The sequence below is a fragment of the Trachinotus anak genome, unplaced genomic scaffold (genome assembly GCF_046630095.1).
Source record: "Trachinotus anak isolate AG129_WGS33_773 ecotype Australia unplaced genomic scaffold, CSIRO_AGI_Tana_v1 ptg000011l, whole genome shotgun sequence".
Taxonomy (NCBI): domain Eukaryota; kingdom Metazoa; phylum Chordata; class Actinopteri; order Carangiformes; family Carangidae; genus Trachinotus; species Trachinotus anak.
Genome location: NW_027273862.1, coordinates 28,860,151 through 28,911,495, shown reverse-complemented (window position 1 = coordinate 28,911,495; position 51,345 = coordinate 28,860,151). Strand labels below are relative to the sequence as shown.

The 51,345-nt window shown below is 40.6% G+C and overlaps 3 protein-coding genes across 3 annotated transcripts; 1 reads left to right on the top strand and 2 right to left on the bottom strand.

The window, feature by feature from the left end:
• Nucleotides 1-208: 208 nt before the first annotated feature.
• On the bottom strand, nucleotides 209-13,527 carry drd4b (dopamine receptor D4b). The gene is made up of 4 exons (XM_071489663.1): nucleotides 12,423-13,527; nucleotides 11,115-11,227; nucleotides 8,395-8,990; nucleotides 209-555 (listed from the first exon to the last, which is right to left on the bottom strand). Exons 1-4 carry the CDS (start codon nucleotides 12,648-12,650, stop codon nucleotides 353-355), a joined length of 1,140 nt encoding a protein of 379 aa, XP_071345764.1. The 5' UTR covers nucleotides 12,651-13,527; the 3' UTR covers nucleotides 209-352.
• Nucleotides 13,528-26,743: 13,216 nt separating this feature from the next.
• On the top strand, nucleotides 26,744-38,011 carry cdhr5a (cadherin-related family member 5a). The gene is made up of 14 exons (XM_071489648.1): nucleotides 26,744-27,040; nucleotides 29,325-29,497; nucleotides 30,449-30,508; nucleotides 30,717-30,806; nucleotides 30,889-30,975; nucleotides 31,758-31,862; nucleotides 31,953-32,138; nucleotides 32,384-32,474; nucleotides 33,592-33,689; nucleotides 33,826-34,032; nucleotides 34,884-34,997; nucleotides 35,100-35,166; nucleotides 35,545-35,705; nucleotides 36,995-38,011. Exons 1-14 carry the CDS (start codon nucleotides 26,950-26,952, stop codon nucleotides 37,586-37,588), a joined length of 2,124 nt encoding a protein of 707 aa, XP_071345749.1. The 5' UTR covers nucleotides 26,744-26,949; the 3' UTR covers nucleotides 37,589-38,011.
• Nucleotides 38,012-39,663: 1,652 nt separating this feature from the next.
• ctsd (cathepsin D) lies at nucleotides 39,664-50,134 on the bottom strand. The gene is made up of 9 exons (XM_071489653.1): nucleotides 49,947-50,134; nucleotides 46,545-46,701; nucleotides 44,219-44,342; nucleotides 44,009-44,127; nucleotides 43,710-43,909; nucleotides 42,327-42,449; nucleotides 41,673-41,817; nucleotides 40,520-40,618; nucleotides 39,664-40,220 (listed from the first exon to the last, which is right to left on the bottom strand). Exons 1-9 carry the CDS (start codon nucleotides 50,009-50,011, stop codon nucleotides 40,059-40,061), a joined length of 1,194 nt encoding a protein of 397 aa, XP_071345754.1. The 5' UTR covers nucleotides 50,012-50,134; the 3' UTR covers nucleotides 39,664-40,058.
• Between the last annotated feature and the right edge of the window lie 1,211 nt (nucleotides 50,135-51,345).

The following is a 51,345-nucleotide window of genomic DNA, read 5'->3' as shown; positions in this document are numbered from 1 at the left end:
TGGAGCTGCTTCCTGCAGCTTTCCACCAAAACATCATCACTTTGTCTGTGCAGGAACAAACGTCCATCACCCAACGACAACATGAAGCCGATCTCACCAGTAACTGCTTTTAAAAACTCTGTTAAAGATCAGGATGAATTATTTCCGTCTTCCAGACACTATCGTCCTCCTCATTTATCGGCCTGTCCGTCTGCACCAGGCAGCCCACGTACAGGAGTTCACTGGTCAAACTGGAAACCTCCGACTTTCAGATCATCCTGCTAATCTGACCACATGTGTGACGGCCCAGGTTGGAGCTTCATCTCGTCCCAGGTCCTTCACTGGGTCAGCATCTGCGGAGGGAAACCTGCTGTCAGCAGCAGCTGCGGAAACACTTCTTGAAGAACTTCTTGAACTCGGTGTTGAAGATGGTGTAGATGATGGGGTTGAGGGCACTGTTGACGTAGCCCAGCCAGGTGACGGTGCTCATCAAACTGGGAGGGATGTCGCACGTCAAACACACGGCTCGCGTCGTGTGGACGACGAAGAACGGCGTCCAGCAGAACAGGAAGCAACCTGCATGAAAATATGAGGAGAAATCACGTTACGTCAGACGCTTCAGACCCAGAACTTGTTTTTAAAACAAAGTGATGGAGCCTGTGGTTCAGGTGTCATCGGATTATCTATAAAAAAAAATCCATAAATCTGTTATTTGTTTGGAAACAAGAAATGAGTAGGTCATGTGATTTTGTTTTTCATCTTTGCTTTAGAATGAAAAATCAATTAAAACGACTTTCAAACTAAATAATGATAAAACAAATTGCCAAAATCCAAAAACGTACCATTTTTGATTCTGACCGTTTTGGTTTAAAACAAATAACAGATTTACGGATTAATTATTACAGATGAATGATGACACCTGCACCTCCTATGTTCATTTTTTGAATGTTTAACAGAATATTGTGGCACAATGAGCTAAAATATGTCACAATATTCATTATGGAGTTAAAATCATGAAAACAATATCAACAGTTTTGCCTTTTTTGTCTCCATTCTAGGTCCTACAAAATACAATTACATAAATAATGAAATGAACAGTCAGTCGAAGCCTTAAAATAATAAATAAAGTAAGAACAAGGAAACATTTAGATAAAACAGTAAAAACAAAGGATTAGATAAAATATTAAATATACATTCCTACATATATTCCGGATAACAATTCTCTATATAACTTCAATCTGTACTGTAAATGTCATGTCAATTTAAATATGTATATAGTGTCTAATATTGATTGATAATATTCTTTATATATTTTTTTATTTTTTCTATTTTGAAGATGGGGGGTCACATTATTATTATCATTTTATTATATTCTGTATATGTGAAATGGAGCACTCCAACATATTAATTTCCTGTGAGGGATTAATAAAATATTTCTGATTCTAATTCTGATATTTTAAAAAAAACTAAACATCATCTTTTCATATTTGGTCTTTGTGACCAGCTGAGGTGTTTGGAGACTGTTCAACCACTCAGAAATGTTAATTATTCATTTACTTATTTTTTTTAGTTGCATGTGAAAGCAAGGGTTAAAGCATTTATTTGTACGTAATTTATACAAAAAGGCAAAAAGAAACCAACCAGGAATTTTCTGCAGTCAAAGTTTGTTGTCATTTAAAACTCGATGTGTTGAGCTGCGAGCCTGCGTCATCTATCACAAACTGTAAACTAACACTGCTAATTAACGCTCCATAAATAGACAGAAAAGGCACCTGTATTATTTTTATCAACGTGATGTTCACTCCCAGAGTAGAAACATTCCTCTCAGAAGTGACAGATGTCGGAATCTGTTAAGTTTGTAAAAGCTTAATTCTATAAACTGTGACATGAGAAAATCTCACATGTACATGCTCAGAGCTTTTTTAAAAATAAAGAGAGAGAGAGTTTTGTGCTGTGCAGAACTGTGTAAAGACGACATGTACAGAGGAGAGAGGACGGGACATTTAACTTGTATGATTTCAGTTCTGCTGCAGGAGATTCTAGCTTTACAGGACAAGACGAAATGCTGGAACGTGTGATGTGTAAATCTGTGTAAACCCAAGAACAAATGAGATTAGAGGTGGATGGAAGGTAGAGGCTTGCAAACATCAGACTGAACGCACAATGAAACCTGCAGGCACGGACTTAAATATAGACGCTTTCATGACACGGTTTGCAGGAACAATCTGTTTCCAAAAAGGTGAAAATTTACAGGTGCAAAGAAAAGAAGTGTGAAGCTGGACGCAGGAATACAGCCGTGACTTCATGCTGGAAGCGTAGGTGGGAAATAAAAACTCCAGCCCATCAAACCATCATATAGGCCATATTTTAATGACCCCTTTTCTCCCCCTGTGTTTTGTCTCGCCTCAACTTCCAGCTTCAACAGGAAATATCTCAAATTAAGGAGCAAAGATGACATGTTTCAGTGAGACTAAATGATTCAGGACCAGACAGAGTTCATTAGAGACAAAGCAGAAATATACCACCCCATCTTCTCATAATTTTAACTCTAGACCTCGCTGCTCGAGGGTGTTCAATAAATTTTAGGGTTTGTGTACTTTTTTTTTCACCTCATAAGAAAATCACTCATTTCAGTGCCAGAGAGAACAGAGAGGATAAAGACACACAGGCAAAAATACGACCTCTGAGAACTTAATATAAACTGACCAGAGACTGGAACGTAATTTTGTTCTGCCTTAAATTAATCTTCAGGAACAAAGCAGAAGCTGGAAATGTTGACACGCCTTATTAAGTTCAGTTCCCTGACTACAAATAACTGTGTCACTGAATCAAACTGAGGCCATTTGTCTCAGGTGACGTCTCCCGTTGGTGATAAAACCGATCTGAGTGATTCATTAGCTTTGTGCTGAGAGGTTGAGGGATGAGATTAACACTATGTCTTTCTTTCCAGGAGATTAAGACTTTGCATAATGTGCCACAGCTCTACTGCCAGGAGGACACATGCATGCTTCTTATTCATAAGATGCATTCAGGCCAGCTCTGATAATGCTGTATTAAATGTAGGGATCCGTGTCAGCGCTCGGTTCTGTCAGAGTAGCTCTGTCCAAGTATTTTTAGGAGAATTTCAGGCACAAAGGCATCGCAGAAGCTCTGCAGTACGGCGCATTAATGGTACAGTTTCTTCTCTGCGTGCACTTTGAAAGTCTTTTCTGCAGCTGTTCTTCAGTTTGGATGATTTTATGGTTTTACACAACTATGTCCTGTCATATAACACTCTCTGAAATCTGCCGAGCACTGCACAAATTTAAATGTAAAACCCAGTGTTTGTAAAAAATCTGCTTTTATGTTTCAAACAGCAATTACAGAGTAAAACTGAGTTGTCTGTGGTGAAACATCAGAGTAGGTCTCAGTCCGGTGTGATGGTGTGACCGTAAGATCATGTGTCCTGCAATAATTGGCTTGAGGACTTTAAGCTGGAATGACGCTGCCCGTTAAGAGACGGTCGGTCAGAAGTGACGCTTTTATCCCAGCACTCAAGAAGTGAAGTGAATGAATGTGAGCAGCTCCCTGAGCCGAGCTGCAGCACCAACAATAATTAAACTGTAAAACTTCTCATAGTCTGTTTACACGTGGAAGAAACACAATTAAGTTTCACGGAGCAGTCAGGATTGAAAACGTGAGTGTGGGGAGTTTATTTATAATTTATGTCCTGATCCTGTTTGACTAATAGGCTCCAGACACAAGAAACTTCAGTGCAACTCACAGCTACTGCAGTGTGGATTTTAAACAGGGTGGTAATTACCATACTGAACTGTTGAGCACTTGAACCACTTCACCTACTGTCAGGAGCAATTTTACTTTTCATTTCCTGCTTCGGTGGATAAACATAATAAAAAGTACTTCAGCTCTGGACTCTTTGGCACAAAGCTCCTTGGCAGCAGAGGGATGACATTTTCACATGAAAAACATTTATTAGTGTGGCAACATCTTCTACAAATAAAAGGGAATTCTTAAAAGAGTCAATTGTTGCTTCCTGAATAGCAACTGTACTGTTTTCTTACAAATATTGAAGAGGAACCCAAAGAAAGAATCACTTTTGTGGTTTTTTTTTGGCTCTTTATAGTTTATAGAAGCTCTAAAGAACAAGAACCACTCGTCCTGCCTGATAAACGCTGTCAGACGTTAAATAGAAACATTTTGTGCTGCTGAAATAACTGTTAGGCTCCATTTAGACTCACTTTAATCACAGCCTCCTCTTTCATTTGAATGAGGGCTGTGCTGAACCAGGCTCAAGGCTGTTGTGATGTCACAATGAAGCAGTCACTGCCCTCAGCCACGCCCCAAGCCCCGCCCACCTGGACCCACCATCCAACCTTGCAGGATTTGGTTTCTCTGAGTGTTTACCTGAAATCTGCTGTATTTTTATTGGATCACTCAGACAACAGTCAGCCAGGGAGGCTCAGATCCTCTCCTCTGATTGGCTGACTGACCTGTTGTTACTAGAGCTCCAGAGAGAAGCCTGAGAGAGGAGATGTAAAACTACACTGAGATGGTTTTTGGTTCTTAAAGCCACAAATATATCTTCTGGTGGTTCAACACTTCAGATAAAACACAGAAGAAGAGTCAAATATGGGACCTTTAAATGAAACTTGCATTAAAAACTTGCATTTCCATTTTCTACTTCTGTCTCCTGTTAATTGTTTAGTTATCTATGTCAGGAAATGGAAACCTTTCAATACTTTGATAATTCGTATCAATCTCTGGATCGGTTTCATAAACTTCTACAAATCAAATGTGATTTTGGGGCGACTCGCTGACCCCACCCATCATAAGTGCTGCAAAAACTTTCTTTACACTTCCAAATCCGCGTGATTATATGTTAATTATCTTCCTGATGTAACAACACAACTGAGGAAGATGTGGATGAAGGTGAACAGCTGTCTACAAATGCATGACTCACTTCAGCTCCACATCACTGTGTGTTTGCTGAGCCTTTACAGTCCCTCTCTTACAACACGCCCATTTAGTCCCTGTTAACTTGGAAATAAGTCTCATTACTGAAGATAAACGCTCTAATTTCTGTTTCACTGAGACTTGATCAGTTTATAATACTGACAGCTATCACAGACATGTTATCTTTTGTTGCAGCAGACTTGAGGTCTATAGTTATCACCCAGGAACATGCACTTACACAGAGTTAATTAGCCACTGCCCTGCTGGATGGTGCTGCATTGTTGGGCCAGGTTAAACTTTTTTGTCGATGACTCTGTCGATGTGTTGACGTCCTTTGCTTTAGCATCTCTCCCTGGACTCTATTTCACCTGCAGCTCGAGCATCTTTTTAACACGTGATTTGTTTTATGGTCTAAACACCCACTTAATCATCAAAACACAAATAATTAAATACAGACAGAAGCTTCTGATGAGTCAGATCATCTCTAGTTAAAGTATGAAGTTTTTATCACGTGCTGATCGTCAGTTATTCTGCCTCTGCACCAATGTCTCAGTAACACATTGAGGGAATTTGCCACAAACATTCAGTTGGACTCAAGGATAAACTGATTAGAATTTGATGGTAAAAGGTCAAAGGTCAAGGTCACTGCTACCTCAGAAGACACATTTTTGGCTATAACTCACAAGTTCATACACTAATTATGACACAATTTAACTCAAATGTCTGCAAGGATAAAAGAAGTGATGACATTTTATATCCAAATGGTCAAAGGTCAACTTCATTGTGACATCATAATGTTCTGAAAAAACACTTCTTGCCATTATTCAAAGCAGCAGTCAGCAGGCTTGCAGATCCAGGACTTAGGCGGACAATTTGAACAAACACAGGTTTCAGGTCCCTCCCCCACTTTCTGCCGAGCTCCAAAACTGTCTCCCAAGGCCCTCCCCGACTACAGAGGAGGTGGCACACGCCAGAGAGCGTGCATGCATCTTAACTCGGGTGCACGTGCACAGTATCCACGGCAACCGGAGACGCCAGAAAGTGTGGAACACACGGAAGTAAGAACTCGCCTACTCTACTCTGAGATAATGTTAGATAGTGACTTTATACTTTAGGTAAGACTCAGCATTTCTGTTTATTTAGCAACAGTCAACTTCAGGATAAAAAATAAGGTTGAGATGTTTTTGAAAGTACAGCTTGTTAACAGAGCCGAGGTTACTGATAAGCAACAGCATTCACTGCAGCGTTTTACTCACTGGCACTTTGATAAATGTGACATTTTCACCTGTTGGTGTGGACAGAGGTTTGAGACCGAGGCACAGGCCTCAGAGGAAGAGTTACATCCCCTCAGCTGCTTCTGCACGCTGACGGACGGGTACAAGCCAGAGCCGTGTAGTCGGTGCATCTGGCAGCGTGCACGAGGGAGGTAAACCTGTCTGCAGCGTGTGCATGAGCTGTGATTGACAGTCAGCCAACACGCCCCCTGGGTCTGATCGGTGGTATTGAACCAGGAGCGGTGGGTTTTTGCAAATCGCATTACGAGTTGTAGGTGGAGCCAGAGGAGCTGGATTACCTGCTTCATGTGCGACTGTCAGAATATAGTGAAAGATTCAGCAAATTAGACAAAAGGTTGTTCCCTACTGAAGCTTTAACTCTGTAGCTCAGGAAGAGAAGATTGTGCGTTTCCTGCAGATGGTTGGTGGACGCACACGACCGTGAGACGGTAATTCTAGTTTTTTCTTTGTGTTTTATGTGACATGTGACATATTAATAGCTTTCCACTCTTATGCAAAATGCTTTCAGAGGGCACTCAGAGAGCTCACACTTCTGCCAAAGCTGCACATTCTTCTAATGTCTTCCCCCCAAAAAAGTCAAAATAATCTATAGTGATCATAGTGATACACAATCACGGCAGACAGACTGTTTTCTTTTGCATATGAGCACTATTTCATGAGGAAACAGTAGAATATGAACAAACAAGCTCTATCTAAAAAAGAAACTAATCACTGGCTCCTTGGCCGACAGCCTAACTTCACACTTCCCGCTAAATTAAATTTCAATCGGTGAACAGATTTAAGAGATATTCTGCAAATAAACACAGTCAGCCGATCTCAGGCTGCGTCAAACTGTCTGTTCTCATGTCCCACAAACAGCAAAATGTGGAGATGAGGACACAGTGAAGCCAGTCAGGAAAAAAAACTGTGCAACTGTTCAATGTGACACTGACGTAACTTAGACTTGAATTATCAAATTAATGTAATGTTATTGGTGAATTTCAAGGTTGTCAGAGCTGATTTTTGTGAAATAAATAGTTTTCTGAGGCCAGAAACAAACAGTGATCTGTGATGTTTAAAGGGCCACAGCAGAGTTTTGTGAATCACCATCATATTTATTTAATTATTTAATCTTATTTCTAGATGAGCTGTGTTTTATAGTCACTTCATATTTAATTCATCCTGTTGTACAGTTTGACATCGGATCTTCACCGACTCAGCCTCTCACACCAGCTGCATCATGTCTTATGTTAAGTTTATTTTAGCTTGAGCTTGAAAGTCTGAGATAAAGTCAGAATTACAAGATGGTTGTTATCCTTTAAAAATGTTCGATATTGGTTCTGATACCAATACTTTGACTTCAATACTGATTCTTAATGACACTTTGTTCTATACAGATTTTATCAAATCTATTTTCACCACTAGAATCACCACCTCACGGTTGTTTGCCTCCACCAACCAACCAAGCTGCAGGAGATATGGTCACAATCTTTCCTTCGAGAGTTACAGTTGTGAATAATGACCAGAGAACACTATGATGTCAGAGTGAAGTTGACCTTTGACCTTTTGGATATAAAATGTGAAATGGGTCATATAATGAGTCAAATTGTGTCATAATTAGTGAATGAATTTGTGAGTTATGGCCAAAAATGTGTTTTGTGAGCTCACAGTGACCTTTGACCTTTGACCACGAAATTCTAGTTAGTTCATCCTCGGGTAGAAGATGTTAGAGATTCTGATCCTCTCTTCTGATTGGCTGACTGTTTTCTGAGTGAACCAATAAGAATATAGCAGAGAAACCAAATCCTGTAAGGTTGGATGGTGGGTCCAGGTGGACGGGGCTTGGGGCATGACTGAGGGCAGTGACTGCTTTGTTGTGACATCACAAAGTTGCAGAAGTCCTGACGGCTGGTTTTAAGGCTCAGTTTCTGAATACAGGCTGTGTGTATTTCTCTGTGGACTGAGGCTTTGATACTTTCACAGTATTAATATAGAACCTAGAGCTGCTTTATAATCACAAACACATGGACATCTGCCTTTAGATTGGATGGGACCTTTAAAACCAGAGTGTAGACTGTAAACTAGTGATGTGTAGTTAATGGACTGTAACTATATTTAGCCTGTGTTGTTGCTGCTGTAAAAGTCCTCTGAGCTCTGATAGGAGGAGAGGAAGAGTACGAACACTCACCTACTACGACAGGTAGCACCCTCATAGCTTTCCGCTCCCTGCTGTTGATCTTGGCTCTCTTCTTCTTCTGCTGTTGTTGGCTGAACGTCACTGTGGGCACTGAGTTCTCTCTGTACTGCCGAGGATAAGGAATCTCCTGCTGTATGTAGTCGTCCATGTCGTCCAGCCGAGACTGGGCCAAGTCCCTCTCGATGATCCTGGGCAGAGGCATGGGCAGAGGGCCCGGGATGGTGCCGGCCAGTGGGGGGAGGGCGGTGGCGACGGCGGCGTGCTGCAGCTTCCTACAGGCCTCGATGCTGCTGCGTAGTTTGGCTTTCCGGGTCTCCTCCCAGCGCCGCAGCCCACGGAAAACACCGAGGTAGAGCAGGACCATGATGGGGCAGGGGATGAAGAAGGAGCAGACGGAGGAGTAAACTATATAATTGTTGTCTTCCAGTTTGCACTCGGTGGGGTCACGGTTGGGCACGTTGTTGATGCCAAAGATGACAGGTGAGGCTACAGCCAGGGCCAGCAGCCAGGTGGCCGACAGCAGGATGAGCTGACGATGGTCCACATGCTTACGGTTATAATTCAGGGGGATGGACACTGCGATAAACCTGCAAAACCAGAGAATTAGAAGTGACCAACCTGCAGTAACACATGTTCTTTACTGCTTAATATCTAATAATATAATATCTTTGGGCTACTTCTTTCTTGTTCTTCCAACTAGTATTGACCATCTCTGCTTTAAAAATGTGTCAATAATCTCCATTGAAATCTAAAAACATTGTTGATGTTGATGTTTTGGCTCCGGTCCATCCTCTCGAAATGTTCCAGTTTCTTTGAGGAGTTGAAGAAAGAAAGAAATGAACACAATAATCAAAGTACATCAGGACGTCGCGGTCTGTGTTTATTTCTACTTTTTACAGGTTTTTCATGTTTAGATGTTGTTAGCTGCCACTGTTTTCCATTAACACTGACGTTTATTGTTTTTGCAGCATCAGAGTTTGATGGGGAGAAGAAGCTTCAATAATTAATAAACATAAAACTTTTAGTTTTTTAGTATCAACAAAATGCATGAATGTTACTTTGATTTACAACCAGGTTAAAATAATATCAGGTCCAAATGTAGTTAACCTGAGTGACAGTGGACTGCAGGACAGTAATCTGATGAATGGACATTTTCCCACAGAAGCAGTAAATATGAAATAATATAAAGTATTCATACAACTGATATGATATTATTTCTAACTATATAGTCGTGTATGAAACTCGGATCTGAGGGCTGCATCTATGAGAGAAAGTCCAAAGATGAGCTGTGTTTTCTACTTCACATTTACATTTATTCATTTGTCCTGTTACACAGTTTGAAAGTGGAACTTCAATGATTTTACACATCAAGTGTTCATTTTCTTATCATGAGGAGCATGACTCAGCCTGTTACGTCAGTGGTGTCGTGTCCTTTGTGGCTCTGGAGGAGATTTGTCAAGTTTATCTGAGCTTGAGCTTCAATGTCTGAGAGAAAGTCTGAATTAAAAACTGTCAGTATTGGTACTGATACCAACACCTTGACATCAATACTGATTCCTAATGATGCCAATGATCTATTACAACACACATCACAGTGGAAATTTCTGTTTCAGTCTCTTTACACACTCAAACATGTTTGTGTAAATAAAACAGCCAATCGCCAGCATTATTAGATCTTGGTCCAAGCATGCTGCATGCTGATTGGCTCACTGACACTGTTGAGATTTACCCTTTTACTCCTTAAGTATTAAATGATGAGGCATTTATCCATCCTTGATAGTATCAAACCGATTCGATCGGTCTATAAAAGTTTCAAAGTTGGTATCATGGACTTGAAAAGACACCGACAAAGATTCTTTGGATTCATACAAGCCAGGATCAGAGAGAAGCAACTGAAGCAACTTTCACAGTCAAATCTTAGAGCATCACAGTCGACAACATATAGTGTTGGAGACATTGGTCACTAACTGATTAATCCGTCTTGTCTGAACAAACTTGAACACATCAGAATTAAAGTCTTTCCAGTTTCTGACCATTAGATTTGTGGATTTGTTTATTTCATCAGATGTGTCTTGATTTAATTTAAATCTGCATTATTTGATTTTTTTTTTCACCTCAGAACTTGGATCAAACTGTGGACACAACACTGACAAATGATTCCCTTATGACAGTTGATGTGGTGAACAAGTTTGACAGTAGCTGTCCACATACGCAGAGACATTAGCATTTATCTGAAGTCAGATTTCTATCAACCTGATGAAGTCCTGAGGGAAATATCTGGTTCTTTAGCTGCTAACTGCTCCACTATGTTCACCAGCTGCTCTCTACACTGTGTCCTATCATCTCTCACTCACCTTATAATCACCAATTTGGAGCATTGTTTTTTTTTATTTTCTCTCTCTTGCTAACAGATTGTGAACCAAGTGTTTGCTTCAGACAAATTCAGGAAATCCAGTGGTTGAAAAAAAAGTTTTAGTGTGTTTATTTCTGCCTTTTTCCTGAATTAGTTTTGTGCAAACAAACACATTCATGCAGGAGAAGTGCAACTGTTTCCTCTAAATAGGATTTTAGTTTTAAGTTTGGTTTGCAGTGGAATAATTAACCACATCATCCCCTGGCCTCCACAGTAAAGGCCTGCCGTGCCTCTCATGGAGAAGCAGGGGATGATTCATACTCTTATACAAACCTCGACCAGACAAACACACACCTACCTGTCTACACTGATGGCACAGAGGTTGAATATGGATGCGGTGCACAGCATCACATCCATGGTCATCAGGCCGTCGCACACCAGCATGTTCAAGGACCAAACTCCACCCTGAAACTTCACACACACACACACACAGAAAACGAAAAGAAACGCACGAACACCACCTCATTAGCTGCCCCAAATCTGAGTCTAAATATGTGTAATCCTCTTGTGCTTGCACCACTGCAGCTCCCCGTTCAGACAAACATTCCTCCTTTAGAACGGAGCTCTGTCCACAGTCTCCTCTCTGTCTGATGTTTCACCAGGGGAACATGGGGAGGTTTTAACTTCCAGACTGACATTTTTTTTCTAATCCACTCAGAGCATGTGGACAAACCACCGGTGTGACACTCAGTAGATTAGCTCTCTGCAGCCACTGGCACATGCAGGTAACAAGATCACAAATGTGGCTAATTAAGGAGGACTGGAGGGGAGGCCTCAGCAGGGCGTCTCTGAGCCACTGAGATATTTACAGAGACAGGCAGGCAGGTGGCTTTTAATACTTTAATAACGGCTAGATTACACACTTTAAAGCTTTTTATTGCCTGGAAATATTGTGATCTATGGATCATACCTCTCCTGACAACCAGTATGAATCCCCCACTTTCCCCCTGTCCTTAATGAATCCTGATTGAGGAGGGGAGAGAGACAGCACGGCTCAGTGCTGCACGGCCCGTCCTCTGTTTTGTGACATGATGACCTGTTTCTGGTCAGTGTGACTCGCAACTTCCTTTAATCAGATGAGATCCTGTTTATAATTTTACCCCAGATATCTCAAATGTGTGCGTTTAGTTGGGAATATAGAGTCCGGTGCACATGAAGTGCTCTGTCTGCACTGTGACACATCAGCAGGTGTTAGGTTTGGACTGTGAGACAACAACAACAGGCCCCAGGACACAGACACTGAAAAGGGCCCCCACCTCTTCTGCAAGGGAGCAGAGCTACACAGTCATGTTAAGTCTCTTTATAGTTGGGTTGCATGTCTTTTTAGTCACTTTGCACATCTTTGCACTCGTCTTGCGTCTCTTTTTTGTCTCTTTCTTTTAGTTTTGTTATCTCTGTGTAAGTTTGCAGTCACCGTGCGTCTCTTTCAGTGACACCCTGCAAGAGAAGCTGCTGGTTGCAAACCTGCAGCTGAATTCAGTGGAGGGGCTTCCTGACTTCCCGCCACAGCAGATCCACACTCACACATCAAACCAAAGCATCGCGGCACATTGTGAACCCACCGGGGCCCCCCTGGCCCCTGAGGCCCCTGTAGCGCGGCTCTTACCTCTGCGTAAACGAAGAGCGGCAGCACCAGCAGCGCCAGCAGCAGGTCGGCCACCGCCAGGCTGACGATGAAGTAGTTGGTGGTGGTCTTCAGAGCCTTCTCCAGGCGCACGCTCAGGCACACCAGCACGTTCCCGCCGGTCACGGTCACTATCAGTAAGACCCCGAACACGAGCGCAGGGAAGTTATAACGCGTGGGGGGGTTCACGCCCGTGGAGTTGTCCGACATGGTGGCAGACTGAGAGCGGCTCTGTCCGGGCTGCTTTTCATCAATGATCCGTATCCAGCCGATCCGAGATCAGCGGGGGGGCCACAGGTGTGGTAGGTGTGAGTGTTTCCGTGGGGTGGGGGCTCGTCCACCCGTGCGCTCCGCTCTCCAAGCGCGGATCCACTCAGCGCGCAGTGACCAGGTCCCCGGTGATCCGTCCCCTCAGCCCCGCTCCGCAGTCCACTCACAGCCGCCGGACCGACACCGGCGGACCGCTGGTGTCGGAGCGTTGTGTGGGTCGGTTTCCCCGCAGCCTCCTCTCCCCGCAGAGCGGGCGAATCAGAAGCCAACGGCTTAAAACGCAAATCTGCTTACGGAGGCTCTGGTGTGAGCACAGTCCCCGCAGCAGCATCAGGAGAGGAGGCAGCGCGGTGATGGACGCTTCCTCAGTGGTGCGACCGTGTGGCCGTGGCCCTGCTGGAGCACGGACCAGCTGATCCGCAGCCCCCACACATCACGGATGTCACCAGAGAGAAGGACACAGCAGAGACTCACCGCTCTGAACTTTTACACTCAGTCTAATACACGAAGTACATTGATTACTACTACTACTACTACTAGGTCTACTACCCTTCTGCTACGCAATGCTAGTACTCAATACTACTATTCTAGGCTGCTACTTCTATTACTACACCACTATTATATTTTTTTACTGCCACGGTTACTTTTACTACTGATATTCTCTCTCTATGACTACTGATACTACCACATTACTACTACTGCTACTACTGCTGCTACTTTACAACAATGACTACTGATACTATTTACTATTGCTTTTCTATTTTGGTGACAACTGATACTACTACATCTTCTACTACTACTAAAGTACCATTACCTCTACCATCATTCTACTACTAATATGACTACTGACAGTAATGTCACTCTCCTCCTCCTACTTCAAATTAGAGTACTACTACTACTACTACTACTACTACTACTACTACTACTACTACATCAAACTACCACTATTACTTTTTATATTGCTATTTCTACCACCATTTGTAGGCTGCTATTCTTCTACTGCGACTACTATTACTATTCTACCACTGCTATTATTACTACTATTTATGTTTCTACTATTACTTGTACTAATACTGTTACTTATACTGTTACTTCTACAGTATTATGACCGCTAATCCTACTGCTCCAACCGTGTCTGGTAGTACTACTGTCCTGTCCGGCAGCCTCCACCTCTGCAGAACATCTGGTGAAACGAGACTCTGCCTCACAGTACTTCAATGTACCACACTTAACTATTTCTACCACTGCTAATTCTACTACCACTACTGATAAAGTACTACTACCGGTACTACAGGTACTGGTACTACAGCTACTGTTTCTACTACTGTTACTGCTGTTCTACGTCTGCTGCTGCTACCACGACTACCAATACTACTACTGCAACTTCTGATACTACAACTACCACCTTCTACCACTTACAACTGATTATGGTGATACTACTGCTACTACTACCATTACAGTACTACTACCACGTGCTGGTATTCTTCTACTCCTATTAGTACCTTTACTAATATTGTACTAATATTAGTACCATTGTTACTGATGATATCACTTCTGCTGCGAATGCTACTCCATCTGCTGCTGCAGGTTCTGGTTCTGCTGGTTCTGCTGGTTCTGCTGGTTCTGCTTGGATTTAGTTTTTTGAACCTTGAAAATCGAGTAAATGTGTTTCTCAGAGGGAAGAACATGACACCCTGCTTTACTTTGATGGATGTTTACACAACAGTACTTCGTCTCATACCACATGTATAATTAAATGTAGCTTAATTAAAAGTTTCCCACAGTTTTTGACAACTTGTGATCGAGTCTGACGCTCTTGAACCGACCAGCTTTGATGGGAGTTTGAGGAAACTGGGCTGAGGGGAAATTAGGTCAAAATGTGAAATGCTCCTCACCAGTGATGATGAGTCTGTTCCCAGTGAACAGAACCAACGTCATCACTAATTTGATCACCAACGACCTCCTGGTCTGTCTCATCTCAAAGGGGCGTCAGTGGGATGATGTGTGGACGCTGTAGCGTCCAGGTCATTAACATCATTTCACCTGGATGTCCCGCCCTCGTCCTCATTACATCATGGCTCCAGATGATGAGCCTGCCTCCTAAATGCTTCTGGTATCGAGGTTTTAATCTAGACGTTCTAACAATCTCCTTGTTTTACTTGAATCCCAACAAACCATTGAGACCATTGCAAACCAAAAAAAAAAAAACAAGCGTTTTACAACTGTGGCAGATTTAATATCATTTCTACATCTCATGTAGATGTACTGTACACATCATACTCACCTCTAACCAGCAGCAGTCGATAAGATGTTTTAGGCTGATTTCTTTCAAAAGAACCTCCTGTAAATTTGCACTTCATAGCTACACCAGTGTTGTAGTAACTTGACTTGAACACTGCTGACTTGGACTTGCTCTCAGACTTTGTTGTGTTAGTGTTAGTGTTAATGTGTGTGTGTGTGTGTGTGTGTGTTGAAACACTGACAGTTGTGTCATTTGTGTTTGACGGCGACTTTTCTGATTTATCTGTCAGCCCTTTGTACCAGAGTGGAGGCTGGAGCCCAACCTGACTCAGACTAAACCTTAATGATCTGGACTTGGACTCAGGTAATGGGGACTCAACTAAGACTCCTCTTTGGTCATTTAGACTTGGACTTGGACTCAAACACTGGCGACTCGAGACTGAACTTCAGAGATTTTGTGGCTTGACTACAACACTGGGCTGCACACATCACTTCATGCTAAAGGACTGAAGCTAAAGCGAACAGGACCCAGTCAAAAAGTCAGTACCCCCACCTTCAGATGGGGGTTTCATACAATATTTGTATCCTTCTTTTTGCACTTTCTATTTACATATGCATATTCATAGTATATTTTTATTTATGGTATTTATATCTTTCCATTCTGTATTTTTATTTCTATTCTGTCTACCTCAGTATTCTATTCTATTGTATTTTTGTATTCTAATACACCGGACTGCTGTAACAACCTAATTTCCCTTTGGGGATGAATAAAGTCATCTATCTATCTATCTATCTATCTATCTATCTATCTATCTATCTATCTATCTATCTATCTATCTATCTATCTATCTATCTATCAGATGATTAATGTAGAAGACAGACAGTAAATATAAAGTCACAGCAATGATCATGTATTACAGTTACATAGTTACATAGTACAATGTTGTAAATGAAGATGTATTAAAATATTCTAACTTAACCCTTTTTGGATGTTTGGAGGTTAGACTTTTACTTTATTGTTGTAAAAACTATAAGTTTCACTTTTATGAGAGAAAGGTTTTAGGATGAGGACAAACCCTCAGCATCTCAGAATGTGTTGGTCCTGAACTGACCTGTTGCAATCAGAACTTACAACCCTGCAAAATAATTTAGTTATCTGATGATGAACTCCTCTGGAAGTGAAATCAGTTTACTGCTGTAGGGATTATAGGCCAGGAAGTCTGCTTAAGATTCAGTCCGTCCCTTTCACTTTAGCTCTTGGTGCTTTTGGTTTTGGACAGGCTGAATAAAAACCCATGATCCTCCAGACTCTTTGGAAACAGAGTATTGTTCTCAGTAGTCAGAGAAATTATAGATGTATACAGAAGGTTAATACAGTCAGTGTCTCTCTCAGGGGCCACTTACAGGACTATAACAAAAAAAAAAATCCTGTTGCAGACAGACATCTATAAAACTGTTCACATGATGCCACAAACTGCAAACATGGTCAGTTGTTATTTCTTGTTTTAGGAATTTTTAAACCACGAAGACTTAACATTTATAGACTTGCCCAGAGTCATTGCTCTTCCACGTCAGCGGACATGGAAGCAGAGTGGACCAGCACCATCTCGGAGCCTGGTATCCAGACTTTCACAGGCTGAGCTCTGATTGACTCACTGATTGCTGTTAGTGCAGAGCTGGTTTTACTGTTTTAAACATCTGAAATATTTGTTTCCTTTGACAATTATGAAACTTGATGATTTGACATGTCAGTTCTCACATTTTGTGTCTGAACCGTTTGAAAACCACATGTAGCAATGACGTTGACTCTGGATAATCGTTGGTGAAAACACTTCCCACCACCACTCTTTAGTTTTGCTGTTTATTCTTATAACCTCAAGGAGCAAATATCTTCATATCTTCTGAAAAAAAATTTTGGCTCTTGACTTCAGTCGGAAACAGAGCAGCTTTTAATCTTCTAGTTTTCACCCCACAATGTTATATTCAGACATCACATGCTCAGAACAGCTGACAAGTTTTCCTGTGACTGCTACTTTTGAATCTCAGTGTAAAGGTGTTTGTGCCCCGGCAGCTCCTGTGGCATGAATATCATTAGAACAAAGTCAGCAGCAATTAGCTTTTTACACGTCGTCACAAGCCCTCGGGAGGAAGAGGAGAACTTGAAGAATAGCACACATGCTTAGAAAAAACCACAACGCAGATGTTTAACGCGCCCTAAATCCTCTGGGCAGAAAATACATAAAGAGAAGGAAGATCACTGAAGTATGATCCCACTGCTGGAGATAAAGGGAACCATGTAAGCCAGTCTCGCCTCTTTGGGTGCACAGAATTTCCTTTTAAGTGCATATTAATCACACTGAGACGAAAGCTGCAGGCTCAGTTGATAAATGAGGTGTAATGTTTAAGGTTTCCTGTCATCACAGTGATCAGTATCTACATGTGAGCAAATGCTGGCAACAAAAAGTGTGTTTAAAGATAAAAAAACACGTGTTCTTATGCAATGACAGGTGGATGACAAACAATGAGCTAACGTCTCAACATGGCAACAAGTCCTCTGACGCTGCTGATGCTCTGTCTCACTCTGACTACAGAGACTGATGCCAACAGAGCCGATAACAGGAGACAAAAACACTCTTCTAGGTGGATACACTCTCTGCTCTCTTGCTGCTGTTGAGTGTTAAAAGTTCACACAAAAAATCTTTGAAAAATTCCCATGAATTTCTGTCTTCTGTGTAAACCAAGTGGCTGAAAAATGAAGGTAAAACGGCAAAACTGCAGTTCCCCAAATGACTCCTGATCCCCACAGACTCCTATGTTAAAATGTCCAACTTACAGCCGGTGGCGGTTCTTGTATCAGAACTTAGTGAACCACACAGACATAACAACATGTACAGTTATAATACCAAAAATATCATGAATACAAAAAGTAACAAGAACAGAAATAAACTAGTATAATAAAATAAAATAAGAATAGAGAATGAAATTTCTAAATTGCACAAATCCAATCCAATTCATCTTGATGTGCAGATCCATTTTGTATTATTTTTAATGATTTCACACAACTCAGAAAAATAACATATATGTGAGACTTTGGGCCTGAATTCACAACATTATCAATGAAATGTGTTTCATTTGGAAGCAGTTCGTGGTGCGATTGACTTTAGCCCATTAATTACATTAGTTGTGCTCTGTCAGATGGATCACCTGCTCCAGTACAGACACCTGAGGTCCAGAGGTGAACCTATTATTACAATTATTGTAATATTACATGTTTTACTTTTTTTTGTTTTACTAATTTTTCAGTCCTACTTCATCGGTGGGATTGCTTCTATGTTCTTCAGAGGTTTTCGTATTCTGTGCTTCAGCTCATTCAGTTTAAAATCAAATAACAGATTAGGCAATATGCTGCCTGGTCCCATCAATAAAGAAAGAACTACATGGGAGATGTAGTCCTATAATATATAGTTTCATCAAAATGGCCTCAACTAATGGTCGACTTTGTAGCATTTTGGAGCTTTCAACCAGTCTTCATCAGTGAATGGCTCAGATGACGTCATGTGACCTACATGTTAAACTGTAGTCACATGATAACAGGTCGGGTTCTACGGGGGGAGCTGGTAACCTCTGTGTCTGTTCAAAGGTAGTCTTGGGCACCATCCACTGACTCCTGGTCGATGACCTTTGACCTCTTTCCAGTCGAGGCTGTGATTGGTTTCGGTCACATGTTCACACCATAGACAGCGTGCAAAGATGGACGCAGCCCCAGTGACGGTGAAGAGTCGTTTGCTCTGCCGTCGCCATCTTGGCAGTGCATGACTCCGCCTTTAACTCCCGGCTAATCCAAAAATTGGCAAAGAGGCGGGGCCTGTGTGGAGCGCAGACTTCAGTGCATGTCAGAAGCAAGCATATGCTCACCCACCTGTCACTCAAAGCAGCCACGCTCTCAAGTATTCATAACTTTAAGCCTTGAGTTGAGCTGAGTTGAGCTGAGCTGAGTTGAGTTGAGTTGAGTTGAGTTGAGTTGAGTTGAGTTGAGTTGAGTTGAGTTGAGTTGAGTTGAGTTATATAAAAGTTCAGCCCTTCTAACACGCGAGCCTCAGGGGACTGACTCGCTCTGGGATCCAGCCTCGTGACCATTAGTAGAACTGCAGGTTTCAGCACTTCACACTCAGCCTCAAAGATTGTTGCTTGATCCACACACACCTGATGTTTGTTTCAGGTGTTTGAACGTCTGTCATCTCACTGATGCAACGTTAACACAGCTGATATCAAGCATATCAACACTCAGAACGTCTTCTCTCTCTTATCTTCAGGGCGTCGACCTCAGCCTGAACACAAACTGTATCTTCTCACTGGTTTTTTTTAAGTCTGTGTGTTTTTTGAGGGGTGGAGAGTCTTTGATTCTCAAATCAAAATGAATCTTGAAAAAAGGCAGCAGCACTCCACCACCATCCTTTACCACTGAGCTGCTACTGAAACACAGGTGAGCCAACTGGTCCTGATCAGGGTCAGTGTCTAACTGACATGCAGTTTTTGATTTTTTTTCAAGTGAACTGCAATGATTTGGAAACATCTCACAGGCTTCTGTCTGTATGTAAATGATGAAATGAAAGTGTAATTCACTGGTTGATGTTTTTGTAGAAGCAGGAGCTGCTGTGTGTTCTGGACAAAGGGCTGCAGGGCTGCAAGAGTCAGACAGACTGATTGAACTTAAGGTAAAGTCCTGCTGTGTGTGTCTGTCTCATTTATCAGTGCTGGAGTTTGGTGGTTTGCTCCACTAACGTTAGTCTGCAGGTGATGGGCTATGAAGTATTAACTAAACACTTCACCTTTGTCTTGCAGAGATAATTATAAAGTCATTAAACGCTCAGCATTTAATGACTTTTCCTGACTGAGCCAGGCGTGAGCCATTACAATGTCTGTGCACGAGCATGAATCTCAGAGTCGAAAGAGGATTAACATCCTCCTCGGCACTGGTGCAGGTCAGGGAGCAGGATGTTGCTTCCTGACCCTGGTAGAAATTTAAAAATTAATAAAGCCAAGATGTTGATCAAGCTAACATCTGACTGAAGACTGTGTCCCCACAAGAATATCAACAAAGTCTGTTTTTGACATTTCTAATCTTAGTGATACTCTGAGTTGATTTTCAATAGAAATCCTGCACAAATTATCTCAAATAAAGGATGGTGACATTTATCTATTTGCAGTGTATGAAACTCTGACAGAAATGGATCAAAAGTGTTGTTACCTCCCACTGTTTCTTTCATCCTAAGCTCTGCTCTGTCCTCTTTAAGTGGGTTCCTGCCACTTGGCAACAGGTTCTGCAGGTCAGTCTGTCCCTGCATGAGCCCGCGATGGCTTTGTAACCCAGCAGGCAGTGATCTGGTCAAAGATAAGCTATTTATGGTGCAGCAGTAATAATACATTAAACTGTAATATTAAAGAAAGAAAACATGGGAGCTCCTCATTTTGTCTGGGAAGGAAACTTAAAAAAAAAAAAATGCATACGAAGGCAGGATGAGATGAAATAGAGCTGAGGCTAATTACTGAAGGATGGTGTGTATCTGTGTAGAGAGGAAGGTGGAGTGAGCTTCCCAGCCTAAAAGAGGAGCGATGCAACCTGACAACCTAATGAAGACTATTGACCCACACAGAAATAAAGGCAAAGAGATAAATAAAGACACAACACCAGATCACAAAAGGCAAAGACCTGATTAAAAGCAGTTAAAAACACATAAAACAGCTGCTAAATTAACTTGTCTTATTCCTCGACATTAAACATTAAAACTTTCTGACATTTTATATTTTAGCTGCTTATTATTCTTCCCTGGACGCCTCCTAACACTGTGACAGATCCTGTGCCAAGCAGCATCGACTGGGAGCTCAGTGCTGACGAGATCCATTCAAGTTCACTTTCACACTGTACGACTTTATTAACATGGTTTAAAAAAGAAAAAAGAAAACATCATTTATTTATGACTTTATAGCCTTATTTTAGAGGTCATAGTGTTAATTCTGTTGTATGAAAGTGAGTTTAGCTGGTCTGTTGCTAAATGATGAATGAAAATAAAAATAGTTTGTCTGTGTCATGATTTTACCTGTTTTTAACAACTATCACAGGAAGAAACGTTTAAAAGATGACGTGAGTAATAGAGAAGCAGTCAAACCTTTAAATAGTGGAAAACATGAAGACCTGACATTTGTTTGTTTCATGTATTAATGTGAGGAAGATTCCTCTGCTCATTTTTTATGCACAGATTGAAAATGTGCATGAAACAGGTAGATTTGTTAGGTTGATTTGATCAGTTTCAGAGCAACATAATAATTCATGTGTGGTGGAGTTTGTGTCCAGTGTTCCCGCTCTTTTATCTCAGTGTTTGGTCTCCACCTGCTCCTGAGGGAGACATCTGGTTCTTTAGCAGCTAAATGCTCCACTGCTGTTTGCTGCTGAGCAGGTCGAGGACAGTGGCTTTTTACAGTTGTGTCTCTGGAAACAGCTGCAGCTGAAAGCGGCGTTGTGAAAGCGATGAGTTGGAACCAGAGCAGTAAAGTTGTGTCCAGACATAATGAGCTGAATCGCACTGTAAAGCTCCGTAAGCTGAGGGGAGCTGCTGATAATCCTCTGCAGGTTTGTCACTACAGTCGACCTCCTTCACGTCGTCCAGTTGTTCTCTTGTTATTTTACATTCATTGCAGCTGCTTGAAAGAAGCTTTTAAATCAGAGGGAGACTCGACCCAGAGCAGAGCGAGCATCGAGTCACTGTGAGTGGAAGTGACAGCAGGCTGCCACCTCGTCCCGAGGCTTTCACCAACTGTTCACTGTGTCCAGTTCAAACCCGCTGGCTGCTCTCTGGGTCAAAGGTCAATGGTGTGCGTCTTGAGGCTCGTCGGCAGCTGCTCTGTTTGTTGTTCACACTTGTTTCTCATATCATCACGCCCACGTGACCGAGCGCTGTCCCATAATCCTCAGTGCGTGATGTCACAGGGTCAGCCACAGGTCAGACCAGGTGACTTATCCTGACTGTCGACACTAATGATGCAGGTCAGGAGCTCAAGTACAAGTACTGACTCCAGACTGTAAAAATACTTCAAAATACTTAAAGTACAAATACTGACTCCAGACTGTAAAAATACTTCAAAATACTTAAAGTACAGCTACTGATACCAGACTGTAAAAATACTTCAAAATACTTAAAGTACAGCTACTGATACCATGCTGTAAAAATATTTACAGTATTAAAAGTAAAAGTACTGATACCATAGTGTTAAATGTACTGATACCACACTAAAAATAAAGAATTTAAAGTACTGAAATACTGATACCAGATATCAGATATCAGTACTTTTACTTTAAATACTGTAAATATTTTTTACAGCGCTGTATCACAAACTTTTACTTTAAAAATACTAATACAGCACTGTAAAAATGCTTAAAAGTATTTAAAGTTTAAGTACTGATTCTACACTGTAAAAATACTTGTTATATCATAAAATTATTTTTATTGATAAGAAGCATTTTACTGTTGTGGTTGGTTGTGGTCGAGCAAATTGTTTTGATGTTTTGTATTATTAATAATTTTTTCTAATTAAATTATTTTTACAATTAATTGATTGATTGTCTGGTTTGTAAAACCAGTGCTCACAGCGACACCTGTACGACATTTGTTTTGTCCAACAGAGAACCTCAAAATGATTAACAATAAATTTAAAATAATTTAAGTAATTAAAAGGAGAAGCAGGAAATTTGGAAAGTGGGAACTGTGGAAATGATAATCAACAAATCATCTTATATTAGTGTGTTTGTAAAGTAACCAAAGCTGAATGAATGTGACAAGTAAAATATCATGGTATGAAAAGAAAATGCTCAAATAAAGTACAAGCACCTCAGATGTGTACATAAGTACAGTACTTGAGTAAATGTACTATTACTATTATTATTTTCCATCACTGGCTTTAACAGCTCCTCCATCAGGGCTGTCAGTGCAGCTCACCAGACCACAGTGACAGAAACATCATGTTTACAGGTTCTAAGAAACAAGAGCTGTGGGCCTTAGATATTTTTGTAAATCTCTGATATTGTGTCAGAACAACCTACAAAATGTGTATAAAGTTGTGAAGAAGCTGTGAATCTGTATTTCACTTTATGGATGTGAACTCAGACAAACTGACACACACGAATACTTGGTAACAAAAATGATGAAAATGTAAATGCAGTTTTGAGTAAATGTTTGGATTTAACTGCTGGAGGAAAAAGTTTCACTTCTTAACATTTGTTTTACATGTGGATGGAGTGTGTGTGTGTGTGTGTGTGTGTGTGTGTGTACACAACAGGAAGTTTGTCGGACCAACACGTAGCCAGCATACATCACCTTTGAAATGTTTTAATAAGACTGGACTTTTTGTGCAATTAGTGACTAATCTGACCAACAAAATACAAAGTAATTAAAATTACACTGCTTTGTATTACTCAGTAATAATAATAATCCAATAATATAATCTGTGTAAATTACTACGAAATTCAGTACATTCAGTAGTACTTTTACTTACTTTACTTACTATACTTTACTTTTACTTTATTATTACTTTAACTTAAGGACCAGAATACTTTTTCCAGCACTGATTTATGTTAATGTTTTTAGCTCAGAATAGAATATCTCCTCTTATGGGTTCTTAGAGGTTGATAAATAGCTCAGTCTTTACATCACAATCCCAATTAAAGAAATCACTGTAAACAGACATTGAACAATTGTCCTGTCGACCCACAAGGCTTAGAGCCACAGCGTTTTCTCTCTCCGCTTTAGGCAGAACAAGAATGCTATTAAGCAGGTCTCTAATGAGATTAGCTTCTCTGCTAAACCACCAACCACAAGTTACAGTTACATCACCAACACTGCACAAATTATTATATAAAAAGGGTCAGATAAAAGTCCAAAGTTTTGCATCACAAACACACTAAACCCAGACAAGAACAAGACTGAGAGTTTATTTCCACACCAGCGGCTCTGTGAGGCTGAAATTCTCATTACACAAGAAACTGATCTGTAACGACTGGAAGATACAGAAAACTCTCAGAACTGCAGGTTTAAATGAGCCTGAGCAGAGTCAGACAAATACAGTCCCTCCACCCCTCACAGGAGAAGACACCCTCAATGAGGCTGCATCATTTGTATTTGTTTTGTGTGTCTTTGTGGTTATTTAGTGTCGCTGTAATGTTTTTCATGTATTTGCAGTCATTTGTTCTGCTAATACTCATTTAGTGTCTCCTCTGAGTTATTCTGTGTTTCTGGTTTTGTGTCTCTGTAGTTTTTTCTTGTGTCTTTGTAGTTGTTTTTTGTCTGTTTGCAGTAATTTCACATATCTTTGAAGTCATATTGCATGGTAGTTGTTTTGTGTTTGACCCCTCTGGGCTTGAATTCACTTAAATTAGAATGAAAGATAAAGCCCTAACTCTCTTTGCATGTTTCTGTTGAGCTCTTTTCAGTAATTTCACAATCCACTGTGATTGTTTTAAAATGAGTTTTGTGTGTTATTTTCACATCACAAATTTTCACAAATCTGCCTCATGAATCACAAAAAATTGAATAAAATATTAAACATCCAGTCTAAACCTCTACAGCGCCTCTGACGGTTCCTGGTCTGAGGAGCTCTGGCTCCTCCTGATGGTCGGAGGGGAAAGTGACTCCTTTAAAATAAAAAATGAAAAGTCCCCGACACGCTCACGAATGGACGGAGCTGTTGCGAGGTGCAGTATCCTCCCTGAGAAAAGTTCAGCTGAGCCTCAGTGTCACAGTCTGTGAGTCAGTGAGGAGCATCGCTGCATGGAGACATAATATATGAGCTTCATGTGACATCAGGACACTGTGAGCTTGTTGTTCCCACACAGAGGAGATGGGCAGGGGGGGCTGGTGTGTCAGTATTGAGAGCATTTAGTCTCAGCCTGGTGTGTGTGCACAGTGGTGCCTTGTCCACATGTGAGGCCGTTATGTGTCTCAGTTTGTGTTGGTGTAACTTTCTGTCATTATTACTGAGAGAAGCATCAGCGAGAGGAAAACATGTCTGACCCTTCAAAACACGTGGCACACTTTTCAACAGCTGATATTGTTTCACTTTGTTTACCTCTGACTAGATGGAGGTTTCTCCCTGAAGACAAACGTAGTAACCGTCTGTTGAAACTGACATGAACGATGCAACCTCTAGCGCTATCGTCAGGTCAGTCGGCGTGGGGGTGACATGCAACAGAGGTGCCTGGCCAGATGTGAACGAGGGACGTTGTGGTTCTTAGTCAGCACTTTAACCCGAGTCTTAAACTTGTGCTGACTTCTTATGAAAACTAAAGAGGCCTGAGAACGGTTACGTGCTTTTGCAACCTCCCATCTGTCCAGTACTTCAGGATCCTCCAAAATCCTGTGGACAATGGGTGTTCTTTAAAAAAATATTACTAAATAAATAAATAATACTATAATATTATTGTATTAATAAATTGTTTTTTTAATATTATTGTAAAACAGTGCATAGTTTCAGAATACTATGCTTATTGAAACAAACAGGAAAAGTTAATTATTGAAATTAAATATCTTTTCAGTATGTTGCAACCATCCCTTTTCCGTGTTGCCATGCTCCCCAGAGTTGGGGTCAGCAACATTTGAATTCTTCCATTCATTTAAAGTGAATAATGTTTCACATGTAATCATCTTTAAATGGCATATAGGTATTTATCAGACAAATATAAGTTTAACATATAAATGTTTGGTTGGTCCCTGAGTAACTGAGATAATTGCAAAAAGTGTTGCAACCGTCCTCAGACTCCCCAATATTATATTCATAGATACATTCTCATTTTTAATACATATATTCTAAATCAGTGGTTCTCAAAGTTGGGTCTGGGGGTCCTTGGGGGTCCCTGGCAAAAACGGGAATAATTTATTTTCACCATAATTCCATCCATAAGTGACCATCCGTGACAGGTCACGGGCTTCAAGCTCTCACTGTAATAAAACGTCCAAAAGCAAAACTCTTATCAGATGTGGGACTGTGGTCTAATCTGTGAAAAAGTTTGAGAACCGCTGTTCTAAATCATATAAAATTTGTCTGAAAGAGAAAATACATGAGAGTGAAAACGTTGGTGTGTAAGAGGAAAAACATATGAATACTGTATGAGAGTGAATATAGACAGTAAATACGACACTGTGCAAAAGTTCAGCAATAAAAGTAAAGTGAGGATTCTTTTTAAAAAACAATGCTGTGAATAGAAAAGTGCAGTAAAGAGAAAAAAAACCTAAACCAGATCAGTATTTGCTGTGACCCCCTTTGCCTTAAACCAGTTCTCCTCAGTCCACCACTTCTTCAGGTACTTGGCAGTTAGGTTGTTCCAGCGTCTTGGAGAACCCGCCACAGTTCTTCTGATTTAAGCGTCTGTCTCTTCTTCTGATCCCAGACTGACTCCATGATGTTGATCTGTTTGGACCAATCAGATGCTTCCCTGATGGTGCAGCATGATGGATACAGATCTAAAGTGCCTGAAGCTTGTGTGCAGAACTGTCCATCCTGAATGTGTGACAGAGGAATTAATGTACTGTCATATATGTATCATATGTTTTATGTATGTACACATGTCCTGTGTGTATGAATTTCACATTAACAAACTGATCCAACAGCGTTAAACAGGTCAGATTAACCTGAAGAGAGTTTAGATATGTGAGAAATGTTTCCAGCTGCCAACATTCCTCTGCTGACTTGCTCCCAGAATGCATCAGGGCCACCAATACAGAATGACCCGTAAAACAGATGCAAGTATTTTAGTGGGAGGCAGCGAGTCCTCTGCTGGCAGGCGCTTAATGCAATATGTGCCCGTAAGATGAAGTCACAAACATTGCAACTGTAGTCGACTCCCACTCGCCGGGCAGCACAGACAGGGCATTATGTGGACGAGTACCAGCTGGTACCACGGGCTCCTCATCCTCCTCGGGACTTCATTTGCTGGTGCCTCTGAAATTGGGACATGGAACTGAAATTGAAGATCAAACCTGTGAACGGTCTCCTCGGATGCATTGTCGCCGTCTGCTTTTGTACAGTTTGTGCGGCTCAAAGACGTGAGTAGGGCTGGGGTGTCTGCTGAGGGCAGGAGGGCAGCGGTGGATGTTGGTGAGGCTGCAGAGTGTGAGAGAGGCAGTTTGTGGTTTCAATGCTTGGTCCTTTAAAGTAGTGGTACCCAACATTTGGCTTGTGGACCTTTAAACTGAAACTGTTTCCTGTTGAACTCTAAGCACAAGAACTCAGAGTTCTTTGTTCTTCGATCGTTTCATTTGCAGGATGTTCACAGGCCTGAGGATGTGAAAGTATCTGATACTTCCCTTGAAATACGCAAAAATTTGACAAAAATAATAAAATGTCGACATCATTTTGTGCAGAAAAAATATTCTTTTGTTCTCTTTAATCATCAGATTTTATGGCACCTCTCCAGGTCCTGACCCCAAGTTGAGAACTGCTGCTTAAAAAATGGAAAATACACAAAAACAAAAACAATCAAATAATTAATTTGTTTACTCCACATGACCAGAGTAGGTGGAATTGGAAAGAACTGTCAGCAGTACTGGCAGGTACACACTGTTTATCAGGTACACCTGTTCAGTCAGAGGCACCTGTGCTGCCTTTAGGTCGACTGTTGTGATGCCTTTAAAGTTTTTATTGTTTTTGTTGATGCTGTCACAGTGTTAATTCAGTTCTTTGTTTTATTATTGAGCTCATAGTCAGTGATGGTGTTGTACTGTGTTACATTCAAAGGTGTTCCTAATGACCCTCATGTCTGTAAATAGGGAGGACAGAAAATTAGTAACACCTCTAAATATAATGTTTAATATATCAGATTTACACATTTCTGTGCTGCAGGCCTTTAGATGTTAGACAGATTTATTTTTGAGTTTTGTTTTTTTTTTTTGCTACTGATTTTTACAGTTTTTTGCCTCTGAGTGTTTCCAGTATGGACGGATTATGAGACAATCTGTCCCTGGGGACAGACATGTAGCTGTGTCTCTTTTGTGATCTTTTTACATCTATATTTACTCATTCTACAGATCTTTGAGGTCTTCTTGTTTCGTAGTTTTGAGTCTCTGTGGTCATGTTGTGTCACGTCAGTTTGTGTCTAGTCACGCTCTTTGTGGTCACTTTGCTTCTCTTTGTATCTTGTTTTCCATGTTGTTTAGCTGTTTTGCATCTGTTTGTCATCAGTTTGTGTAACTCTGCAGTCATTTGATTTGACTTGTTGATTTTGTGATCAGATTTAGTTGCTGTTGGACAAAGTCGGGCTCTCTCCTGTGTTTCCAGTCTTTGTGCTAAGCTAAGCTAACAGAATGTTTATGGTAGCCTTATATTTACTGTGCAGGCATGAGAGTCTTCTCATTTAAGTGAATTATTATATAAGTGAATATGAAACTATTCTAGCATCAACTTTTCATTATTATCACATCTTTTGGCTCCAACTTGAGAGACCATGAGTCAAAATCTAGTTTTTAACCTTTATTATTGTTGTTTATGTTGTTGTCACATTGGGCAGAATCCTAAATTCAATTCTATTCAATTTTTATTTTGATCCATACCCATATAAAAACACACATACACAAAACAACAACAAAAACTAAAACTAAAACTAAAACTAAAACTAAAACTGAAACTAAAACTAAAACTAAAACTAAAACTAAAACTAAAACCAAAAACAAAACAAAAACAATCAAACAAACCACCATGTTTGACCAAAGAAGAAAAGAGAATTGGAAAAAAAAGGCTTCCACTGCTACATTTATGCAATGTTGATAATCATATCTCAGCTTTATATCTATTCATCCCCATGGAATGAAGTTGTATTAATCATATAAATATAAATAAGTAATAAAATGACCACAAACTGACTCAAAGAAAAGCTGGGACCAGGCAGTTTTGTTTCAGCACAGGAGCTCGGACTGGTCTCTGCATGTAAACTTAATGAGAGAGAGGAGGAGATGTAGTTCACAGTTCACGATAACAATATAATCATGATATCTATGGAAAATTAAAACAGTCATAATAATAATGATAATAATAAGGCCGTAAGTCATATTCATCTTTAACTTTTGTCTCTTTTTTGTCAAATGAATTAGACTGAAATATGAGAGTCTGTAACTGTTACTGTACAAATATGAACAAAAAGAATAATTACACCTAATGGACAGAGAAAAGGCACCGAGATGAAATGATAAACAGAAGGTCCACAAGGCCAAACATCTGTGTCAATATTTCGTTTTCTAAATAATGATCCAGACCTCATTTTTATTTTTATTTATTTATTTATTTTTGTTATTACCCATAAAGTGTGATCTACCTGTTGCCTCTCACCTGTCTCAGTTTGCACGGTGCCTCCTGGTCCTGTGACGGTCCCGGAGAACAACACGGCCGATGTCCAGCTGGTACAGATCCGCTCCGGTGGGGACGTGACGCTGGCGGTCACAGTGAACCCTGAAGATCTGTTCTACCTGAGAGGGAACGCCCTGATGGTGAAGAAAGGCCTCGACTACGAGGTGATTCACATTCATCACGTGTGACTCAATTTTAGACCAGTGGCTCCAAACTGATGGAACAATAACTGAAACGTCCTCTGATGTCTGTAATTACTGCAGAAATGAATGGGGCAGGTTTTTGACTGGAAACTGAGGAACAGGTGACGCTCTCTGAGCAAACACATGAGTCAAATCAGAAATATGAAGAAGCTGTTTGTTCATTATCAGTGTAACAGGTGAGATTTGTGACCTGTGCAGTTCAGGACGGTTTCACCTGCATTTTTAATTTGTCATTAGTTGCTAAAAATACATTTTATTTATGTAGAGGCCATGATTTTTTTTCAGCTGTGTGAAGAGGGACATGAGAAACATTTTGATACGTCTGATACCACCTGATCAGTGACCTTGGTTGTCATGGTTACTGAAATAACGGCCATAGCTTGATTAGATTCTGCAGAAAAACTACTTGGTTAGGTTCAGGAGAAGATGGTGATTTGGGTTAAAATAAGTTCTTCCTCAACATTAGAGGATTTTTGTTGTCATGGTTACAATAATAAGGATAACACAAACAACATAAACTGCTCCTGTCACATGGGAATCGAACACCGCTCTCCTGGGTCATATTCATCCATCCACCCCAACCTCCTCCTGACGTGGACTCTGTCGCTCTATAAACTACGTCACCGCACTTTTCCCTTTGCTCCTGTCATCATTACTACGACCACTAGATGTTACCTAGCAACAAAACCTAACTATGGGTCATAGTGACCTGCTGACAGACGACCTATGACCTCGTTTGTTACATGAGGACAGTCTCTCACCGCAGTTCAAACACAGATGTAGTTCTGTTTATGATACCGGAGGTGTCAGGGTGGGTATGTTTACTGGTGCGGACCCTTGTGTCCGTTCAGATGTGACATCATAATTTGATCCAGTGTGCAGCTGCTAATATAATGTTTTTTTGTTTTTCAGTCATTGCCCAGTGCAGCTCTGGTGGTGTGGGTGCAGTGCAGCAGAACTGGCTTCAGATCTGTGAGTTGAGTCACACAAAACACAACATCACACGGTTTATCAAGACAAAAGCAGTTTATGAAGAAAATGTTGGAGATGCTGTTTGCTCCTCTTACTTCTTACTTCTTACTTTACACTTACTTTCACTTACAAAATTAAAACGACTATTTCAAAATCTGTTTCTGCATAAAAACTGAGCTGATCCAGTCGCTGCTTCTCCCTCCTCCAGGTGAACGAGTCTGTTGAAGTCCTGGTTGAAAATGTGAATGATAACCCCCCAAACTTTGCACAGAACAACTATGTATTAGAAGTGAACGAGGTGAGCGGTGCTGGGGTTTCACATTCATCTTCACTGGTTCTCACTCTGGACACGATGTGACTCTGAGCCTTGTCTCCTGCAGCTCACTGCGATCAACTCCAGCGTCGGGCTGATAGAAGCTACAGACGTTGACTCAGAGCCGCTGTTCTATCGCCTGGAGTCTGCAACAGTAGGTTTCTAGTGACTGGACTCTACTGGACTCTACTCTGTGGTTTTGTTCTCGTAGGGAACAGCAGGGTGCAGAGATGAGTGTGATGCAAACATCAAACTGTCTGTACTGTACGTTCATCTGTGTGTTTGCTAATGCTTGAGAAAACAGGCATAGATCCCACCATGGGGGAAGAAAAGAAAAAGAGAGAAATAAAAAACCTGTTACACAAAACTATATTTCAGCGTTGAGGTTCAGTCTTGAACTGTCTGTGACTGAAAACCACCAGGTTCATGTCATTAGTTTGAGAAGGCTCAGAGAAACAGTCAAAAGCTCTCTAAAAAGGCAGTAAGTGAACTTTGAATTTAGAATATTTCATCTCAAAATTCAGTTTTAGTTTTTCCTGAGAGAGAAAAAAAAAATCTCCCTGCTGGAGACTCGTCCACACTGAGACACGCTGAGTGAAGGGTTACAACAACGCCAACGACACCAGGAACCACTGTCTCCAGATATATTCCCCGCCACAGGTTTACATTGGTGTCATTAAAGGACTCTAAATAAGGCGCTTACATCAACTCTCAGGACTCAGAGAAATCAAGTTTCAGATGTCGGATGTTTGTTTGTTTTTTAATTGTCTTGTTTTATTTTAGTCTGTTTCAAAAGTCAGATTTTATTCATTTGTATTTGGTGAAATAATCTTTCTAATGTTTTGAAAAGTGCTGTAAAAATAAAAAGTATTTGTATTTTTAGTATTTTTCATTCTTATAAAATAAATCTTTTTTCTCTTGTCTGTGTTCACCCAGGATAAATATTTCCGCCTGGAGAACATCAACACTCCAAGGATACTTGTAAAAAGCATCTTAGACTACGACATCGTACAGAAGATCTCTCTGATTTTACACGTGCAGGTACAGTAGTCATGGAAACACAAACAACATCCAGGTATAGGCACCGCTCCTCTTTGACCTTTGACCTGTGGAATGTGTCCCGTGCTCCAGGACACATTCAACGGGTCGGCCTCCAACGAGCCGTTCTTCACCTCTGTGGCCACCATCACGGTTCACGTGAGGGACGTGGATAACCGGCCGCCGTGGTTTCAGCCGTGTCTGAGGACAAACTTAGGAATCGCCAAACTGTGTGTGAGCAGCGGCTACAGAGGCAAAGTCAACCTGACCGAGAAAGAGGTGAGAGACGAGTCTGATTCAGAGATCTTTTATGTGAAGAGATGTTCAGGCAGGAGGCAAATGAACAGAGGAGGAAGGTGTTACCACGAGTCTCCAGAGCAATAAGATTTTTGTTCTTGGTGCTGATGAACAGTGAAAACTGCCACCTGATGTCACATGTTGAAAGCTCATCACATTGTTTGCTATCACAGGACTGTCTGTTCAGGTGTACATGAATATGAATGTGGGCTGATTTTAATCCACAGGAAGGCCCGTTAGTGCTGGAGCCCGGCCCGGTGTTCGCCAAGGACGGAGACAAGAACCGGAGCGAGCAGATCAGCTACAGGATCCTGAGAGGTTTGAACTGAACCGCTTTCATTTCCATGTCTTCATTTATTTCCAGTGGTCACACATTTGTTTACTACACAGCACATTCAACACCAGCAGGTGTCATTCATGGTTAAGATATAAATTCTTAAGATTTTAATTTGACTTTTATTACCATAGTCCTTGTTGAAGTAATATTAGCAGTAGCTGCAGTAATCTAAACCTTTTCAGCACCTTCAACATATCAACATTTACAAAATGCTGACTGAAGAAAAGAAGAACTCATCATTAAAGCAAAACAAAACTGTTTGCATCGCTTTATTTTTATGTGTTTTGCCTTTAAAAAGTTCAAAACTCTGCAGCCCCTTAAAAACCAACACATGATATTCAGTCTGTGGGCTGGGCAAAATAAGGTGATGTCATTTATTTCTGTGGACCAATCAGGATGTAGCAATAATTTAATTAAAATTTAATTTGATCAACTGCAAACACAAAATCCTGATGAGGCAGATAATCAGACTTTTCAAGTGACAATAATTTAAGAAACAGTATCTAAGGATGTTTTTGTCTGAACTGTGATTGTTGCTAATTTATATAATAATATTTAATATCAGGGAGAGATTTTCAGGAGTTTTTGAACTCAAAAACATAACATTCCCCGTCTTCAGACAAATCCAAATGATCGCTGAGGATCAATAACATTCACAATAACATTGAAATTAATGCTCAAACATTATTCTCACAGCTAAAAATAACTCCCTATTTCCTTCATGAAGGAGGATTTATTGTGGTTTGTTGTGTTAGACCGTGGTAGTTTTAGCTGGCTGTACCTAATAAACTGATATTCACTAATATTTTGCCCACCACCAAATATCAGTAAGTGTAGACTAAATAACTAAAATCACAGCCTCATAAATGATCATAAAGTTGAATCAAAACCTCCATAAAACATAAACTGAACATTACAACCTTCATGAGGGAGGACTGTTGTATTAGCCTGCATTAGGCTAATTATAGCTAAGTGTTCCTAATAAACTGAACAGCCAAAATAAATAATCACTGAAACTCCATGACTTCTTTCTGTATTGTAATCAGCTAGTGGAGGCATGTGCTTGTACATTTACCACTGATTTTTTTCCGTCCTCAGGGAACGAAGGAAATATTTTCCAGATCGATGAAGACACAGGAAACATCACCATGGCTAAAGCTGCTGATATTGTCGGCCCGATAATTCTCACTGTCCTGGTAAAATAAATGATTTTGGATATTGTATATTGTTCTGCAGTGACTGAATTGAAATAGTCATTGTTTGTGAAGTAAGATGCCTGTCAGTTTGGATATAACTTTGGACTAACACCTTTCAATGTCTCCCGGCCATCAGGCGTCTCAGGTGACCAACAGGGATCAGTTCGCGGTGACACAGGTGACCATCGAGGTGATGAAGAAGAGCAGGAACCCTCCTCGCTTTGAGAAGGAGCGATACGAAGGATTTATCTACAGTAACTCTGTCCCTGAGAGCATGATCCTCAGAGACCGGAGCACCAACCGGCCCTTCAGGGTCCGAGCCCGGGATGAGGACTTCTCCAGTGTGAGTTTCTTTTTATCTGATCTCTGCAAAGACGTTCATTCCCTTTGATGCTTTGCACATAACTTTGGTTCATTAAAAGCAGAAGTGATTAAAGAAACATGAGTTCAACTTCAAATTAAAGATGAAAAAACATGAAAATGTAACGTCCTGAGCCCACAGAAAGGCCTGAGGTTCCGCAGTGCTTTGAGATAACTGCTAACATCAGCATGCTAACAGGCTCACAATGACAATGCTAACATGTTGATGTTTAGCAGGTGTATTGTTTACCATGTTCATCTTTGTCTAGCATATTAGCATGCCAACATTTGCTAATTAGCACAAAACACAAAGTACGACCGAGGCTTTTGGGAATGTCCCTGATTCTCTGACACATCATCAGGTCAGAATCAGTCTGGACCACAGTGGTGGGCCGACTGACACTGCCAGCCCTGGAGCCGCACAGCTAGCAGGGCCAAGCATGCTCTTTAACCTGCAGTCAGTGGTTGGTCGTGCTGCCAAACTCACTGAGAAGCAACACCAGACTCTGCAGCTGTGGCTTTTTGTGCTTAATGTTTTTTTATTTTCTGGTTGTAAGAAGGTGGTGTGGTTATTTCTCACCTCTCTCTCAGCTGTTGGTGAAGATCATTGGTTGGAGAAAGTGTTTTTATTATGAACTGGCTGTGACACGGGACGCAAACATGGCTCCAAATTAATGCTAATGCAGTTGTGTGTTGTGGTTTGCTAGCTCACAAACTTGCAAGCTGACACTACATTAGTGGTGTTTAAATGGCAGCTGAGTCTACACATACTGCTGAGCAAAAACAGTCTGAAAATACCTAAACTTTTTGTGTGTGTGTGTGTTTGTGTGTCAGGGTGTGAATCCAGATGTGAAATATGAGGTTCAGTACAGCAGCTACGTCAACGTGACCTCAGACGGTTTTATGATCCTGAAGAGAGTCGTGAAGACGGAGTCCTTCGCACTTCAGGTGACGGATTTGCATAAATGTTTACTAGCAAATAAAATCATCTGTGTTCACTTTCACTTCTCTCAGTTCTCTGTGTTGTAAAAGTGTTCTTGCTGCCTGCAGCTCCGAGCGGTGGATACGACGACAGGCGAGTTTGGCACAGCAGCGCTCTCTGTTCAGGTCATACCTGGTAAGACCATCCGAGCTGCTCTCTGTGATACTGACTGTGTCACATCATTGTGACACTTTATCATGTTTGCATACAGTAAATCGAAGAGATACGGTTAATTTGTCCACATACTCACCATCATGCAGAACCAACACTTCACTGAATTACTTTAAAAATTTTATTTGTCATGCTGTTTCTATGTTATTCTCACATAATTTCATGAACAGACGAGAGTCATCACCTGTTGTCACTGAGAAAAGCTACCAGTGTAGATGAATTTTCAAAGATATTGTGAGGTTCTATATACGTCCACATTATTTTTTGCTTTGTGAAGTCATTAAACTGAGAACATAGATTCTGCAGAGTTAATCTCGAGTCACTGATCCGTCCTCTGTGCAGCCGTGGCCACCCCCTCCCCCTCCAACATCGGCTACCGCCCGGGCGACATGGCGCTCCTGGGTCTGATCATGGCGGCTGTGCTGGTCCTCTGCCTCATTGTGATTGGCTTCTTGATTTCCCGCTTGTGGAAGGGAAACGCCAGTATGGACAAAATATGTGAGGTCAGTCAGTTTTCGTCTTTGAAGTTTCATCTCAGAAAAATCCAAACTTCACTCATCACATCAGACACGAGAACACCACAAATGGTTCTTGAGGAAAGTTTTAAACGGGAAAGGTTTTGTGTTTGTTTTAGTTTTTTGTGTAGTTTTAATTTGTTATATTATACGTGTTACTCATTTTTATGATGAGTCAGATGAGAGAACTGATGCTACACTGATGTCTGAGCATTAAGTCTGGAGCAGGAGGTCATTATCTTTAGAGCTAATATCCATCAGAAGATTTATTTGTGGCTTTAAGAACCAAAAACCATCTCAGTGTAGTTTGACATCTCCTCTCTCAGGCTTCTCTCTGGAGCTCTAGTAACAACAGGTCAGTCAGCCAATCAGAGGAGAGGATCTGAGCCTCTCTTCTGGTTGGCTGACTGTTTTCTGAGTGATCCAATAACAATATCGCAGATTTCAGGTAAACACTCAGAAACCAAATCCTGCAAGGTTGGATGGAGGGTCTAGGTGCTTTGTTGTGACATCACAAAGTTCCAGAAGTCCTGACGGCTGGTTTTAAGGCTCAGTGTCTGAATACAGGCTGTGTGCATTTCTCTGTGGACTGAGGCTTTGATACTTTCACAGTATTAATATAGAACCTAGACCTGCTTTATAATCACAAACACATGGACATCTACCTTTAGACTGGATGGAGCTTTAATTCAAGTTAATGATGTAAAAAGCAACAGTGCATCAAGCAAAGGACTAATCTCTAATGTCTGTTTGCTGCAGGGGTTGTATTTATGTGTTTTCACTTAAAACAAAATCAACAAAATTCCCCAAACTTTTGATTACATCTGTAACTACTTTTTTATGGTTATATGGAAGTTATATGGAGTTATGAAGGTAAAAAACACACTGAAATTGGAAAAAGAAGAAGTTTTAAAAATGAAAAGAATTCAAATATTTGTTGTATGACAGTAGTTTGTAAAACAGGGGACTTCCCTCTGAAACTATGAATGTGTTCAGCCTGTGATAAAGAACACAAAGACAAACACCTCCATACTGTAATAACGTCAGAGACAGACTCAGCTGTCCCATGCCTTCATGTGCGGCGCTCCTCCTGTGCGGCTTTGATGAATATTTATCAGCTGAAATCCACAGAAGGGCTCTGTGTTAAAACAGAACAAATGAACCTAGCTCACTCTCGGGAACCACGGTGGCATCTGTAACATTCAACAATGCCTCAATATCCTCCATGCTTCATTAACTGCTGTATTAATAATGAGGGGCCTCTCTCTTGACTGTAGTGCCTGGGGCCCTGTTTGAAGTCTGACCGGCCCCGGACCGGCCACAGGGACTCCCTGCAGTACACCAACGACGGCTTCCAGAATGAGGGCGACCACAGCCGTGGGGGTGCCAGGCGCTGGAACAACGCTCTCCCCAGACGGAGCACCTTCCCCCAGGGGCGGAGCCGCGTCATTCCCCTGGAGAGACGGAGCCGCCACTGCTCCTCTTGTGGCGTCTACACCAACCACGTCCCCAAGGGGAGCCCCTCTGTGAGGACAGCCAGGAGGAGCAGAGGAGACGGGGACGAGTACGGCATGAGGTCAATCCTGACCAAGCAGAGGAGGAGGGAGGGCCAGAAGACGGTGTGGTTCAAAGAGAGCGAGGACTCCTCGGACATCGAGGTGGAGATTATCCCAGACACTGTGGGTCGGGTGGAGGAGGAGACTGAGGAGGAGCTGGAGGTGGAGATGGAGGGGGTTGTGAGAGACCCGGCTGCCCCGCTGAGAGAGTCTGACAGCGGGCAGGAGAGCCAGAGCACGGGGTCCAGTGAGGAGCAGGACCGTGGAAACACCAGCTCAGAAAAAGAGAAGGGAGGCCAGGAGCAGGACGGCTGACGTCAGAGGTCAGAGGTCGAACTCAAGTCAGAGAAAACTGAGCAGAACACTTTTTTTGTTTTCTTGTCACTTTTTGGAGACTGCAGCCCACAGCAGAGGTCTCAGCACCTCTGGATCACTGGAAAACCTCAAGAACAGATTCAAGGATCCAAAAGGTTTTTATTTCCTACTGTGAGTATCTTAGAGTGGCTGAGGTTATAACTTTACACAGGGTTTAAAAATATTTACCTGTCACCAGTGTTGGCCAAACATATAGTATGAAATCAAAGACATTAGTCATCCAAGATTTTTCTTTAACATTTGCACCGAGGCGTCTGAAAACCAGTTCTGTACAACTTGGGTCTTAATTCACAGTTTGTGTTATTATTTCTGTTGGTAATGAGATCGCTGCCACATTAATGAACACATCTAAAACAAACAGAAGAAAATGGTCAAATCTGGGGTTGGGAATCACCGACTTCTTCTCAGATCTCAGCCGTGAGTTTGGTGAAAACAGTGTTAATGTAACTGATCAGATCTTCTACAATAAGACCCAAGTTGTAAAAAAGCAGCTTGTAAACAATGTTGCAAATCAATAACATTACTCCAGTTCCTATAAAGGCACAATTTATAAAAGGGTTTATTTTCATTGTCAATTAATCGTGTAATTGTTTAGTGTATAAATTGCAGTCGGCAGTGGCTGCACAGCACAACTTCCTGTGTAGGCTACTGTTTTAGAGCAGTGAAGAAAAATTGATTACTGAGAAAACTGCTGCTTTATCTGGGTTTATTAATAAATGACATGATATTATCTACCTGATCCAGTATTTTATGACTAATCACTGCAGCTCTAGTTGTCACTAATGGCTTTTTGTAGTTGTTAATTCTTTTATTTATTATTATTTAGATCAGTAATAATGGTCATGATCAGAAAACGTTTGGGTTCTTTCCACTCTGACCCCCTCCATCATGCTGTTAAGAGTTTAAAGCCCTTTGAGACAAATTTGTGATAGTGAGTGGTAGAAATAAAACTGACTTGAATTTTAAGTCAATAATAAAGGTCAAAGGTTTCAGTTAGTGAGTCATCTGAAATTATATTTGTTAATGCGTTGTCAATAATGGGTTTTTATAATAAGATCTGCAGTTAAAAATGTTCAAATGGTTCTTGACTTACAATTGAGCTATGACGCATTAGTATTTATTAATCATTAATAAACCTGTTACAAATGGTGCCTTTTTAGAACATGGTCGTGTTGTTGCAACATTGAATTTACAGGATTTTTGCCTCAATATTCAGCAGGTATTTAATTAGCTAAAAACAGGATTTCCCATTTGGTTATGTCGTCTATTTTTATATAAATAGCTTCACAATTAAATTTCCGGTTAGCTCACTTTATCACAGGAAACTGCATCAATGTTGCACATACAGATAGTATCCTGTTTTATAACCTCCAGTCACATCAAGACAAACCGAGGGGCCAAAGGCTGATGAGTGATTTTCCTGCAGTGAAGCTGGTTTCTGTCTCATCCACTCTGCACACGTTCTGTACAAGCTTTACTAAACTGAACCAGTGGTGTCTGGATTGTGAAAAATATGTGAAGAGAAACTTTATCTACTGAATACTAAACAGCTGACGGGACTTTTTTTATGTGGACTGTATTTTATTGAGCATATTCAGTAAAATAACCACTTTTATGGATAAATCTATGGTTAATGTATAGTTGACTTTTTGTACATTGATGTAGAGTTGTGTGAGGGAATAATAAAGTTTGAGTCTAGGGATCTCCTCACTGGTTGTAAATCAGTTTCTCCTGCACAAAGTTTCACATAAAAGAGAGTGAAGTTCACTTATTTGTTTTCCTGCCCTGTTAGGTGAGGAGACTGATATCAGTCATGTCTGAGTGTTAAATGTGAAGCTACAGGTTAGCTTAGCTTGTCATAGCGACTGGGTTCAGGTGGAAACAGCCTGGGTTTGTCTCTTTAAGGCTCGTTATCATAAGACAGCAGCTACAAACCAGGTGAAACTCACTGCTACTTTTTAACCGCTGCTAAACAAGATTTAACCATTAAAGCTACATAACGCAGTAAAACCAGATTATCTTTTAAAAAGTGTTTATTGAGGCCAATCACATTAAGATACATCACAAACTCAGTAGCAGAGGATCAGCTTCCTCCTAAAATTCAAATTAAAAGTGTTCTTCCCTGATTTAAAAAAAAAAAAAAAAAAAAAAAAGATCAATGTTTGAAAAAGGGCAGTACCAACACGATGAACTGATCCCTGATCACATACACCATCACACAACCTATCAGCTCTGCAGGCTGGTTCACGCACGCTGCTGGACATCAGTGCATTTACGCTCTACACAAACTCTATTGCTAAATACCGTTTGATTGCAAAGCAACAGAAAACGTGCAGCTCAGAATTTTTGTCACTCAAAACTTGGATTTTTAGCTTTGCACTTGAACATGTTGCTTCAGTGCTGGATGTGCTCACTTGGCCTTAGCAAAGCCCACCCTGTTGTTATCCCGGTCGAAGACAGTGTAGTACTGGCCGATGAATACATCTCCCAGAATCCACAGGGGCCCAGCGGGGGGAGGGATGTCCAGACCCATGAAGCCACTCAGACAAATGGTCTTTCCACCCTGACTCTCCTGGATGAGAGGACACAGACAGAGAGGAGGCCGTCATCAGGTTTTCATGTTAAAAGATAAATAATATGACAGAGTCCAGAGAGGAAAGAGAAAAACAAACAGTCTGCCACAAGAATCTGTGTGTAATCACTGCTCAGACATCACACCAGCCTCCTCCTGGCCTTGCCAAATCAAACAAAGCTGCACTTGTTTGCTTTGTTATGACGCAACACACAGTCACAGTATTGTATTGTTGCTGCTGGAGCCGCCTCTGCGTCGCCACCTGCTGGATGATAGACAACATCTGCTCTCAGTCTCACCTTGAGGATGTACTGGTCTCCGGTCAGACTGTAGCTCTGTCCGCCCACGGTGAAGGTGATGACGGGCAGCGATGGGACCTTGTCGCAGTTCACCATGTACTGAAACACAACCAGCATTCACCTCAGTGCACAGGAATAAAACCAGAAACGGAGAGGAACATGGATGGTGAAGTTAAACATTGGAGAAATACAAAGCTACTTCTTCAATGTTGCCACTATTATTTTAACAAACTCAGGCAGTTTGATTAAATCTCTGGTGGCTGCAACTAACAATTATTTTCGTTGATGGTTAACAGCTCAAGGTGATGTCATCAAACTGCTTGTTTTGTTTGACCGACGAAAAAAAAAGAAAAACAGAAAATCCTCACAGCTGAGAAGTTGAACTGGGGACTGTTAAGATTTTTGCTTGAAACAAAATGAGCTGTGTGAGACAGAGTTAAATCCCAAACTCTCAAGCAAACACGAGTCTGTCCCAATGAGGTTTTCGAGCTGCGTCTCTGCTCGTCTTATTCTGAAAAACTTCCCTGGTAGAAAAACTTCTGCTGTTGAACTTTTAACAAATACAAGTCTGTGTTTGATTTCCTCATTACTGAGAGCGAGAATAAAACACATTCATTTTCATTATGTCTTCATTTAGATAATTTATTTAAACCATTGTTCTGAAAAATCAATACTAACGTGAAGAAACTCTGCTACACCACATTATACCATTTAACAGATTTGTTAATGATGCAGCTTTGGGGATGTGTTAATCAGCGCGCTGTAGATAGAGAGACTGTGGTTAACCTAAATGAAGTGAAACCAGCACAGAGCTCAGTGCAGCGGGAGGACTGAGTCCTGCTCCTGTGACCCAGCTGAGGGAGGTGATGCTGCAGTGGACAGGTGAAATGAAACTGGTGGTTCATCATGGTTCAGGTTCAGTTGAGGTTCAGACCTACATCCTTCTTTGTTTGTCAGCATCAGAGGATTTGAGCTCTGTGCCGGCCTGTTAGCAGCTGCAACAGCCACAATTAAATCATCTAACAGAACTAACTGTGCAGTGGCACCATTTGACAAGTGGCATCTATTTTCCAAACACTGAACTTGAATAAGTTATGTGTGTTTTATCTTTTCTTCTTCAGTGTTTTCAGGTGAGGCCTGACGTTTCTCTCACCTGTCCCTGTATGAGTGGAATGGCTCCGATGGCTTTCTGCAGGGCCTTGACCTCAGCAGAGGGGCCGGTGATCAGAGACGTCCCAGTGTCCACGATAGCCTCGCAGCCGCTCTTACACAGGGTCAGCTGACTGCCCACTACCATCCTGTCACACAGACACACACGTTTCAGTTTTTAAAAGTACAATAACAGCATCATTGTGTCCTGTTCCCAAGGAGGTTTGCATGCATTGGATGATTAATGCTGAAAATAACGATTTTACAACAATTTATTCATCTGTTCATTCTTTTTCTGTTAATCATTTCATCTAAATGGAAGAAAATAGTGAAAAATGGCCATCACAGTTTCCCAGCAGTCAAGACAAAGTATTTGTTTTGTGTGACAAACGATCAAAAGATCTTTATTTACAACAATGTAGAAGAGAGAAAAGCAGCACATCTTCACAGTTGATGCTCGAGCCAGAACATATTTGACTTCAGTGATAAGAAGAAAAACAAAACGTGATTTGAAAACATTTAAAGAGTCTTTAAAAAAACTTTTTAATGACTGTATTCTCCCCTCAGTGCTGCAGCCTGAAAAAATAACTAAGGCTGACTTGTTAGACTCATGATAATATTATTTCATGATCTGTGAGTGTAATATCTGAGCACTCACTGGTCCATGCGGATCTGCCAGTAGGCCTGGCGGGTGACGTTGACGTAGTTGAAGTCACCGGTGTAGTACGTGGGGTCGGTTCCTCCCAGCAGCAGCTCACCGCCGGGCGCAGTGTCTGGGTTCCTGAGGGAGGAGAAAACATGACATCCAGCCTTACTCTTATCAACCATGCAGATAGGTTTTTTTTTTTTTTTTTTTTACATGGAGACATTTTCTCTCTGACACCACTACACACTAAAGTAGTGAGTACCAGCTGCTTCTTTCTTTTTATGTGATTTGGATCAATTTTTTGAAGATGGTACTGTTTTTCAGTTGAGCACCGTTTTATTCAGCTCTTTAAGCAGTTGCAGTTTTCACACACCTCAAAACGTCTGACACATTTTTTAAAGAGCGGCAGACACGGAGCAACATTAACATTTATTTGGAGGAAAATACTCAGTCCACATCTCTGGAAAATATCTGGCTCTTTAGCTGCTGATGCTGCTCAGTCTTAAAGCAAAACAATGAGCTAAAAGATGATAAAACGCTGCACTGAGCTGCAGAATCAGGTGATAATTCTCTGTAGGTTACTATGAAAGACCCAGTTCATGTTACAGTCAGCTCTTCTATTGTTCAAGTTAAAGCTTTAAATCCCAAATCTATTAAGTGCTCCAGATAAATATTTTTTTTAATTAAAATATAACCTGATCTTTTAAATTTACCAATTAAAGTCCAATAAAATTCATAGTTTCAGCCTTCAAAATAAAAGTTAAATGGACAAAAATATTCAAACACTTAGTATAAGAAATGTGTTGTCATGTGTTTTCCACTTTCACTGAGTGTAATCCGTGTTTGTGAGAATGATCCATCTGCACATTATTTTTATCTTCTATTATCAGTGGCTGTGGCTGACCTCAGCTTTGTCAGTTTTGCCAGGTCAGGTTGTGGTTGTGCAGTGTTTTCTAAAGCAGCATGTGTAGAGTGAAGCAGCTTTTAAACTGAACATTTGTCCATTTGCAGGAACTGATCCAAACATAAAACTGCTGTCATTGGTTCAGTTTTTGTTTCCACTGAGTTCACCTGCTTCACAGACGAGTTATTGTGAGCTACATTTTGGCTCTGATCAGAAAGTTAGAGCTGCTGATGGTGATCACATCACAACATGGTTGTTTTATGTATTGAAACAAACTTCCTTGCAGTTTCCTAACCACATCATGCATTATTGAACACTGTGTTGCGTTCCCTCTTCCTCACAGTACCTGGACCTTTGAGTCACTTCCTGAAATTTAGGTTCAGGAAGTCGCCCAAAAATCAGGTGGAGTTCAGTGGAAACAGAAGCAGAACCTGTGACAGTGGCTTACACCTTAAGTTAGGGGTGTTCTATCTGCAGTCCCGTAGTCCCACCTGTTCAGGTAGAAGGAGAAGATGTTCTTCTCCACCTTCTTCTGGCTCATGATGTTGTCAAAGACCGGTGCCACCCCGTCCACAGAGATGCGGGGGTAGGCCATGCCGAGGATCCCATCGAACTTGGCTGCGATGAAGGCGATGCCGGGCTGCTTGATGGCTTCTCCGAAAACCTGCTTTTCCACTTTTATGTCTCCAATCTAGAAACAGGAATTTAAAAAAAACCAAAACAAAACATAAATTAGAGGATTACACATAACAGTTCACTGTGACAGTGCTAATGTGTGAGATGAGCTTACTGTGCACGTGTCCTGACTGAGGTAGCCCGACAAACTGCCAGATCCATACTGGATGGAAAAGGAAGTGCCGTTCTTCACGTATGTGCTGGACTTGGCAGAATTATATTTGTGGTGAAGCACTGTGAAAAAGAGGTGTTTTATTCACTGTAATTTACAAAGAGAAAGTGCACCAGAGAAATACTGTGTGTTTGTAGCTACATTAGCACTTACAGCACGCAATGTCTAAGAGGGAGCAGTGAACGGAGGGAACCCACAGGTTGGAAGAACCTGTGTCAAACACCACACTGAAGGTCTGAGGAGGGGTACCCAGGGAAATATCACCGTAATACTGGGCCTGGTGAGAAGAAAAACAAAAAAAAACATGTTAATTAAATTATTAAAAATAAAAATCAGACTGGGCTCAGATTCCAATATATTGTCCGACATGTGAAACTGATTTATAGGTATCATTTACAGAGGCAGAATGGGGAAGAATTCTGGGAAAAAAATGTCGAGGGAACTGTGAACAAGGCTGATCCAATTCAAAATTATAAATAGAGTCGACTGGACGCCATCCAGGCTGCATAAGGTGGGTTTATTGGAAGCTCAGAGTGCTGGAGGGGTCATGACAAAGATGGTACTCTAGTACACAAGCTCTGGAGCTGCCCGAAACTTCAGGTCTGCTGGACACATCATTATAGAAAGAATTACCAGCCTAGACATCCCTTTGGTCACCTGGCTGCTCATTTAAGTACATTTGGTTGAAATACCAGCTGACAAGAAAACACTTTAAGCTCTCTATGCATCTCTTTCTTCTCTTGTCCTCATCTCAGTACAGTATCCTTATCCTTTGTCTGTTTTTTGTTTGTGGTCGTCGTTGTATTAATTATAGTTTCCTCCTTATGCTATTTTAATGTTTCATGTCATTTGTGATTGAAATAACGTCCTAAGTTTTGTTTAACGTAAAAACAATAAAATAAAATAAAAACATCATTAAAAACAACCAGGAGTGTCTTGAAATCTTGCAGAGATTAGCTGATGTTTCTGGGACTCAAAAGAATCTGATCTTTAAAAACCCACTGGGAAATAATTCTGCAGCACTTGGGAAAAATCTCTCAAGGCAGAAAACTGGTCATTTCTCCCACAGTAACAGAACTGAGCAGGTCTAACGATGAAGGTCTGATGGTACGGACTGAGTCAACACCCGTCAGTCAGTGTGTTTCATTCTCGTTGCCGATGAGACCTTACAGCTGTCAGTGTCAGCCAATGTTATGAGGACGCAGGTCACATAGTTACTGAGTCGTGTCAATAAATCAGCTGCTTTAGTTTAACAGTTACACTGAGGAAGCAAATGATTTCTCCATCAGTTCAGGAGCTGAAGCAAACTTCAGTTTCACATGACTGAAAGTTTGGGTCAAACCTCCATTGCTAAACACTGTGAGAGTTTCTGTCGATTCATTCAGGCCTCAAAGTAGGTTCCCTTTTCTAGGCAAAATGCAGAAGTTGAATGTCTTTATTATGTGATTGATTCAATCAAACAGAAAATATGAAGTTTCCTTTGACCTAATTCTAGTAGTGTCGCTGTTTCGATGGTTTTGATTTGGTTAATGCAGATTTTGAATATTGTCAGTCTTTGCATAAAGACTTAAATGTTACACTTTAAATATTAAACACACACAAAATGCCATTGTATTGGGCTGGAGACAAATATCAATACCTGGACAAACTGAAACTATCAAACAACCAGACACCACTCGAGGATTGCACATATAAAATGACGGCTGTGGCTCAATAACCTGGATAATATATAATATACACAATAAAAGGTGAAATAACCTTTAGTTCTGGACTGATGGACAGACAAAACAAGAAGAAAAATGGCAGCAAGAGAAAATTTGCAACACGTAAGAATGAGATTTAAGACTTTTTAATTCCTTCTAAATGCTTTTCTTGAGGAAACTAAATTCAGTGCTTAAAAAGTTTTCAAATCTGCAGATACCTTAGATAAGCCAATATTGATTGATACATCAGCCAATATTGATTGACATATCAGCCTAGCTTTAGTCTCAAGGGTCATTTTCCACCCCTCATTCTATGTAAAACACCAACAGTAGCTAGAGAGAAGATTATCAGATGTGTCTGATCCATCTGAAAGCCTTCTGAAGATAAACAGGTAACAACCTAATATGTGAAGTAAAACCAAGAACAGACAAACAAAATTTCTGTCAGCTGATGAGGGTAAAGAGGCTTTGATCAGGAGCCACCACTGACTCAGCTGTCATAAGGTTAAGGTTCCTCTTCTGTCAGCCTCACAGCTTCGTCTCCTCAGAGCTGATATTAACCTGCATCACAGTGAGTCAGCCTTTCTTAAACAGCAGATTTACTTGTCATGACAGGCAAGTCTAATTCTACATTCAGGTGGGAGGATTTACAGGTAAAGGCCAAGGCAGCCACAACACAAGAGAACCTTTGTTGTGGCTTTTAGCTTCTGGATGGTTCATTAGGGAAAGTGAAGGACTTAAGAGTCCACAGGTCAGTGGTTCAGAGTGATACTTACGTCAAGGTAGTTCTTCAGGGTTTCTGGAGTGGGTGCATTACTGGAGGGGAAGCCAAAGTTGTACTTAAGGGACTGTTTGTCAGCCAAAAGCTCCTCTGCTCTTCTCCCTGAGTCTGTCAACTCACGTCTGATGGAACGGAATTTCTTTAAGGGAATTCTGGATGGGGAAAAGGATTTAAGATGGTTCATTTGTGTCATTACCTCTTTATTTAATGTTTTTATAAATTTTTTTTGGTGGTTTAAAATCATATAAAAAGTAGAAATGCAGTGGAAATTCTGTCTGACCATTAGGCTGCTTCAACTGTAAAACACCAACGTTGTCACCTTATAGGTAACAGTTAACCCAGTTCTGAGCCCTTATCTGCAGTGTTATCTTTTAGTATGTCGCAATGCAAGCACTACAGATAATACAGCGATACATGTCACCAAATCCTCATCCATTTGTCAACACAACACTCCCATTAAGTCAATATTTCAGTATAGAAACATAACATTTTCTGCCGTGTCAACTTTTTTCTCTCAGGACCCCCTGAAAAAATTAGCAATTTTTTTATTAAAGTTCTTCCATTTACACTGTAGTCACACTGCTGATATTATCAACTTTAGTGTCTGCAGTTTCACACAACAAGTGGTGGCTGTGGGAATCAAACATGTGACCAGAACAACTCTTGACTACCACACCAACATGTTGCTGCCCTGTGGCTTTTGAAAAGCAGAATGCAGAAAAAGTCAGTGACCACAAACTGTGGAAGCTTCCTTTTTATTTTTAACACATTTCATAATCTTCATCATCAGTGAAAACTGCTGCAGCTCACAATCACTGACTATCAAATAATAACAAATCATTTGTTAATTATTAAGACTGTAAAATATTAAAAAAATATATACGAAGTGTTCATTACAACCTTAAAAAGTTGCCTAAAATAAGGTCTTAAAGTTGCTTGCTCAAGGTTCAACTAAAGTAAGTAATGATTAATTTATACAGCACATTTCAGAACCAAAGTTAGTAGTAAATATTTCACAATAAAAGCAAAGTATCAAAACAGGCAGGAGACTAGCAGCAAAATGTACAACATAATAAATATAATAAACATGACTAACATGAGTTTAGCCGGCAACTGCACAAGCACAGTTTACTTTCATTTTAACTTGGTCTTAAATCATCAAACAGACAAAAGTTTCATTTAATTCTTAACTGCAGCATTAAAGATAGATACAGCTCTGTGGCTGAGGACTAATGAACAAAGACTGCAAATGACATTATTGATTCATCTGCTACTATTTTCTCCATAAATCAATTTGCCGTTTTGCCTATAAAATGTAAGCTGGAGGTGGAATATTTAAATTGCTTATTTTATTCAATCAAAACCCAAAGAAACAGGATCTAGTGAATGTTTATGATTAATAAAATTATTTAAATGATTATTGATTAGTAAAACAGCTGAGTGATTGCTGCAGCTCTGTAATGAACTGACTGAGTATGATGAATGACAGTGATCAGAATGCAAAGACACAAAAGCACTGATCACTACCCAGCACTTAACACAGTGTTTGCAGTTGACTGAATATTCTACCAGATACAATGAGCTGCTAAAACAGGTTGATACCATCAGAATTGAGTCCTGTGTTGAGGTTGAACTGGTTGTGTGAGAGCTGCAGGAGGGCAACAGTTTGAGGTGTGAACAGGCCTCGCCCTTTATTTTCCTGCACTATCATCCAGTAACGTCTGGAATTATCACACTGTGTCACAGTGGCTGCAAATGAGTGAGAAACCAAAGGCTTCACACAAACCAAACTTTTTTTTATCAGACTTGTTTTTCAGTTTCCTGTTGCATGAAAGGTCATCTGTTCTTTTCAAGCTGAAAAACTACTGTGCAGTGAACTTTAATGTCTGTACTGAGATGTTCTCTAAAGTCATGCTGCTCCAATACTTGAACAGCTACATCCTGTTTATCATAGGATTTCATCACAGATGACAAATTTCATACTTATCATCGTCCTCTGTATCACAAGGTTGGACGGATTTCCTCAGAGACAAGAAGAAATAATCATCTCATGATATTCATTTATCAATCTCTACTGCAAACTCACATCATGTAATATTTAAATCTTATCTCTACAGTGCACGAACCTGCATCTACCCAACCAAAGACATTCCTCATGTGTGTTGGCAGAGCTGGTCTCAAGTACTATGCACCTTTCAAACTGAATGATGTGCAGAGAGATCTGCAAAGAGTCCATGATACACCCCTTTTAAAAGGTCACATTTTTTTACACTTTTCCTGTGTTTTATTTGATGTTTTATATCCATCAATTACTTGTAGTCTAAAGTATCAAAAACCATCTCAATGTTGTTCTACTCCTTTCTCATGCTTCTTTCTGGAGGTCTAGCAGGGACAGGAAGTTCTGTGTCAGTCTCTGAGCCTCTCTTCTGATTGGCTGACTGTTTTCTGAGTGACAAGCAGGCAGGCCAACCACAGCTAACAATGTAGCCTGCTATTGCAGCTTGGTAAAACTCATTGGTAAATACTAGAAAAATAAATCTTAGCCACTGATCTCTAACATTTCTATCCTTGGGAAGGTTGTGCAATGCTATGTGTATGTGTGTGTGTGTGTATATATATATATATATATATATATATATATAAATAAATAAAAGCTTGCTGGCTTGTAGCTTGCTGGCTCAGTGATAGAATGGCTGCTGGGTGTTGTGTTGTTGAAACAAGTTAAACAACAATAACAGCAACAGTGGATCGAGGTAGTCTATCCTGGAGGTGACTGTATAGTTATGACATCACAAAGTTATGAAAGTCCTGACAGTGTTTTTTTAAGACACAGTTTCTGAATATGGTCTGTGTGCATTTCTCTGTAATATATTAACAGTATTTATATGGAACCTTGACCTATTTTATAATAATAAAAAAAGAAAAAAATCGAACTTTCTGCAATATATAAACTTGAAAATTGTAATACCTTATTATCTGATGTTTTCATGACTCTTGTAGCTGTTTGTCTTAGTTGTGTTATCTCTGTTTGCGGAATATGAATGAATTTGTCTGAATGTGAATGTGTTTCTTATTCTCAGTCTCAGAAACTAAAGATTAAAAATAAACACCGGGTTCAGAGGTGCTGTGTGAGCTGATGTCACAAGATCAGACAAAGAGCAGATCACATGCACCGAGCAGAGCAGACGACCCTGAGATAAGAACCGGATAATGTTCCATCTCTGAGTGTAAACACGGAGCTAAAGTAGCTGCTAGCTTCTACGGTCGGTTTAGTGAGTGTGACCTGGCGGTTTTCTGTCTGTTCAGCGTTAGCTAACAGAGTTAACGTTGTGTAAGCTAACATTAGTCCACACCGACCGCGTCAACGTTAAGTCAACAGTGAAGTTGTTGTTCTTACCGGACCAAAGCGTCGCCGGTCGTCAGGGCTAACGCCGCGAAAACGAACATGAATAAACTCCTCATTGTGGCGGAGGCTGGACCACAGGAACCGTGCACCGACGATGACCGAGCACTTCGGGCTGCCGTCGACAAACAACCGACTTTTTATATACAGTCTACGATCAGCTGACTGGAGCTGGGTCAGCGTCACGTGAGGCTCCAACGGCCGCCAGTGACGTCACTACCGGAGGATTCTCAGGGTCACAGGTCACAGAGCGTATATAAGTCACTTTTTATTCCTTATTGGTCTTTTTATTTCAGCGTTTCTATTTTTATTTCATGCGCCTCCGTCGTTCCTCATTTGTCTTGTTTACCTAAGATCAACCCCGCCTCAAAAAAACAAACAAACAAAACAACCATAAAAACAACCAGTCTAACTACTGATGTAACCATGGAAACATGGGAAGCGGGAAAATGTATGAACGAGAAAAAAAAAACAAAACAAAACATTTCTAACGTTTCTAACCAAGCTGACCCAAGAAAGAAAAAATATCTTCGATGAAATGTTTTAAATGACAAAAAAAAAAAAAGATTAGATTAAATGATGATTAAAATGATCACATAGTCAATAATGTGAGACACTAGGTCCAGACAATGAGATAGAAAATCTAATTATCACTAGGTATGATCTGATTTTCACTTTAAAAGTCCAACTCCTGGCACAGGATGTTCTTATTTCAATGAAAAGATTTAAAAAATCGACATTATCTCATAATTTTGACTTAGAGATACAAAGAAAATGCAGTTATATAATAATTATAACTTTATGTAATTAATTTCCAAAGATTTGACATTAGGCTTTCTTTTACTTTGGTACCACTTTCTGATAAGGAACCCTTCATGAACTGTAATTAATACCTTCACGAATACTTCATCTGTTAAGGTTTTAGCTATGAGCCATGAAATAGAGCAGTTTCTGGGTTGCCAGGTTGTGGAAAATCCTCCTCCACCACAAAGCTTTTCTTGTCTTTTCATCTCTTTAATTCATGAGTGAGACCACTGGAAAAGAGCTGCAGGACATCTGGACCAAAATCCATTTATAAACTAATTATTAATATTTACAATTGCTTATACATATGATCATAAATCATTTTTTAACTTATACACAGAGTTTGACTCACTGTCGGTCTGTGTGCAAACCTTACAATGGTCCAAATGTAGAGGAAACAACTCAGACAACTCACTTTTTATGACATTTCAAAGCAAAGTCTTGTCCTTTGAATCAAGTCTCTGTTGAAGCGATGTGTCCTGCTTAAATCAAATGTTTTGGTAATAACATGGCTGTGTTACTTAATGCAGTTATAAATATTGTTAAACCATTCATATGCGTTTATCTCTCTCTAGTAATTTATCAGGTC

Excerpts from the sequence above, each read along its gene's own strand:
- ctsd (XM_071489653.1), bottom strand. The coding sequence starts at position 50,011 with ATGAGGAGTTTATTCATGTTCGTTTTCGCGGCGTTAGCCCTGACGACC. Across the intron at positions 46,702-49,946 it reads ACCGGCGACGCTTTGGTCCG|AATTCCCTTAAAGAAATTCC; the intron begins GTAAGAACAACA and ends TTCCCCATCCAG. Across the intron at positions 40,221-40,519 it reads GAGACCAGTACATCCTCAAG|GAGAGTCAGGGTGGAAAGAC; the intron begins GTGAGACTGAGA and ends CCTCTCATCCAG.
- drd4b (XM_071489663.1), bottom strand. The coding sequence starts at position 12,650 with ATGTCGGACAACTCCACGGGCGTGAACCCCCCCACGCGTTATAACTTC. Across the intron at positions 11,228-12,422 it reads CGCTCTTCGTTTACGCAGAG|TTTCAGGGTGGAGTTTGGTC; the intron begins GTAAGAGCCGCG and ends GTGTGTGTGAAG. Across the intron at positions 8,991-11,114 it reads TGTGCCATCAGTGTAGACAG|GTTTATCGCAGTGTCCATCC; the intron begins GTAGGTGTGTGT and ends CTGGTTTTGCAG.
- cdhr5a (XM_071489648.1), top strand. The coding sequence starts at position 26,950 with ATGGAACTGAAATTGAAGATCAAACCTGTGAACGGTCTCCTCGGATGC. Across the intron at positions 30,807-30,888 it reads ATGTATTAGAAGTGAACGAG|CTCACTGCGATCAACTCCAG; the intron begins GTGAGCGGTGCT and ends TGTCTCCTGCAG. Across the intron at positions 35,167-35,544 it reads CTCTGTTCAGGTCATACCTG|CCGTGGCCACCCCCTCCCCC; the intron begins GTAAGACCATCC and ends TCCTCTGTGCAG.